Source organism: Coenobita brevimanus, chromosome 54, assembly GCF_032717465.1.
Source record: "Coenobita brevimanus isolate Jiangsu-jjx chromosome 54, ASM3271746v2, whole genome shotgun sequence".
NCBI lineage: Eukaryota > Metazoa > Arthropoda > Malacostraca > Decapoda > Coenobitidae > Coenobita > Coenobita brevimanus.
The window spans coordinates 2,632,600-2,699,568 of NC_137007.1; the positions used below are offsets into that span (position 1 = coordinate 2,632,600).

The window sequence follows — 66,969 nt, forward strand, 5'->3', positions numbered from 1 at the left end:
CAGGATCCATCAATTTCAAGATGCCTGGACACACTGCACTTATGACTGGAAATTTAGGGTGATAAACTCTGGGACATCAAGTTTGTAAGACTGTAAACAGCTTTATGATATTATTCGCGCTAATATATTTTACAATGACATTAAATTTGTGAAGCATGACCTTCTGTTTAAGTTGTGACTTGTATCTTTCAATAAATGGTAACCACTCTCTCTCTAAATAGGTATATAATGTCTCCTTGTACTGATAAGCATCTGCTATATCATCCCAAATAAGTGTTCATACTGTGAATTGTGATATTTAAAAAAAAAAAAAAAAAAAAAAAAAAAAAAAAAAAAAAAGGTATTTTGATTATTATTATGTTGCATTCACTGTCATGACAATTTGTATGCACTAAATCCAGGGCTATATAAATCCATTACTTTATAAGACAAAAGTTATCTGTGATAACAACTGTCTCCCTATAATGAGAGAGTAATCAAATATGGCATTATTCCTGTATGCCAACACTAAACAGAAATGGGTGAGATCATGCATATTAACCCTCCTGAGATAACACTCATTACATTTAGGATTTTGGAAACACTCTCCTGAACAGATACTTGTTTTAGCTACTGTGTATTGTCACTACCCAGCATCTACAGCCACTCAAAACCTACATAATACAGTATAGTGTTTCAAAACTATCTGTCCTCATCCTCCAACCAACACTATACATGATTTTTTCTACCCCTCCCAAGTGACCCCTATTCCAAAAGAACTGTGCTGTGAAAACTGAAAAGTATATGGTGTTTCACAGTACAGGTCATTGACTCTGACCATTTGCATTCCGTCAATGACTGTCATCACCCGCTTTTTTTTTTTTTTTAATATGCACTTTATTTCTATATTTCAGACTGTACATAGCCAGTACCTTGACATACAAGGCCACTACAGCCATCCAAAACTTCTGGCCAAACTATATCAATCAAAGTTAATCACCAGACATCCACCCCTCTTAACAACCCTACCTAAACGACCCCCATTCAAAAGGAACTGTGCTGTGAAATGCATATGGAATTTCACACTACAGGTCATTTGCTCTGACCATCTGCCATTGACTGTGGTCATCAACCTTCTTTTTATTTATTCATTTCTTTATTTATTCTTATTTCAGACTCTACATAGCCATTACCTACCCACACAAGGCCACTACAGCCATAAAAAAATCTCCAGCCAAACAGGAGCCTTCAAAAACCATCATCAGACACCCACCTTTCAGGAACAACCCTACCCAGAGAAACATGAATCCACCTACGCTCTCTCTCTCTTTTACTCTAACTTGGTCTAAAAATGCCTTATGCCCTCTCATGAATGTTGTGTTCCAGGTATACAGTACATAAGTACTCAAATATAGTGCTTGCCATGAAGAAATGCTATGGAAAGATTGTATGTCTGTAATACTGTACTTTCTTATTCTGCCACTGAGCAATGTAGCAAAAAGCTGCAAAAATGTAAAAATCTGTGCCAGGTTAGAGTTAAAAGAGTATAACCAAAGTCCAACACAGTCATCCTCTTTCACTGCTTCAGTGCCAACACAAGATAACAAAATACAACTCACAAACCATCCACTATGCTCACACTGTAATGCCTCCCCCACACCACAACACACCCACCACATGTACCACAGTGTAATGCATACCCCCAAACCACAACACACTCACCACAAGTACCACAGTACAGTATAATGCATCTTCTGACTTCATAATTCCACCACCAAGTCACCTTGTATGCAGACATCCCCTTGTCCAGCCAGACTACATATATGACCTTATTAGATTCTCCTTAACAAAGCCCTAGCCTTCATTAACATTGCCTTATATCGGTACCCCATACTCATTAGCTATCTTCAATAACCCGGCCTAGGTTTATTTTGTCAACCCCTCCTCCCTACTCTTTTCATTTCCACACCTCCCTCCACTATGAAAAGCTTCTTTACTTCCTGCAGAGTTCCTTAAGCCTGAGGTCAGGGTCTAGTAGTTTATTCTTTAATGCAAACTGCTAACCAAATGTGTCTCTCACATCCCTGACCAACCTGCTGTTCCTTCTCCTGAGAGAGACAAAAATCATCTGACTTTAATTTCTATCTACTCTCATCTACCGTTTTCTCTTCTTAAACACAGTGATACAGTACACACTACCTAGTCTAGGGCTGCTAAAAAAAAAAAAAAAAAAAAAAAAAAAAAAAAAAATCAATTTAAAAAATGCAAGGATCTGAGACATTTTTTAGAGCTGCAACAACTGAGGTAAAAATTCTACATAAAGTGAGGAAATTTGGTGATGTACGGTAAGTGCTGAAATGTGCCATTAGATAAATAGACACTAATCAATATGGAGAAAATGGTTACTGCACTAGTATAATGTGAGAAAATGTGGTACTCAAGCTTATCTTGCACACATACACTTTATATACAGTAAGGTATTTATATTATGCACGTATTGCAGATGATAACTAAATACTCCTTCATTTCGTTTATAAAGCCTCCAACTTACTTGAATGTATTGGCCTTGATCACCTAATGGCAGCTCTCCATGCTGATTGATATCAAACTTAGCAGCCTCTCTTATCAATCTCTTATCTGTGAGGTAACACTGTAGGACTTTGTCCCAAAGCTTCCTCAGTCCGCCTCTTGCAACACCTCAGTACACAGCAAACGCAAGGTTACAAATAAAATGCTTAACCAACAAGGGTGATGCGAAAAGGGAGGTACGCAGCCACAGAACTTGGTATCTACGTTTTCAAGTGGACTGAGGAATGAAATACAGTACACAGGCACAAAGCAAACATCCAATACAAAATGTGGATATTCTGGTAAAGAAAAATCATTAGCATACAGTATTGGTACTTTATACCTGTTGCTGTTGTTGCTGATCAACTCCAGTCTGTTTGGCCAAGGACACATCAACCACAGTCAAGCGATCACACCTGCAGGGCCATCCCAGCCAGTTGTGGTACAGCTGTGGATGTGTCCTGTGTTGCTATCATATGTGTTAATGCAGCCACACTCTTTGACGACACTGTACACACACCTCCATCACAGTATAATCTGAAATGAATAGTTATGTGGCTACAAATAAAAACATTATATCATAAAACAAATACCCAGTACTGTGTCTGCAAATGTAAAGTGGAAATTCAAGGTGTGATATTCAGGGGGGAACTCCATTGTGGATCCATAAATTCATTCATCTACCCATAGGTTACTAAAATCATTCCGTGCCACATCAGGAGTGTAGTCAGGATGGATAACCAATAACTAGCCAATGAGCATCACCTACTTTTTTTTTTTTTTTTTAATGCAAGGAAGAAGGAACCAAAGGCCAAAAGAATTAAACTCCAATCATCCCTGACACTGAACCCTTTCTCTCCAAAGATATACAGTATTCCTTGTTTTGCTCTTAAATGCTGAGCTGTAACAAGTGATTAATGGCAGAATATTAACTGGTCATATAGAGATGTTATGGTAATTTGCCGGCCAAATTTGTCTTCTTGCTGTGCACAATCCTCCTTTCAGAGGTTAGGAAGCGGACTGTGGGGCCTTTGTATAACAAGGCTGAGCCTTCTCCCCTCATTATCAGTGTTAACATATGAAGGAGCCCCACTCCCGCAACACAAATTGGAATACAATCTGATATGAAGATTAACTTCCTATAAGCCTAAATTTTGTATCATCCAACCCTCAAAAATCACATGAAAATATATACATAACCTATTATCACTATATTCCTCAGAGCTCCTATAATAGGTATAAGTACTCACACCAGTTTAAATGTACATAAATAGGGAAAATAATAAGTAAATAAAAAAGAACTCACCTGCAATATGCCGATAACCGAAGAGAGGATGAAAGTAGGGATTACGGGTTTAATCAAATTCATTTAATTATAATTTAATAATAAAGATATGTTGCTGCATTATTAGGGAAATTTTTGTTGACTTTTCAGCCAATTCTTTACGGAATATATTAATTATATATGTAAGGGTGAATTTACACTTAGCGAAAGAATGTAGAGCAACCTGGCGAGGGAGCAACCACGAACGTCCGGGTTTATGGGCGTATATGCTCGCGTAAGCATTTGTTCTTGAGGTGGTTGCATGTGCTCTAATTATTGTTATCCATGGGCTCTTGAAAGAAAACATGATGTACTGATAGTATACTCACTCGATCGGCCGCGCATGCCCACTACCACTGAACCATGCTTACTACCATTTTCGCTAGTGTTTGTTCACGTTCGCTCGCCTAGTGTAAATCCACTCCGACAGGCGACCTACTGATGTTTTTCAGCTATATTTACACGGCCTGATTTGCCAATAAGCCAAGTAGGCCATTAGCCTAGGGCCCACCGGAACTAATTTGTCGCGCAGTGTGCCAGCGTATAACCTTGTTTCAAGTGTACACTGAATATTTCATTATATAACATATTCACAACCATAAGGGCCCCTGTACAATAAGAATAGGGCCTGGAGTATGGGGCCCTCGTACAATAAGTATAGGCCCGCAGTGGTCTTCAACCGGTGGACCATGGCCCACTGGTGAGCCATGGGGTGGTTCACAGGTGGGCCATGGACTAGGCAAGGGCCTGGGGCCCACATGTAGGCAAATCCGGCCCTGCATATTTCACTTGCCATCGCCCACTTACACCCTTCCATGTAAACTATATACCCTCGCTCCTGGAGCAAGAGATGTGTGTCATCCTCTCGTTTTTCTTTTAAATCTCATCTGTCAATCGTCAAACGCCTAAATCCCGTTAAGTGGTAGCCGTTAATGAATTATTGCCTCCACGTTATACTGGCTTCTGTTGACAGGCAGCCCTATCTCCAACTCACCTCTCCCTTTCACATACGTCGTCTCCAGACCATCCATGGTCTCACGCTCACTTCTCCCCTCTACCTCAGTCACATACACTCTCCTGGTCAGTCTCACACACTCCATCCCCTACATGGCCAATATCAACAACTACTGAAATCCACATCTAGCACCTATACTCTCAAACCTCATCTGTTTCCTATGCTGAATATAATCATCTGAGCATAACAAGAAAATCAACAAGGGGTCCTATGTTTTTCCTGTTTGGATTTTTTTTTTTTTTTCTCAATCGTCAGAGGGTTCTTCAAACAGAACATAAGACCCCCTTCCCTGAGCAATGGGCTGTTTCTCATTAGCTGGCAGCACCATGTCCCTGAATGCTGGTGCTGCCACATAGCATGAAACCGTAACTAAATTAAGAATTGGCCCTTGAAAGGTTTTGAGTTTGACACCTCTTCATTATGAGCAGTCCGTCCTAAATTGAACTGAATCATCTCAAGGTTGGAAGAATACACAGAACTAATATTTTACGGTATTAACAGAAGGAACAGTAAAGTATTAGCACCAGGCATAATATGGCTATATGGCACTGTACGAGTACAGAGAGAATAAGGCCAGAAGAAACACGAAAAAATCAAGGAGAGGTATGACAGCAAAACAGAAGAGGACAGTAAGGAAAGAAAGACTGGAGACGAAAGGCTGCTTTTAGTTGCCTCTGACAACGAACAGAGATACTGGGGAAGTATTCTTTCCCCCTCTCCCCAGGGGGTGAATTTATGATGGGAAAGGGGCTTGTGTGGCTGGTTATCAGGCTTACAGCCACACAGAAATCTTGTAGCACTGCCTCCCAGGATCAGTGGTAGCCAGACACCAAATAGGTAAAGGTGAGGGCAGAAGCCATGCAGCACTAAGTTGCAGTATTCACCTCTGTATCTTAGGCTTTTGAGCCTGTGGTGGATCATTCATCCTCTACCCTAGGATAGAAAGCTGCATCATCATCCAGGTCATCACAGTTACCTAGCAACCCATAATAGGTGAACTAACACCTGAGTTGTAATGCTTGATGCCCACATCATGATTCAAACCCTGGTGTTCTTGTGCCAGCAGCTTTGTAGCTACCAACAATAACTACAGTACTCAGCTACCACAGCTAATACCTGATGGCTAAATAAAACCATGATTAACGTTATTTTTTGTATTGTCAACCTGGATCGAATCACAGTTTTTCATTATGAATTAAAATATACTGTATATCTATACATACTGTAAAATATATTCTTATCTACTTATACGTGGGCGCCCAGAACCACTAGTACAGTGCATATAACCTAATTTTAGTTTCTAGATCTTCAAGACTTACCAGTAAAAGCTGAAGGGTCAAGAATACCATAGCTTTCTGCCTGATATATTTAGTATTGTAGCCACTGAAACTGTTAGTGTTAATAATGTGAAAAAATAATCATAACTCTAAAATCTGAGAACAAAGAATTGCTTAAATCTCTTGTGACCACTTGTACATTAAAATAATTTCCTTGTATTTTATACAGAAAAAAATAGTAACCTTACACTAAATACTACACATGAGCAACATTTACCCCAGTTTTATTTCTTTTAGAATAAAAAATATATAAAAATGTACATGACTTGTGGACACTAAATCTGATGCATAAAAACTTAAAGCTACTTCTTAGTCTAAATACTTCAACACAAAGGGCTTCATTTGTTTGTGGTCCCAAATTTGCATGGGCTTCATTTGTTTGTAGTCCCAAATTTGCATGGACATTTTCATACATCAAAATGGAATGCAAACAACAGAACACCTTAAGGTTATCCATCAAAAGTATTTCTTAATCCTGCTATCCAAATCTGGGATAATACTTACATATCACGTGAAAATAATAAAGTAGTCTGAGGGCTTTAATATCACAATGGGCCATGCCATAACTTGTACTAAAGATGCAAGGAGTTAAGATGGGTACTTATACTTCAGCATGGTTAAATGATACTTAAGTACTATGTCTAGCAGTAATTGTGTTCAGTACTGGAAAGTAAGTTCTCTTTTGGTTTCCTAAAACAAAAAGGTGAAAATAATGAGATTTTTGTTTTTCTGTAGAAGTCAGCTCTTATTAGTCAACACAATCTGCTTAACTCAAGCTTAATTCAAGCTTGCAGAGTTGGGACAGGTTTAATAAATATAAATATGGTCAGTGGATATGTCAAAATAATCCAAATGAAAGCAGATAAAACAAGGCATAGAAGAATTTAGTATTGCCCTGCTTACCATTCTACATACATAAGGCAACGATATCATTATGAGTAAATGGTGAATAAGTGTCATTCATAAATACATCATTATACACTTTAATGGGTAAATCGTTCAAATTTTCTAACAATACACTTCATTAATCACAACTTAAATAAATTCTTTAAGGCACATTTTCTATCAACAGTCGGTAGCTTTTTCACAAGGCAAAAGTTAAGCTACTTTGGTGGAAACAAACTACTTAACCCCTTCAAAACAGTATGTCTTGGTGATGTTTAGACAGCACTCTAGTAATGAAAGAGTTAATGTCAGTTCTTTTTAACCTTTCTCATTTTAAAAAATCTGTCTGAGAGAGAGAGAGAGAGAGATGAATGAAAGGGTTAAAGTACAGCTGCAAACCTCAAAGTAGCCTTGTACTGTAATATCTATTGATCAACAAACCTTTAACCCTACTAAGTATATGAACATACCATTTGAAGGATCCTATCTGGAATTCCATCAACCTACCAAACTTGATGAATGATGTCTTAAATGTATTATACTACGTTACACTTTTCCAACATAGGTCATTGTTTTTGCCTCTCACACTGCCAGTTTGTTAGCACTGCCAGAGTATAAACTTGATACTGTATCTCTAGAAATATATGCTAAATAAGCCAATTCTACCCTACATGTAAAAATAAAACTATAGTAAGATTTTGATAGTGTGCATCAATTCTAACAAAATTATACTACAGTACATTACTTATAATGCTAATATACAATATATATATATATATATTTTTTATATAAACTTTATCTCTAATTTTAAATTAAATTCCATCTCTGCAACCAAAATCATATGCACATGGCATCAACAAACCATCTGGTGCCCTGGGGAACCACGGCTCTTCCTTATCAATAACCCATTAAATAAAGAACATTGTATTCAGTTAAAGAATGGAGTACAAATATATCTACAAAGCTTCTGTTTATAACCTGACACCTTAAATGGGGGAGCATCATCCTTTTCTCTGCCATAAGGGTGCTTTTCCTCTATATCACACCACTCTTATTTATATACCTTTCCACACCATCCCTCAACCTCACCCTGTCTCCCTCTCACTCTCCCTTTGTTCCACACGACCAAATCATGAACCCCAAAGAATCTTAAAAGAAACAGACTGAAATGCACTTTGATTTTCATGTGAAGTTTATATACGAGGAAACTCTTACTGGCTACAAGGGAAGACAATTCTTGACGACACAACGTTTCTTGCACAGTATAAAAGAAGTACAGAGATGAAGGCGGCACTCTTACTGGAACTAGGCGTGGTCAAGGACAGCTACACACTCCTTAAGTCCCAGAATCTCCAAGCACTCTCGTAGCTTTTCCTGCGTCACCGTCTGCAAGGGAAGAAGCCAAGGTTGGTTACTGGTCACTGTCACTGGTTAATATCATCTGTCATCATCATCATTCTAAACCTGGTTTTCCCTCCTAAGGATGAGCTAAAGTAGGATCCAGAAAGCAATGAATAAAAAGGTACAACAGAGAGGGAGAACTATGAACCTGCTACTGTGGTGTATTCTGACACTAGAGGAGTGCTGATAAATATGTTCCAAATGGCAAAATGAACTTCTCTCAAAGGGCATTACATTCTATAATAGCACCACTAGATATGGCATCTACTATAGACTTAAACTCATTAGCTAACTAGTCTAATAATCAAGGAGTGAGACAATACTTTGCAGGATACCTATGGTATCATTTTTTGGGCAGTGGGATACAGCACTCAAGCTTCATAGTCCACACAAAATACATCACCATTATCTTTTATATACTGCATATATATATATATATATATATAATTTTTTTTCACATGAACAAAGGAAAGAATACATCACCATTGTTTTTTATTTTATTTATTTATTTATTTATTTATTCATTCACTCACCTATCCATCCATCCATCCACCATCTAATTCTATTCCACCCCATGAGGAGCATAGGGGCCCGGGGCTAGGCAAGTTGGTTCTGACATTTAAGATGAGAGTGAGCAGCCTCACTCATTCCTGAGTGGCATTGTGTGCAACAAAGTCTAACCACCACTTGGATGTAAACCTGCACTGACTCAATACGACTGGAATGCCTTAATTACCCACTAAACAACTACCGGTAGGTGCTATAATTTGGTTATACGGTTACTGCCCAGTATGGCAAATAATTTCCTGGTGTACAGAAAACCATTTGGCTTGTCTCTCAGTGTAGAGTCACTCACAGACAGAAGGAAGATGAAAAAATGAAGGAAAAAAAGACAGAAGAAGAAGGAATGATGGATGAGAGGAAAGGGCAGGCACCCGAGCGTAGCACTACTTTAAGTGAGCGGATGGTGAGTGCCCCCACCTACCACCATTTTATTTTACTTAATTATTGTTATTTTCTTTTTTGCAGAAGATGAACTGAGGAAGGAAAAACAAATCAAATAATAAACCATACACCCATTCATAAAAAATCTGTAACTGTTGACTTGAACTGTTGTAGGCTGAAATTTGAGAGGAAACTTTTCTAAGGATGTGAGCTCCAAAGAGATGCACTTCGGGGAATGAAAGCTTTCTGACAGGCAGTAGTTCTGCAACCTGGAGACCAGATACTTGTGTAGCAGGGGGGAAGGCGTGGAGAGGTGGCACAATGGATGGAACTTCATTTGTGCATTTCCCATATAAGTATGTGTACTTTGGACTCAAAACTCTTGAAAAAAGGATTGCATACAAACTATCTGCATTACACATTAAACAAATCCTGACTGATTTTATATTAAGGATCATAAGACAGCTCCTGGGGAGGTACAGTACTACAGATCTCCATTTGATGGTAGTTAAGGTTTAAATCCAGGGGCTGACTAAGGTTTGTTGCTGACAAAATGCCACACAAGGGTTAGTGTCTGGTCACTCCCACCTGAACTATCTGGATTGAGTAGTCCTGCCCTGGGACCCTGTGCTCCTAAAAAACAATAAAGGTTGAAGCAATAGGTCACAGAAGTGATCTGGGCTTAAGACTAACCTTCAAGTTATCTGGATGCAGAAGAAGAGCAGCAGGGTGGTCCTCCTTGGCCAAGCAGGGGATCATGTAGTCCAAGTCTAGCAGCTGGGCTAAGTGTTGCCAAGTGTCCCCACTCAGCAAACTTGCTAGCCGGGCTCGAACACGCTCACTCAGCTCACCAGCACTGCATCCAAATACAGTACAATATTACAACACACGAAGCCTAGAAATGGGACTTGCGAGGCATCAGATGCCATACTTCTAACAATAATGATCTCCACTGCATAATTTTCTCTTCTATCAGAGTTTAGTGGCAGGAAGAATCTCATACAACTAACTACCTCTTGACTGTGATTCTAAAGCCACTTTACATAATTTATTGTACCTGTTACCCACTGATCATCCCTGACACTGGAGGAGACAATATTACTTATTTTCTCCCAAGAGACTAAATGGAGTGAGAATAGATTAGTAGCTCTCCCTCTTCCTTGCTTTCTGTAATAGCAGAATGTAGTGAGGATCCAACTGCCCTGCACTTGTGCTGAAAGAAGTTTCTTAGCTTGTACATCATAGAACAGGGTCACACTGTACCAGTGATTTCTTTTCTTATGCCAACAGTGGCCGTATCTGAGTTTTGCTCAAAACTCCCCATCCCATATGAGAGAGGAACATTGGTCTGGATGATGATGGTCTTATCTTCTTTGCCAAAAACTCATTCTAATGATACAGCAAGTCTTTTATTAACAGAATTATGCTATTTATGAAATCAGGTTAAAAAAAAATTTGTTAGATCAATACCTGCATATATTAACTGGACAGGATAGACCTGATAACACTGGTGTTACTTCACTGTTAATTATTAAATATATAATGAAGTATAAAGCAGTCTAGTATGACAACTACTATATAACCTCTCAGCTTAAAATTACACTTTAAGTCTATACTCATCATAAGAAACTCTCACCATCACCATCATCATCATCATCACCATCATCTGGACCCCCTTTCCCACCCTTGGGCAGGGTAAGGAGTAGCAACGTCCAGACAGCCAATGTCTGCCCAGTTCAATGGGCCCCACTTCCATTCACTTATCATTCAAGCCCATGGAATCCTGGCTCCATCACATTTATTAAAAAAAAAAAAAAAAAAAAAAAAAAAAAAAAAACATTCTGTAGCATCACATACAGTATACCTATGTGATAATCAATCTGAGCGCTGCCACATCAAGAAGGAGTGCCAAGTCCCTGGATATGCGCTTCTCAACACAAAATTCATCCATGCAGGTCAGTCTCTTGCCAGTCCTTTAGACTCACCAACTTCCATACCTCTCTTCCTCATCCACTACATCCCTCCACCTTCTTTTTGGCCCACCTCGCCTCCTCCCTCCTTCATTTTTGCTCAGATATAACTTTTTCACCACTGACCAAACCATCTCAGTACACTCTCTTTGATTCTGGTGTACACAGACTTCCTCACTCCGCATCTTTCACAAATCACATTATTCCATTTTCTATCCACTCTCTGTACTCCACATACCTTCCTCAGCAGTCCCATCTCCACTGTTCTCACTCACTCTTGACTTTTCATTTTCATTCCACACCATAGTCTCACAACCGTATGTTAAAGCTGGCACTAACACTCCTTCATGTAAGCCTCGGACAGCTGCAACACTCAAGCCTCTATTTGTTATCAAGGCTTTCATAGCACCAGCTACTTTCCTTCCTTGTGTCACTCTACTTTCCACTTCTTTTGCACATTTTCCTCTTTTCTATCACTACCCAAGTATTTGAACTCTCACCAATTCCAGTCTCTCATTTCACTGTAACATCACACTGGGAGTCACTTTCTCTCTCAATAACCATCACTTTGCTCTTTCCTACATTTACTTGCAAGGCACAATGCTCACAAACATCTACAAATATCTGTACTAGTCTACCAAGCTCATGTTCAGTATTTGCAGGTAGCACTGCATCATCAGCATACAACAAATTTGAGATATTCCATCCATCACCATTCATTACCAATGCCATCCCTCTCTCCACTACTCGTGATTTTACTTCTCTCATTACCCCATCCATATATATATTGAACAACCAACCCCTCATAAATCAAATATTCACTGAATACTTGTGAGTGTTCAATATTACAGGGTTCAAGACATACCCCTGATGTACTCCTGCCTTTACTATACTGTATACTCCTTACTCCCTACACCACCCACTCTCACACATGTTCTTCAGTCATGAATCATTTTCAGTATCAAAGAAGCATGCTACTTGTCTGTTTTCAATATTATCAGTGACCTCCATATGACCTCTCTGGGCACCCATCAAATGCATTTCTGAAGTCCACAAAAACTAAATGGAGATCTCCCTTCTTCCTTTGGAACTTCTGTAGTTGCCTGATAATACACAAAGCATATATTGCATTTTTATGTGAAATAAATTAAAGGTTCAATCTAATATTACTAGGATACACTAAGCATAACAGATTGTGTGTCAAACACACTCTGACCTGGAACAGGCAAACCCGACTCACGTGTCTTGGAAGTCATGGCTTCATTCTAATGTTTTATCCCATGTCATGTGAGAGAAGTAAACCACACTGCATATTGCAGGTATGTTGTAAAATGTGACATTAATGTGCAAGACAGAAGTAGTGGAAATGTCCCTCTTTGAACTGGTTCAATGATATGTCATTTCCACAGAACAGCACCTGTGTTGCACATGGCAAAGGATGGGCGGAGATTATACTTTGGCCTTCCTCGCTCTTCTGGTTGATGTTCCTACAGGGATCAAACAACCTTGCTTCAATTCTCCCCTCCCAATGTATTATAAGATACCAGGCTATTATGATACAATAAAGTGGGCAACTACTTCAAAATTCCACTTGTCAATGTAAAGAATTTCTGGTTGATTTCAAACTGCACCAAGGCCTTGTGTGACTCACCATTCTTGCCCATCACAGGCCAGTTCTGAGCCCTGGATGTCTGTGACTGATATGTCGATGCCAGAGTCCAAGGCAGAGTGTTGTGGTGCATCAACTTTCTTTGCAGCCACCACTGCCTCAACTTCAGCCCCTGCATTCGCCTCCTCCCCACGTAGAATTGCCAGAATCTAAAGGTAGATAATGCCATACTGTACCTTATAAGGGCAAATACTATACCATAATAATTAAAAGGCAAGTTATTCTGATCACTGGAATTTTTGGAGCTATGAAATTTTCAGGAAAACTTTAATGGAATTAAGAATGACAGGTGACACTACATTAGACACAATCCCATCAGCAATATCCTTCCACATAACCATATGGCAAAAAATATCCAGTGATTTCTCTAGATGTAAATGTGAAACATACAAAACCTTAAGATTATATGCTCCCCCCCCGCCTTTTCCCTTTTGCTATTATGTCTCAACTACAGAAAATCTGTGCTTGAGAATTCCATTGCTACCACATTGAAAGTGATCTGCCATACCCTCAAATGTACTATGATATATATATATATATATATATATATATATATATATATATATATATATATATATATATATATATATATATATATATATATATATATATATATATATATATATATATATAATATATATATATATATATATATATATATATATATATATATATATATATATATATAAATTATGAGGACAGCAAGTAGAGTTAAGGTTACCTGCTCATCATCTCCTGCATAGTCAAAGGGAGTGTATCCATCAGATTCTTCCTCTGAGTCTTCATCATCCTCATCGTCTTCTGCATCTTTCTTCTCATCATCCTCTTCTGATTCTGACAGCTTTTTTCTTCTGCTTAATGCATTTTTGGCTTGGGGATCAGCCTGGTTGAAATAATGAAATGTGTAACAATAATAATTACGATGTCTGTAAGTGATGCTGATAAAAATGTGAAAGGTATATACATACAGTCTACAAAGAAAAGATACCAGTATTTCTGGTCAGATAAAGTTACAACAGATGTACCCGGATGTATCAACACATGCTTTACTGCTATGGCAAACTCCTGTTAGAGCAGCCATTACTTTGTTTCATGATGATTATGCTAAACAGCTACTGTTAAACCATGTGTACCAGTATATCAGTTTTGTGTGTGTGTGTGTGTGTGTGTGTGTGTGTGTGTGTGTGTGTCTGACTCTGGGCATAGGCTTCACAGCCTGCTTTCAAGGCCCAGTAATCCTCCTATGTACCGCACACCTCTACATATCACCACTTTGGCGCTAACACCCACCGCCCATATTGAATACATGCTAGGGCTATCTCATACAGGGCTGGTGTATTGGTATTAGCAGGGGTATTTTTATGACATGTTGGTGGGTCTTCCGGTACATGAGTAAAGTCTGATTTTATTAAATTCAAATCCTTAAACTGTTCCCTGCCCCAGCGGGATTTGAACCCGGGTCCGTTAGGACTGCAGGCCAACTCTCTACCGATTGAGCCACCACCTCCCCTTACTACTACTGCGAGACAATTTTTCTCTGTTTTCCAGATACCAAAATGGACATCTGGGAATAAAGGCACTTAAGGGGACTGGAGAGAGAGAGAAAGAGAAAGAGAAAGAAAGGGAGAGAGAGAGAGAGAGAGAGAGAGAGAGAGTCTGAAGTAAGGTTATTCCTACAATATATACTATGGCTTCATTACCATAAATAAAAAAGAACTGCAACCATCATATTCTTGCAACAAACTAAGGAAACAACTTACATTGGCTGAGAGGAGAATGCGACACATCTCAGGGTCACGTGCTTGTGCTGCCACATGCAGGGCAGTGTTACCATCGAACATTCCTGCCTCAACTGTCACTTGGGTCTGAAAAAGATTTAAAATAATTGAACTTTAGTGGTAGAATAACTAAGCCTAATTACCTACAACATTTACACGATAGGATAAACCTAGCAAGGCTGACGAACCACTTGTGTAACCAAACAGCTGTAACACAAGAGCATTGGTACTTAATGAGAAGAGTATACCTGAAAGACCTGAAAACATAATCATCACCTTCACTGCCCTGCACATTTCTCAGAACCTCCCAAATGAGACAGTGTAACAACTTTCCTTAAAGCTCTCACTTTTCTGACAGTCTACCTTCTTTTCCTTTTCTTTCACTAATACAGTTCCACTTTCTTCTGCCATAAATGTCACAGAAAAAAAATGCCTGTTACACTGTGAATTATTCATCATTATCATCATCCAATCTTGTGTTGCCCCATGAGGAGCATAGGAGCCAGGGGCTAGGCAAAGTGGTCCTGACATTTAAGATGAAAGTGACCAGCCTCATTAAACCCTGAGTGGCATTACGTGATCAATAAACTCCGACCACTCCTTGGATTTAAACCTGCCTGGGTTCAATCTGATTGGAGTGCCTTAATTACCCACTAAACCACCAGGCGCCATAACTTGGTTATATGGTTACCACCCGGCATAGTAAATGGTTTCCTGGTGCACAGGAAACCATTTGGCTTGTCACTCAGTGTAAAGTCATCTGCACATAGGAGGAGGAAAAAATGAAGGAGGAATGAATGAAGGAATAATAAACATAAGAGAAAGAGGGGAAACAGGGTAGGAAGAGAGGAAAGCGCAGTCACCGAGAGTAGCACTACAATGAGTGAGTGGATGATGAGTGTCCCCACTTATTCCAAAATTATTAAATTACACACTGGACGTTGATGAAAATGTAAAGCTGAGGTCATGAATTGACTTAAATAACTATTACTTCTCACTTCCCTCTGCTGCCGAACATTCCTGAGATGAGAGAAGCTTGATATGTTGCTATGCCCATAAATTATTTATGAGATTTAATGCATCAGGGAGGATAATGCGGGACAGGCTCCATGTGTGAAGCAGATACAGCAGCACTGCTGGCAAACTTTTGCTCCTGAACGTACATTATTAAATTATTCTTCTGCCAAGTATTAAAGGCTACAGTAGAATAATAAGACCATCATAACAGATCATACACTCACACTGGCCAAGAGGTGTCGGGCAATGTCATGGCGGCGGAACATGGCAGCATAGTGTAGTGGATTGGCCCCTCTTTTGCGTTCACAGAGATGGACCTGTGCACCAGCTGTAATCAGCAGTCGCACACACTCCAAGTTGCCGTACCTCACAGCCAGATGTAGGGGGGTCTCACCTGCAATACAAACGGAGAACAATGGGTCAGTCATACCTTGCCAATTTCACTTTTTTGTGCTGCTAAAACCTCAGTAGATTAAAGAAAACTTACCTATTAGTTTCACTGTTACCTACAAAGCTGAACTGCTAGTTTACACCAATCTGCAGTGATAATTATGCATAAAATGTTGTGATATCTTAGATCACATCCCTTACTGGGGACTGCATGTACTATACTCATTTTACTCTAACTTGACCTAAAACTGCCATGTCTCCATCTTGAATGCTGAGTTGTAATAACAGATTAACATTATAATATTGTGCTAGCCATGAAGAAATGCTATCGAAAGGCTGTAAAGCCACTGCATTGTCTTCTTCTGCCACAGAGCTATGTGAAACATACTTCAAAATTATGAAAACCAGGTATTATCATCAACTACCTTTTCTCAGCATTTTTACAAAAATGAGCTGGGTAGGATCCCCAAACAGAAAAACCTATACACAAGTGTAAAACCAGCAATTACTACTGTACTATGGAGATGACTATTCGGCAAGCTGGGTCATGCTATATGATGACCTATACAGTGTGTGTGTGAGGGGGGGGGGAATCAATTTCTCTCAACACAAACAACGTATTACTACCCAACTACTACTACCCATTACCCTCATCATCATCATATGCTAATGCTCCCTTATAAGTTGCAGATGCATGGCTACCACTGACCCTGGGAGGTACTACCATGAAAGTTGTGTGTGCTACAAGCTTGGTTACCAACCACAAACATTACTCTTAAATAGGAAGTTCAATCATAGAAAGTCCAAGCTGAGATCTCAAATGTTCTAAATTTTTGATACCGTACACCACATCTTAGATTTCTTCCCCCTCCTCCGCCCAAACAGCTTTTAACAAATGTTACAAAGTACTGTAATAAGTTGGTTTTGGTACTTGGTTTAGATCCAATCCACTGAACAAATTACAAGTACCATGGTCAACCTCAATATGGGAATTCTCAGACACAGCATCATTTTTATGTGCAGGTATGCATGTACTGTAATGCTCATCTGAGGGATGGGACGATAGACAACTACAAAAAAACAGAGAAAACACAACAGAATGAGAAACATCAAACAATGTGCCTAATGAAATAAGGCACACAATCACTTGACATCAAGCATTCAAACTCCAAGCTCTATTTCACAGGAATAAGAACCTGCACTTCTTCTTTTCCTTATAGATACAGTGTGCCTCACAAACACCTGTGTGACAAGTTACCAAACAAGGGATGCCAAACCCTTATTATGTGCTTCCTCATACAGAATCCCTCCATCCACTTCACACTCTTGTTCCTCACCTTGGTAATTGTAAGCATTGATGGCCTGTGCGAGTGCAGAGCGGCAGCCATTTAGAGGGCGAGTGAGGAGGGCATGAAGGCAGTGGTGTGTAGGGAGGCAGGAAGCATAGTGAAGTGGTGTGTTGCCCTGGGCATCTGGAAGGCCAACATCACATCCTGGGGAGGCCACCAAACGCTGCACCATTGTCACTTCACTTCCTCGCACAGCTTGGTGCAGTGCAGTCTGATTCCATTTAGAGAGAGAACTTGCTTGATGAATGAAGACAGACATTCATATAAACAGCTACAGTTCTAACACACATATTTACCATAAAGTTTCCTCTCTAATAATTATCTGCATTACTAAGTCATCATTATCATGTCTCAACCTATATCCATACCGATATAATCATCATCATCATCATCCGAACCTCCCTTCCCACCCTAAGGGAGGGTGAGGAGACAGCCAAAGTCTAACCAATTCAATGGGCCACGCTTCCATTCACTTCCATTCATTCAAGCCCTCGAAATCCTGGCTCCATCAGATAGGCCAGAAAAATTTCACCACGTTCTGTTGTTTCACATATACACGTTCTGTAGCTTCCCCTATACAGTACCTATCTGATATAGCCAATCACCTAATTTAAAATATTTTTTGTTCAATTATTAAGGGTTTAGACAATGTGTGATAATTATGCACTTCAAAGAACCTACCTGTACCTTCACTAACAATGCTATACAGAACTTCATGTATCAGTATCAAATATATCACTACCACAGGATCAATAACCCAATATATGGTAAAGAATTTCTCACCTCATGAGCATAATTCTGAGCATTTAGGAGATCTCTTGGATTGATTCTTTCACTGGCCTTTAGTATCTTGTTGAAAGCTTCCATATTTTTGTTGCTGACAGCAGTGTGTAGAGCTCTGTAGAAAAAAAAATAATAATAACAATACTGGTACCAAAACTACCGAGACAATGTGTGGAAGCCCTGGTAACTCAAAACACAATCACCATTATTAACCCCTTCAGTCTAATGAAGCATTTTGCATTTTATTATTACTGATGATGAAATTATTTTATTCAACTTACAGGAGACTTTTCAAAGTGTATGGGTTAGATATATCCTTCATTGACCGCATTAACAGCATGAGGTTTCCTGTGAAATGAATACACTATATATATATATATATATATATATATATATATATATATATATACTGTAGTATAATGAGTTATTTAAGAGGAGCCTATGAAGTCACATGGAGAGACTGGCTGATGAATGAGGATATAAAGAAGCATTGTGGTGTGGATGTGATAGGAAGCGTTATGAGGAACACACTGAGGTGGTTTGGCCATGTGGAGAGGATGGAGGGTGAGAGACTGACGAAGAGAGTGTATGTGAGTGAGGTGGAGCGGGGAAGAGGGAGGGGGAGGCCGAGGATGAGATGGAGGGATGGGGTGGAGAGGTGTATGAGAGAGGGGGGTGTGAGTTGGGAGCAGGGCAGTGAAATGGCGGGAGACAGGGCGACGAGGAGGCGATTTGTTTGTGGCCACCCCAAACGGGATTGAGGCGTCTGGCAATAGATAGACAGATAGATAGATAAAGTGAGATCGACTTCATTATTGCAGATAATAATAACAAGATCATTTAATGTCATGGTTATCAACAATGCAAATATACGAAGTGACCACAGAATGGTGGGTTGCACAGCCAGATTCAATTTCAGATGTGCAAGAAAGAAGATGATTAAAAATAAAAATAAAAAGATATGCTAATACAAAGCAGCCTTTTAGTTAGAAATAACGAACAAATTTCAGGTTCTAAGTAATGCCGAGTGTGACACTGATGAGTTGAATGACAGACTAACAAAAGTGCTAAGAGAATCAGGAGAGGTAGTAGGGAAAGCTAATACAACCAAAACCTACAAGTATTTGGAAAAGACACTCAAGCTCATGAAAAGAAGAAGAGAAATGGAAGTAGAACAAAGAAAGACAAAATAGAATGTGTGGAATTTAATAAGCATATCAACAAGAGATAGAGAGAAGAAAAAAGAAAGAGAAACATGGACCAGATCAATGAAGCCATCAAAAAAGGAAAAAGTCTGGAACAGGACCTCTTCAGTGTGAAAAATCACTCCTTTGAACAGAGTACCTTATTATCAAAACAACATCCTCTAGCTGATGGAGTTAAGCTGTACAGTAGCAGCATAAAAATTAGAGAACTTACGTGTCTCCCTGGTTGTTCTGGACAGCCAGGAGGTAGCGATGTGTGGCCAGAAGCAGTGAGATGTCCCCAGTGGCAGCATAGGCCTGGAGGCACTCAGCAGCACTGACAGCCACACGAAAGGCCACGTCCACACCAGGGTTGGTGTTGCCGCTGGTTCGCTGTGCTGGTTGCCTGCGTGGGCCCTGGCCCTCACCTCCACCTGACACCCGTACCTCAGACATCTTCTTGCTCAATTCATCAACGTCCTCATTGCTTCCTCCGATGGGAGTATCACGCAATTTTTTCTTTGCGTCTGTTGCTGGGAATAGGTTAATATAGTAAATACTCTGAAATTATTACACAATCACAGTATACTGTGTGTGTGTGTGAGTGTGTGTGGGGCAGAAGGGCAGGTGCAAGTGCATGAAACCACACATAAATGCATGCACACAGACACACACTAACTAGAAGTTAACAGTATTTTGTCTCCCTTATCCTGACATATTACAGTATAACAGCATTGCACTAGTAAATTTTAGAACAGGATTCACACCCAAATATGCACATTATAAACCAATCTCAACATACTTTTCTTGCCACCATAGTCAGTCTTAATGTCCCCAGAGATGAAGCTTGAAGAGAAGTCCAGTTGTTCACTGACAACTTCCAGCATGTCCATCAGGGAAGAATCTGGCCCAAGACTTCCGATGTTGAAGCAGCTTGGTAAGTCTAAGTCATGTGCCTAAGAAATTAGGTGGAGCATGATTAGTTTCAACAACAACTTATACCTTCTCAATATTCAAACTGGTATTGGCTGTATTGTTAATGCCTATTTTATTATACACATATATTACTACTCCTGTATCTACTGTACTGTATGTTGGAAACAGACATGGAGGTCAATAAAAACAAAAATATTGCAAAAGAATCTGGTTCAAGGTTATCAGCATTGAAACATCTTGATAAGCTGAAGTGAGGTGCCTATAACAAGAAGTGCAGCTTGTTTAGTAAGCTTAAATATCTTCACCATAAGAGGTCTATTATGAACTAAATATAACTGCCTGCCAGCAGTACCATACTATACTGTAAATGACTTCCTGGATGACTTGAGACAATTTGGCTTGTCATTCAGTGCTGAGTCACCTGACGGTAGCACTATATTAAGTGAAAGTGGAAAACTGGATTACAGACCATGAAGGGCATTATGGATGACTGAATGGTGCATTTATCAATTCAGTAAAGTATCAACAGCTTACCGGTGGCTGCTGAGATTGAGTGCTGGTGGCTGGTGGAGCATTCACCCAGTTCTCACCCATTCCTTGGGCCTAAAACAGATATCAAAGTAATTAACTAAACCTCATAAGAAAATAGATATTAACCTACTATCACAATCATTTCTATATATGGGTCATCCAATATAAAATTATTGGTAAATATAATGGAAATGAAGATACTGATGCATTTATTACTTGAAATATAACTGTACAAAATTTATCACACACACACACACACACACACACACACACACACACACACACACAAAGAATTAAATATCAGGATCTTCTACTAATATGATAATACATTATGCTACATTTGCTCTTCTTATAACAACTACAGGTAGGCATTACAATATCATGTAGGTAACTTTGAAAATGTCTGGGGTGTAGAAGGAGGGGCAAATTTCCATAAACAATCTCCAAAACATATATGAGTCAATACAATACACTAAAGACAAAAGATTAAAAGACCGTTTTTAGGATAAGACATTATCACCAGAATGTTCAATTCTAAAAAACTGTGAGTAATAACAACCAAAACATTTTGAAATGATCCCAAGAACCCATGTCTCTGGGTCTGAGATATGGACTACTGCCTAACAAACTTCACACACACAGATTTAGTTTGAATAATGTAGGAAAAAAATCTCCAAAAAGTCCTATGACCCCAAGCTATCTCCACCTTTTGATCTGAAATATAATTCCAACCATCCCATGTTTCTACCCATTTTGGCTCTAATCTACTCGTGTCTGGTAACAGCCTTGGTGCAGAGGCTTTGTGGTGTCATCCTCTTATTGAGCTTATGGTGAAAATTGCAGGTGATTTAAGAACACAGATAACAAAACTTACAACTGTATTTCATTTTCCTTAAGTTAATCGAGATTTTTGTCCTTTTGCAGGTATTTCCCACAGCTAAATGGGAGAATAAACCAATATTATGCTCTGAGAGCCTTTCCATGGCACTTCTTTGAAACTAACACCATATTCTGGTCTCAATCTATACCAGTAGTTACTGATGAGCTTTCAAGATGGACATATGGAAATTTTGGGTGAAGATAAAATGTACAGATCACAGAAACATTTATCATGCTGCATGAGTTTACATCTCAAAAACTGACTAAAAAGAAGGAAGTATATAGCTAATATTTACATGTATGTGCACACTTCACTTGGTATGTGCTAAACCTTCTTATTATTGAATTTATGAATATTTATTATCATCTTTATCATCATTCGCTAGTCTACATAGGCAAAATAACAGTAAGGAAAGTATGGAAAGATGACGATGATGATGATGATCAACGAAGGTTCTGAATAACATTATCTGTTACCTTCATATGTTCAGACAGGCAACAGATGTGCAACTAATGTTACCATGTGAGTGTGTGCTTCCTTTGTACATGTTCTTGACTGTTCTATTTACATACTCATATTTATGAAGGTAAAATTAGGGAATAAAAGGAGAGGGATATGGTAAATGAGATAGTGAGAAGGCAATGAAACTTGAGGAATGGCCAGGTAATATAGCTGGATGAATTATATATGAAAAAGCACATGACAAGTCTTATACATTCCTTTAACTTCATAACTGAAATTTTGTATTTGGTAGGTGAATATTATGAAGTGCATCCATCTAGAAATTTTTTTAAAAAGTGCACCTGGTTAGGCCTGAAAGGTGTAGATTGATATGTGGGGGTCTGAATAATGTATGAATGGCTCTCTGGCAAATTTTTAGGCATGCTGCTTACAGTTCTCCCAGTTTCAAAGGTTCTCTCTGCTTGTTTTATGATCGCACCTCACATCATTAGGCAGAAAAGAGATAATGATGATGATGATGAAAATACAGAAAGTGATACTTCAAATACAATAATTTCTATTTCACTACTGAATGCTCAGATGGCTAAAGGATTAGCACCTAGTACAATACTTCCCTCAAACATGTTCCTAACCTTTTCTGTTCATCATATCCTTACTGAGTAAGGTTCCTCATATATAATATCTGCAGCTACCTATCTTCCTCTGTTTCATATAACGAGTATTCTACAGGGAAAGGGTCAGGCCAACTCTTTGAACTCTTATGAAATATATTAACATACCATTTGTGTCTGAAGCTGTGGTGCTCTTGAAAGCTGTTGCTGTTGTATTTGCATCTGTTGTAACTGCTGCTGCTGCTGTTGTTGGTGTTGCTGTGATTGTTGCAAATATTGTTGATGTGTTATTATCTGAGGGGCAGCAGTGTCTTGGTATGGAGGTGAGGGTACCACCATGACTGGGGACGGGACCTGATTGTACTGTGGGCTCTGTGATTGTGAGTACTGGGGTGAGAGGGTTTGGGTATACTGGGGAGACTGTGACTGGGTGTACTGTAGTGGTTGGGACTGTGTGATCTGAGGTGACTGAGATTGAGCAAACTGTGGTGGTGTGAGGCTGCCTCCACCATCACCCCCTCCCCCACCTGGTCCCTGGTAGGGCGGAGATCCAATAGACTGCTCCCCTGGGGACAAAACACTGTACTGTGGGGAGTGGGGGGAAGGCTGTTGCTCTGGTGATGGCACCTGGTGCGGGGAGAAAATCCATGCTACAAATACCACTAAGCAAGAGCAATATGGAAACATATTTAGAAACGTAAACAAGAAAGAGTACATGCAAAAAATGAAGTGACTGCATGCAGAGTTTAAAAACAATAAGAATAATTGTCTCAGTGACAATAAAATCAGTATAGTGTGACATGAATATTGTACTCAATGCATGAAACAGCAGTTATTGAAAGCAATCCTGTAAAATGGCTTGGAAAAAAAATAATAAATTGCTGAGAAACCAGAGTTGCCATAGCTTCACTAAATAACACATCTTTTCAGTTACACCCTGGATGAATTTACAGTTACAAGAAACAGCAAAAGGCAATAACATACATGCATGCCATTGTAGATTGTGGTAATATCTGAGGCTGGTGTAGAGCAGGGGTGGAGAGGGGAGTACAGGCCCTGGTTACTGCTGTCTGTGGGGTTTCCTGGTGATGGTACCTGTTGCAATAGATATGGAACACAAATTTAAAATAATAAATGTCATCATCATCGTCATATTATTATTATTATCATTATCATCATCATTGTGACCTTTCTTCCATTTAAGAATGGGGCAAGGTAGGAACCCGAAACAATGAAAGAGAAAGTATAAAAATGAGAGATCTATGAACAGCAAACCCGGCCATATGGGCTGGACAATCATTCACACATCATTCAATTTCCTGGACTCCTGCGTCCACCTAACAAGTTTAGCCATATACACATACTTTCTTTTTCTTCTTCATTGGTGTGCTTTACATACAACTGTAAGATGTTCAGTCCACTGACTATCAAGTTATAAATGGGATGCCAAAACTCTGGCATGTGATTCTCTGTATATACTTTGTTTAACCAACTCATTCCTGTCAATTCCCTAGTCTTGTCAACTTCCATACCTTGCTATCTCAGACACACACACACACACATACCTCATCTATCTACCTTCTTGGCCCACCACACCTCCTCCCACCTTCATATTCATCTTCATATACTGTACCAATTTCATTGTCCTAACTACATCCAGTCTCTCCTTACATATGGTACATTATCTATGCATTTTTTTTTTTTAACCTATTATCCACAGACAATCTTACTTCAGATCTTTGGAGAATCACATTATCTCCGATCCTAACCACTCTATGCACACCACATACACATCCTCATGAGTCCCAATCCACTGCACTATAGTCGGATTCCCGCCTGTTTGCGGCGGGGGTGTGGCCAGCACCTGTGGGCAATGGTGCCACGTTTCCCCAACTTGCGATGTGAAACGGAAGCTATTTATGTACAAGGCATCACAAATTCGATAAATTCAGATGAATAAAACTTACACTTGTGTATTTTGATGGATGAATCAACAGTAATCTTATTATGCATAAAATATTTATACAGTAACACAGAAACATGGCACACATATTGTACAGTGTTGCTCAAAGATATTGTAGTCACTTTTAATGGTTTTTAGCGTAGTTTTAGGGTGGGTAATAATATCACAGTTATGGATATAAGATAATGAGCCTGAAAAAAGAAGAAATATGCCAATATCCAAAGTAAAAGAAATAATTCATGTACAGTAATCCCTCTAATATCCGAACGCCCAATATCCGAACATCCCCACTAACCGGACATAATCCTCCTGGGATCCAATATTCCCAAAATGGGCCAAAAACTGCAAAAAATTCGAAAAAAATCTGACTTTTTTCCCTCCCATAATTTGAAATTCCCGCCTGGCGCCAAACAGCTGTTACACCATGGTCCCTTCACCCCTTCCTTCCTCCCCCTCCCCCCTCCCCTGTCAGGTTGCCATTTGGTATTTTTCATTACCAAGTGTGGACCAATTTGGTAATGAAAAATTCGTTTGGTAATGCATTAGAATAATGCATTACCAAATGGATTTTTCACATGTATGAGGATACACAGGATGGAGATGGTGGATTGTTTGCTCTCTCTGATTAATCTGCTACCCTACATAGTGTGAAAATAATCAACATGGTGTTAGTTATAAGGAGAGTGATTACATGTATTTCCACTTGTATATATAATTAGTGAAGAATATATGCTAGCTTTACGAATTTGGTAATGAAAAGTTATATTTGACAATGAAAGTTGAGGAGATTGGTAATGTGGCTGTTGCGATCTGGCAACTCTGTTACCCCACCAACATCAACAGTCACAGCTTAACTCCGATGGAGAGCAGATACTCATAACAGTGCAAGCCACAGGTGCTTGTTTTTTGTGAATAAACAGTGAATAAACTGCAATACCTTGCCACTAGAACACACAGGAATTTACAGTGTTGTGCAGTGTTAAGAAATTAGAATTTAGAGTGCAGAGGATTAACTGTGGACTGCAAACTGGCGGTTCAAACCAGTCCAAGACCAAGGGACTTGTAAGTACCCAGAATGTTTAATATTGTATAAACTCACCTCTAAAACCTCATTTTATGGTTCTTTTGCATTTATTTCAGTCTTTTATGTCCCTTATTGGTGTGATTTGGGTCTTAAATAGGTGCTATGCATGTCCAGAGGGAGTTGTATAGGTGTTTTTCAGAGTTAGGGTCCGTAAGTACTAGTCCATAAGCTGGGGCCCAATATCCGGACAGGACCACTATCCGGACCTGCCTATGGCTCTATTGATCCGGATATTGGAGGGGTTACTGTAATTCTTGTGAGTGGCAATACTTACACATCCATCTGGCCTAAAATAAATGTCCCAAGGGAGAATGAGGAGATTCAATGTCCCAAGAGAGAGAGAGAGAGAGAGGGAGAGGGAGAGAGAGAGAGGCATGCATTGAATGCATTGTCGGCATCACTTAATATAACAAAACCAAATTAACAAATGAAAGCACAATTATAAATAACTTATAAAAGAATCAAAAGTACTCAGGGTGGCTCACATTTCCCGCCAGGAGAGAGAGAGAGAGAGAGAGAGAGAGAGAGAGAGAGAGAGAGAGGTCTGTCACTGCCTTCTTTGTATTCATTTGTTCCTTTGTACATAATGCACACACTGATATACATTGTTCCTATTGATGCACATATATCTATACACGTAATTTCTCTCTCTCTCTCTTCTAATACTGACCACGTGGTAGGTGAATCCAGCCCCTCCTTCCCCTCTCCTCCCTTCTTAATCCCTCCTGGGTGTCTCAGGTCAAATCCCCCTTCACACTTCCCCTCCCCCCTGGACCACCACCCCAACAAACCCACATCTCAGCAGACAGTAACTTTGACACTCCATCTACTACTAAATATAACAAAACCAAATTAACAAATGAAAGCACAATTATAAATAACTTATAAAAGAATCAAAAGTACTCAGGGTGGCTCACATTTCCCGCCAGGAGAGAGAGAGAGAGAGAGAGAGAGAGAGAGAGAGAGAGAGATAACGGTATAGAAAACGTGGCAACACTGTACACACGTGCGGGCCGCGCCACGGCCGCGAGCGTGCGCGAGTCCTACTATAGCTCTGGACTTTCCACTTTCCTGCCATACTAAAGTCTTACACCCACACACTAATTCAGGCAGTAGCATACCATCACGCAATATTCCTGATGCCTCTGTACTCAGATATTAATTGTTTCATAACAAGAGACAAATGGGATGAAAAACTGAAAATGCTACATAATGGAAGAAAATTAAGAAGCAGACAGAAAGAGGATTCAGATAAACTGACAAATGTGATGGCAGAGCAGTGATAAACATAAATGGCTTTGGTGATGCACAAAGAAGGAATGAAGTGTCCAAGAATGTGACACTGGCACAAGTGATGAATGCTGTGAAAATGGAAAGGCAAAAAGGTGTTTCTGAGGTATATACAGAAATAATAAAATGTTAAGGAGAGAGAGCGTTCAACGAACTGCTTATTAGAAATATGTCAGAAAGCCTCCTAAATGAGTGGATTGTACCAGTCAGGTGCAAAAAGGCCAAGTCTGCACCCTTGTACAAAAGCAGAGATAACTGCTGAACCTCTCCTCCCAAGTTTCCATCATAGTAATGTTTTAGTAATGGCAGAGATACTCACAGTATGCTGAGGGGACTGACTGGGGATTTCCAAAGTGTACTGCTGATATCCAGGTGCTGAAAGAAAATTTACTGGTGTTGTAAATAACATAGAGAATGCAGTACTGTATTATCTTTTTGATAATCATGGACAACTTATAAATACCGGTAATTCTCAAACTTAGAATGACACTGACTGTGAAGTTTTCTACAGATAAATAAGGACTGATGTAAACCTTACCTCTCATAAGAACATCAATAAATTCAGATGTTGGCATTGAGTCATCTTGTCCACTACCATTCCGCACTGGAAGAAAAATATAGAATCTAAGTAAATTTAGCAAAAAGAACAGATGTCATATAACATCCTTCAAACACACACACACACACACACACACAAAATTACGTCAGGGATGTGTTCCAAAATATCACAACTTTTCTTTAAAACTGGAACAGTAAATGGAAAAATCAGTAAATCAGCTATACAGGTACATTAACAATGAAATTTAATATGGGAATCTTTGAGTATGGTAAACTCTCAATTATCTGCTGCAATTCTGCCATGGCTGATGCCGATAACGTGAAATTCTGGTTACTGAACAGTACCCCCCACTGGCTCAGCATTTGGCATCGAGTCGGTTATTGTGTTACTACCCGTCTCAGCCCTCTACCCTAAAAAATTTCCAATGGGTAAACAATGACAACTAAGCAAAAAATACAAAAAAATAATGATACAGTACAATAACAGTGCGCTGGCTGGCTACCACCTGTGAGTTGGTTGATTTGCCTCACAGCCGGATATTGCATAGAACCGCCAGTTATGTCCCATTTTGGAATTGGATGTTGGATAATTTTCCTGGATACTGCTTTAATAGAGCTGAGCCAGCATTGCCAGATATTGTGACGACAGATAACCGAGAGTTTACTGTACTTGACTGTAGCCCTGACTGCAAGTAAGAACATTAACAAGGGTAATATATAATGAGGAATTTATTTTACCCATCTATAGCCTTAATCCCAAAGAGGTGGCCATGAACTAGTCACCTAAACACTGCCCCGTCCTCCACCATCAAGCTGCCCTCCTACCTCACACCACCCTGTCCCTCCACCTCATCCTTGGTTTCCCTCTCCCGCTCCCTCCCTTCACATTACTTAAATAAACTCTCCTGGTCAATATCTAATTCCCTATTTACACCATGAGGACTTATAGGTGTCACCCATTTGACATTGTTGCAGGGATTGGCTTATTTCAACCACAAAGTACTACAAAACCCCCTGTGCTTGTCACGTCTGTATACCTTGCTACACAGTATTCAATCTTGTTGGAAGCCTGTCATCTTTTCTTCAAACATTACTTTTTTTCTTTTGCAAAAATCAGGGAATCAAATATCACATCCTGCAAGAACTTAACTCCTTCAACTGATGACATGGTTTTCATTTCAATTGGTCTAACTCCAGATGACTTTATACAACCTAGGAATCATGTCCAGTGGTGAACAATTGACAAAATTAATATCGTACCCCAACAATTAGAAAGCCTCTTGCAAAAAGAATAACTCATCTGAAGGCAGCAAAAATACAATAAAAAAATGCCACTGGACAGAAGATGTTAGCTGCACTTACAAGATCCAAACTCATCTTATTCAGTAAAATCACAGAACTGGCATTAGTCACTCTTATATATATTAATAAACACTTCTTACAGTAGTTTTTTCCTACATTAACATTCAAAATCATCAACCAAGAATTTATTCTTTAGTTATGCAGATCTGCCAGTTCCATGCCTCATCACCAAGGAAACTAAACAACAACTAGAAGAGCATGAATGAGTGCATAATCACATACAGCAGCTATTCCATTACAGCATGCAGAGTCAGCATAAAATTATTGCCACAAAAATCTTTTTCATTGATGTTCTCTCACCAATATCTTATCACTGGGTCACAGTTAAGACTCCAAATAATTTCCATTAAAAATCTTCTTCTGAACTTTCCTATAGTATGGTGGATAAGCACACAAGGGTAAAAACATACCTTCCATCCATTACTGCAGGTGAAGGTAACAAAGAAACAAGTTTACGAACCTCAGCACAGTGAAACTATAGTATCCTTTACATCAATCAATCTATTAATCAATCCTTTAATGACCATTTTTACTGTAGTTAATCAAGGATCATTGTGGTAGGTGGGGGCATCCATTACCAACTCACTTGATGTGGTACTGCCATTCTCCCCCCCCCCCCGGATGACTACATTAAATGACAAGCCAAACAGTTTCCTGTAACCCAGGAACCATTTACTACACTGGATGGTAGCCATAAAATCAAATGACGCTGATAGTACATAGTGTTAAGGCTAAGGCTCCAACCAGATGAAGCCTGGCAAGGATTCCATTAAAGGGATGGCTGAGGTTTATTGCTCACATTATGCCATTCAGGGGAAAGTGAGGCTGAGCATCCTTGCCTGAAATGTTGGGACTGAGTAGATTGGCTTGGGACCCCTACACTCCTGATGGGGCAAAAAAGGACTAGATGACTGATGTATGCATGAATCAAGGATCACATGAACAGGAAAGGAATTCAACTTATTGCTTCAGCCCAAAATAAAAACACCCTCTCTCTGTCTCTCACTCTCTCCAATATATTATACAGGATGTCTTGCATGTATCCCTATTCTTTAAATATCCAGTCTGCTCTAGGAGTTGGTACTATAAGCTCCAGGGCCTGACAATCAATCCTAATGGGGCTTCACAGGAGGAGAAAGATGAATTCCACCCAGCACCTTGACAGATTGCACTGTGGCCATCATCCTTTTATACACAAGAAGCAACAAAAGTACACCACATGCTACTCACTCTGTCCTCACTGCTATCCCATCCCTTAGTTCTACACAAACATGATGATCTCATTCACAAAACAAACAATCCTTCAGAATAACTTTCATTCACTGAAGAGCTACGGTACCAACTCAACATCCAAGGAAAATGTGTATTATCAATTTTCTACAAAAATACTAGCTGGAAACATTAAGGTTTGGTGGTAAATGAATAGAGCTACCTGCACACTTCAAAATGCTGTCAGTAATTGTGGACAGTACAAGGTATATTACAGCAATCAAGTGAATTTATAGCTTTGAGCATTATTATTTTTTTTTAATGCAAGGAAGAAGGAACCAAAGACCACGAGTCCGCAATAACAGTTCCTTCCAAGAGAAAAACAAAATACAAGAGAAAGCCAAATTCAAGATCCGATTATTTCGAGATGCCTGGACACACTGTGTTTGAAGGACTGGAGATCATAGGAAGCTGGAAATACAGACAGAGGGAGACAGTTCCAGAGTTGATCTGTTGCATTATGAAGGACTGGGAGTAGCAGTTAACTCTTGCATTAAAGAGCTGGACAGAAAAGGGATGAGAGTTTGCTGCTAGACGGGTGCTACGCGCCCGTCGAAGGGGTGGAGGAATGCATGTAAACAGTTCAGAGGAAGAGTGGAAAAACCGGCGACAGAAAAGACATAAAGATGCAACAGTGCGGCGAAGAAACAAAGGTTGAAGGAAGTCAGTAAGAGGAGGAGAGTTATTGAGACGAAAAGCCTTTGACTCAACCCTATTGAGAAGAGCTGTATGTGGGGAACCTCCCCACACATGAGAGCTGTACTCTACACAGGGGCAGATAAAACCTATGTATAGAGTCAACAACTGTGCAGGGGTAAAGAAGGAATGGAGTCGGCTTAGCAAACCTAGTCTCTTGGAAGCAGATTTTACACGAGATGTAACATGATCTTTCCAAGACAAGTCCAGAGTAAATGAAACCCCAAGCATATTCAAAGATGATGCAGGATTAAGCTGAATATTACAGTATTAAACATCAGCGGGTTCACTGTGGAAGATTTTGTTGAGTTGATAGGTGTAAGAACTGAGTCTTTGATGCATTAAAAACAAGATTATTTTTACCCCAGTCAGAGATACGAGCCAAGTCAGACATTGGGTATGTCATAGCCTCATCCCTTGTTTGTTGAAGTAACTGCTGAGATGGGCGTTGCAGGAACCGAATAGAAAGGTGAAGGATGGAATCATCAGCGTATGAATGGACAGGGTTAGATGTACAGCTCAGAAGGTCACTGATGAATAAAAGGAAGAGAGTTGGTGATAGGACAGAGCCCTGAGGAACACCACTGTTGATAGATCTAGGAGAAGAACAATGGCCGTCTACAATAGCGGCTATAGCGTGTAGTCCCTCATATGAACCAACTGGGCAACTGCACCAAGGTTGCATGAGGTAATTGCGACTAAGATATTAATGCATATAACAACAATAAAAATTGCGACATATTTCATATACTGAAAACAACTAACTAGTGTACTTTGTTCATTTGTAGGTAAATTCAAGCAGTATCCAGTAAGATGGTGAGGACTTAAAAGCTCCAACTCCTGGATGGAAAAGGGTGACTATGTTCTAGTATGCAATGGCCACGGCAGAGACTAACATTATATAGGTGTATTACAGAACTTGACCAAGCCACAAAACACTACATGGGATGTTTGCTTATTTCATAACACAGAATCACAGAAAGTGCACCATGGGTTGCTGACTTTCAAGGAGCCGGAGGTCCCAGGCACTGATGTCACATCTACAGTGCAAATTGTAACGAAACTGGAGAAACCTGAGTGACGAGAAGACTCATACCTAAAGATAGTTTTGGTGCCATGAGGCTCATTGTATGCTAAATTTTGTATACTTTGATGATGTCAATAAATTTTCATTAGATTTAACATTGATTCTGTGTATGCAACATGACTCAATTATTTTACAATATTCTGTTCTCAGCACTGTATGATTTTCTAATATCTCACAATGTTTCTTTGAAGGCTCAAATGCAACTGACAAACAGTATTTATGCATGAAACTACAGTACTTTAATTTTATACAGAAGAGCACAACTGTCCCAAAGCATGGGGCAAATGCACCACCATGTTTTCCCTTACATTAGCGAAGTTACTACTGTGCAGCAACTCTGTTTTCACAGCAATATTTCCTCATACCTATAACTTGAGGCAATAAACTGAAGCAAACCACTAGTATCTGTAGTTTCTGTGAGATTAACAATTGGTGGAAAAAGCGGCAAAATACAGGTACGACTACCCCGCCGTACGGTATGTACCATACATAATGCCAAGACCTGATAACCCAAAAAAAGCTGTTGTCAAATGCTACAGTTCAACACTAGTTCAACTATTTTATATCAACTTCTAGGTGGACAGAATATGGGACTGTGGTGAGAAGTGAAACAAGTTCATGCTGAATTAACTCTTTATTTACTTCACCACTTCAATATGAGTAGTTTCCTGAAAGATAGCTGCTTGTGTACAAGGACTAATTAAATCAGATAGTAAAGCATGATAATTACAACTACACTGAGGTACAAAAGTTAAACAGTTAAACTTAACAAAAACTTATAATTACACAAGATATTAAAATAACAAGTAGCATATAATTACTGTACAAATAGGTTTCACTTTCCTCACAGTGTAGAAATAAATACAGTTACAAAACCATATTCTGCCACTTATATTTAACCCACTTTACAAATATTTACAAAAGGTTGCTCTGTAGTGACAACTAAGCTTCTTGAAATGAGCACTGGCTACCTCTCCCATCTTTTCCTAGATATGGAACTGTACCATAATACAAGTGTTGTTAACTGAATAATGGACAAGTACCGTAACATGTGTAAGTTTTATAAAATTATGCTGAAGCTAAAGCAGAAAACTTTGGGAAGAGATATGAAGTGAGATGTAAAGTGACAGTAAAAGAAAAGACTCCATGTATGCACAGTAGTGTGCAATACAAGTATATCACAACACAAGGTGGGAAATGCACATTTGAGATAAAATAGCAATCTTGCTCATGAACTAACAAACACCCATGGTAGCTTACTGGTGTTACTGAGATCAATAGCCTCAGAGGGGTAGGAATTGATGGACTGGAAGCGTTTGGCGGGGTTGTCAGGGCAGTGTCGTTTCCCCTCACCCAGTGTGTTCTCTAGATTCATCGTCAGCTGCCGCTTCAAACCCACTGCAGAGAGAAAGTAGTCAGGTTAAAATTATGAGTACTTTCTCAATACTATACAGGAAAAAATAAACCATCATCATCATCCAGACCTCCTTTCCCACCCTAAGGGAGGGTGAGGAGTAGTAACGTCCAGACAGCCCAAGTTTGCCCAAACCAATGGACCACGCCTCCATTCACTCAACATTCAAGCCCCCGGAATCCTGGCTCTATTGATATGCCAAAAACATTCACCACATTCTGTAGCTTCACATAAACGCATCTGGCTGAGTCTGGACGCTGCCACATTAAAAAGAGGTGCCAAAATCCCTAATCATGCACTTCTCCTCACAACATTCATCCAGCCAGCTCGATCTCTTGTCAGTTCCCTAGCCTCAACGACTTCCAGATAATAATAATAATAATAATCCATCCATCCATCCATCATCCAATCCTACACTGCCCCATGAGGTGTAGGAGAATATAATAATAATAATACTAACAGCTAGTCCCCACTATTAGAATAAAGTCTTTGTGACATTGTGACATTCGATGCAGTTATTTTCATAAATTGCATCCAACTTTTACTTATCAACAACTCACTTTTACAAGCAAATACTGTTAATACTCCTCTCTTTACTAAACTCTTAAAATAAATGGCATATTGTACAGTTATATATATACTTCAGTACAGTAAATTCTCAATGAACATCGCAGATATGTTTGAAGGTACTGCTATGTTGAACAAATTACCTTTAAGAGAAGCATGTGTACACTAAAATCCTGCTGTGTGATCTCTCATCATGTGACTGTTCGCTTATACTGTACTGCTTACCAATTTAGCACCCATTTTTTTATATATGATCACTAAGATCCTGTACAAAGCAACTTTTTTTTTTAATAAGATCACCATTTCTGCTTCTACAATCACAGCGATCCCTACAATCCACGTACAGTCAATTGTTATCTGATCTGTTTTCCACAAACGTAGCCAAAGTGTATACAGCACTCGTTATACAAATAACTCGAGTGCAATGAATTTGCTTATACACCCACTACCTGATTTCCGATGCATCAATAACTGATGATTTCTCTAGACTGAACAAAAGAAATGGAGGAACATTCTCACAATCCGAAGAGCCACTGATTCGCTAGTCCAAACACTCCACCCCTCCCTAGGTTTAAAACGAGCATGTCTGAATAGGATGTGGTGGTGCACACAGCTCTCCCTGTTCTCCCTCCATCCCCTCTCTTCTCCCCCATCCCCACGCTCAGCACTGCCAGGTGTCTCTCCCTCTTTGTCCCCCCACCCTCCCCCACCCCTGGTTGTCTAACTCCCTGTCCCCCCACCCTCCCCCACCCCAGCTTGTCTCCCGTGTGTGTGTGTGTGTGAGAGAGAGAGAGAGAGAGAGAGAATGAATGAGTGTGTGTGTGTGTGTGTGTGTGTGTGTGTGTGTCAGTGAGTGAGCGAGACTGGGTGGGGAGGGGGTAGTAAGGCACTTTGGCTTTCCTGTCTCCCTCCCTGTCCCCCCGCCCTCCTCCTCCCTTGCTTGTCTCACTCCCTGTCCACCCATCCTACCCCACTCCACCTTGTCTCCCTCCAGTCTCCCCACCCCTGCTTGAATCCCTTCCCATCCCCCCGCCTACCCTCACCCCTGCTTCCGCACTGCCAGCTGCCTGCCTGTCACTTGCCAGTTGCCCTGAAGCATTTCACACTGCATATCCCACCCACCTTACCTTCCTGCATGTGATGTTTGATGTCTCATTTTTTAGCAAGAGTACTGTTTATGAGGATAACAACATTACCTATGGTGTTTCTGTGTGTTTCTATTGATTGAGTAAGATATTCGAGAGTTTGAGTTTGGCCTTGGAATATATCTCTGGCTTTTCTTCAGTATCTTAAGGGGAAAATTGCTTCGATGTCTGACATACTCGCTGATCGAACACTCCCACTGGCACACAACATTGCTGGATATCAGGGTATGGTTGTACAGTGGTGAGAAAGCAGGACTTTTGATAAACAAGAGAATTTTCACTTATAGGATGATTATGATCCTGCATGAAGCCTCACTGGTCTAAATATGATCACTACGGTATTTTTGTTTATACAATAGAACTCAAGCAAGCCTACAGTCATCTGTTGTTCCAAGATGGCATCAGCAATCATCACTACTGGGTGTGTCAGTGTCAATGATGGAACAATAGTGTGGTGTTAGAGTTCACGCAGTAAGTGTAGTGCGGTGATGTTAAACAACTATCATGAGTTGGAACTCATTTTTACATTTATTTTTGATGGTAAGCAGCAAGTAAAGTGCAGTGAAGTGAAATAACAAATAGCTTAGGTAAGCTGGAAGTTTGTTTTTAGATTTTGTTAGGTGGGTGACCATTGGCCACAAGTGTATCCCCACTGAACCCATGTTATATACGATCAACAGTTATGCAAAGAATTTTTTCAAATGCATTCTCGTCACGAAAAAAGGGTGTGCTGTAGCAGGTTTTAAGCTATGAAGTTTTTCAAATTCAAGTTCCGAAGTAGTACAGTGTATACAGTATTTACTTTCATCATTAATTATGGGTGGCTGAAGAAAAAATATCAATTTCTATTTAGCAAACATGTATTCTTGCTGCTGGGCCAGGCAAAAACTAAATACAGCATTGTTTTCTAATGTTCTCCCAGTATTTTGCTGCTCTTATAAAGACCTACAGTACAATCACTATGTATGGTTCCAAACATTAAAATCTATCAGGATGACTTACTGAACCTATTACTGTATGGGTTATACGCTACTATTCATTTGGTATCAAATGTTTTTAAGACAATAAATTGGCACAATGGCATTTTATTCATAAATGGTAATATGAATCATTCACCTGTATTGTGGTACAGTGAATAATGCTTTGACTTGTGCATCTCAAGCCAAGAATTTGTGAGATACAAGACATTACCCAAGATATCCTCTCCATGATGATCTGAGAATGGACTTCCCAAGGACTTTTAATGAGCTAAACCAGCTACTCTGCTGTCAGCCACTATCCTGTCATGTTGATAATTAATATTTTATCTGAAACAGTGTTGAAATGCTACATACTCACCAACCAGATATGTGTATCACTTTTTACTTAATCAGGAAAGCTGTTTGAAGACATGTCTATGAAAATGGGTGGTATAAAGACAGTTTTGGAATACATGGCCACTACAAATGATTAGTTAATGGAAGTATAACTACCAAGGTTGCTTGTAACCACTGTTGCACAAGATACTGGAGGTGCTTAAAACATGTCATAAATATATCTTAATTTGAAGTAATGTCTAAGATGCAAACCTTTATGAAGAGTAGGTGTTGAAGTCATACTAGTAAATCACATAAATTTTCTTCACAATTCTGACATGTGGGAATTCTGCTTATATTGTAAGCACATTTTTCTGGTCCTAATTATTATGCAGTCGAGATCCAGCAATATTGTGTTTTAGCTGGAACGTCAAACCTTTAGATATACTGAAGTAGTCACAGCTGCAGCCCTAGCCTAGCCACATCTGGACATGAACCCACTGGGCTGCAGGAAACCACCCACTGCAACTGGGTGCCCCACAAGATTATTTTGTTGAGTGTACTGTACATTGAGGGCCTGTCTGTTTTGATAGTGAGGTGCATGTGGTAAGCATGAAGTGATGTGGGGGATGCACTGCAGTATGGGCACAGTGAGTTTTTCTGAACTGTATTTTGTTGGTATAAGTAGTGGCAGTTGTATGTGTCATCCCAGGTTCATCTGCATTTGAAACCAGCAGATTGCAGACTGAAGTTGCCCCTCTCCTGCAGTCCCCATCCCTCTTTTAGGAGTGAAGGAGGGCATTGAGGGGCATCTGCATAACAACTTCAGGGCCACTCAGCTACAGTATATCAATGCTTACACAAAGTAACCTGGTTAAGAGCACTCAAGTCTCCCTGAACTAAGTACCCGAGAGATGGATATCTAGTGGTGGTTCATGAAGGTTGCTGTTTGGCTGAAGTTTCTGAATGTCTGTGGTGGATAAGTGTTATACAATGCTTTTGTGAAGTGCAGAGTTGAGTGGAGGAGAAAGGGTGTTGTTCAAGCATTCTCTGCAGTGTTGGGAGGTTGGTCATATTTTGTTTCTTTTTAATGGGAGACACCGCAGTATAACAGCTGCCTTGGTTGCATTACTCTTATTCTCCAATCATCCCTCATCCAATCTAAAGTGATAAAATGTGTGCCTCCCATATTTACATGACTGGGAGTAATTTTGTTTCTGAATGTAAATGATCTGTATTTGTGGGCTTCGTGTATCCTGTCACTAATATTAAGGCTTTGCTTTGTGCTTTCTCAAACTTTTCCATGTTTGTGGCAGTTAAGGTAAGGTGGTCCTTACCATTCCACGCTATTATACCAACGCAAAACACAACTCACAATCCACTACCCCCATGCTACAATATCAACTCAAAATACAATTCTCAAACAATCAATTATGCCCACATCGCAAAACAACCTCCACACTACTAAACATTTACTCACCTCACGCACCCCACTATCACAAACACAGATAATCTTTCAACATTACCAAAACAAAAAACCTCTGGGAGCAACCAGTTGACGTGGTTGACTTCCTGCAGTTCACTGGGTTCACATCCAGATGCGCCTAGAGCTGCAACAACAACGTGGTGGGGCACAGCTTTGGCTCTGGTGTCGCTCTAATGGACTGTTTGTACACTGTTCTCCATTTTTTTTTTTTTTTTTTTTTCTAAAGGTACTGCCTAGGAGTGTATTCAAGGCACTGCACTGATACTACTATGTGTTGAGGAAAGGTTATACGTACATGCTAAAAAAAGTCCTACAGTTCTGGAGTGTCTTTCCTGTGCAAGTGATTAGTTAAAGAGGGAGACTTCAAGGTGTGTCTGAGATTTATGTCTTCCTAAGGTGAAGAAGAGAGTGATGGCTGATTTGGTTGGCGAAGCAGTTATTCGATTCTGTCTAAGCCAGTGTTCCAACAAGCAGGGGTGCTGCTGAAGCTCGCGTGCTGTTGTTGAGTTCTGGAATGTTATGAAGTTATTGCTAGGTCATCAGCACAGGACAATAATGAAGGAGGGGAGTTGGGTGGTAGGCCATGGAGGAAGATGTTAAAATGTGAATATGAAAGAACTATACCCCATGGGATACCACTGGATACTATTCTAAACTTAAAACTCTGGTTTTGGTAGAGTACTTGGGCATGTCTGAGGAAGAAGAAGTTGGCCAGCCATTTCTAGTTGTTGTTTTCTATGTTTGTGAATAGGATTTTGTTTAGGTCTCTTGACAGTGTACTGAAGGCCTTACTTATGTTTACTGCTGCTAGTGTGGTGCCTAAAGGAGGTTGCTTCTTGCTAAAACCATCTCAGATGACTTTGGTCAACTGGAAAGATGTGTGGTGATTGAGTGCTTGGGTCGAAATTCATTTTAGGATGGAGGGGGGGGGGAGGAAGTGATGTACTTCTGAGTTAATCTTTCCATGATTTGGGATGGTATAAAAGCACCAATATTGGTCTAGTCAGCACAGAACTAGTGGGTGGTTTACCTCAGATGAATATGAGGATGATAGTTTCCCTGAGATAATGGGGATAGGCTATGAGTCAAGTAGAAGAATTCAGTTAGGGTCTTTATGACTAAGAGGCCAATGTGTTTTTTAACTGGATATTTGATATCTGCTCTGGTCTTGCTGCTCTGAAAATTTTTTGTGCCTTTGATAATTTGCTGTGTCAGTTTAAGGGAGGCATTTGACAATTTTTTTATATTTTCTTTATTTATGGCTCTGTTCTATGGATTTTTTTTGTGTGGGTGTGAGACAAATCGATGTACAATAGTTTATTTGGTAGGTTGCTTGTTCTTGCATACAGGGAATGGTTGCATTCCTGTTCAGCAAGGCTTCGTGGCTTGAAATGGGTGACCCTTTACATAAAAGACAAACATTCCAGTGTGTGTGTGTGTGTGTGTGTGTGTGTGTGTGTGTGTGTGTGTGTGTGTGTGTGTGTGTGAAATGGGCTACACAATCATTCACATACCATTCAAGCTCCAGGAACCTAGCTCCATCTCACAAGCCTAACCATGAGCACATTTTTTTTTTCTTTATGGGTGCATTTCACTTATACTTGCCACACAGCTGACCTGTTTTACACAAGGTTAAAACAGAGGTATTAAACCACTGTCATGTGCTCTTCTGTACCGTTTAGAGAGTTGTCCCCTCTTCTGACAAAGAGGGCTCTCCCTCCTTGCTAAGGAATCTGTGTATGTGGCATGTATAGGGAGTGTAATGTTGTATGGTACTGAGACCTGGGCTGTAAAGAAGAGGATATTCATAGGCTCAAACATACAGAAATATCAATGATTAGATGGATGTGTAGTGTTTCTTTGAATGCAAGACCTGGGGAAGCTAGGTTTACGACTGAAGAGTTGAGAGGAAGGATGGGATTGGAGTATATTGATGTAATAATGAGGAGAGGTAGACTGAGATGGTCTGGGAATGTGGAGAGGATGGTGGATGACAACTGGGTGCAGAAAGTGAGAAGTATGAATGCTGGGAGTAGGGCTGCGGAATGCAGACCAAAAAAAGACTTGGAATGAGGTCACAGAGTGACTGCCAGAGATCCAGCAGCATGGAACCACCATTTCGTGACAAAGGCCAATGCAGTCAAACATGTTGGAGTCTTTATAAATGATACGATACGATATGAACTCTCATCCGATTAAATCCTTAGTGTTATAACATCCAAACCTTGCTTTCTCATTGCCTCATTTACCATATCCATCCACTTTCCCAGCTCTCTAAAAACTCCTCACATATATCCTTTTCAATAACCTATCTGATGTTGGAGAGAGACACCTTTAGGTAGTGGCACCCCTATAATGTCCCCCAACTCTCTACCCAACCCCCAAAAGGAAGATGGTGAACTGCAAGAAATGGGCATTTTCAGTATGCAGTCCACTAAGTTCTGGTACAGTCTAGGGCCACAGCTATGACAATAACAGCCCTAAATACCATTACAGTGAACTCTCAATTATTCGTCAGTGCAATATCCGGCACAGCTATCTTGGCTCTATTAAAGCAATATTCGGCAACTTTATACAACATCTGGCGCTGAAATGGGACTTAACCGGCAATACAATGCAATATCTAACGTTGAGGGGTCTCAACTGGCTCATATGCGATAGTCAACCGGCACCAGTGGAAATCTCAAAACTTGGGAGCCAATGAAAATGTCCACCATGTGCTAGCCAAGCAGGATCTATCATGGGCGTGGCTTGTCTGGTGCGCCAAGAATACTGCCGCGGTCTCATTCTCACCCATGGATGTCGCTGAGTCAAGATGTGCCTGTGCATTCCTGCTTTTCTGACCAAGTGGTCGTAAACCCCTCGTGCTTTGACTAACCTGTGGCATCCTATGTTCAAGTTACTGCACTGTATTGTATTGCAAAGATAATGGCCTGTCAGTGCTCATGTCCTAATGCTCTATTGTGATTGTTAAACTACCTCTCTGCTGTATTGGTACTGTAATGTTTACATGTGCGAACCCCCCAGTCCTGTTTCTCCTCATCAATGCCAACACCTTTTGAATACATACAGTACAATAGTACACTATGAACAGTATTGTATTACTGTACTGTATCATTACTGTGTTGTTTTTATATGCTAAGTTTTCATCTTTTACGCATGGTAAAAGTTTTATGATAGAGGGATGACACTGATAGAATCACAATATCCTGCTCAAGGCCGAATGTTGAGTTGGACACAATATCCGGCATTTCACGTTATTCGGAGCAGGGCTTGGCTGAATTACAACGGATAACTGAAAGTCTGCTGTATGTCCATTCTCTCTGCATGATCATCTCACTCAAACTCTCTCTCTCTTCCCTATTATCAACTGATTTCCTTACTCCGAATAATTCATGGGCCACAGTTTATCCTATCCACCCTAGATGTTCCACAAACACTCTTTAAGAAATCCATTAACACCATTCTTGCATTCTTCCCAACCTAGAAATCCTTCTTTCCTGATCTTCCCCATTACAGGGCGATGTAGAGCCTCCTATGGTGCCCATGTTAACTGGAAGGAGAACTGCAAATGCAGCATCCATCGAAGAGCCAAACTTCCACACTCTTCCGTGCGTCTTGCTATGGCAAGGCACTGTCTACTGCATAGGAACACTGGTTCACTGCATGTGATGGTCCTGAGGGGGCAGTTGCTTGTCTGTGGCTGATGGGTCTCCTCAGCCAGAGAGACTGGGGTTATTCAAGAAACAACAAATACTACCACCACTCAGCTGGAACCAATTTTCAATGTTCATGTAGGAAGTTTACTGAATATAGGTTGCCACGGTCTTGCTGGCTAATATTAGTGCTGTACATTCATCATCACATTTCAGTAAATATCTGCAAATTTTATAAACAATATAATGACTATTTTACTTTACAGTATTCTCCTGACAAATTAAATGCACTGAACTTCTCCACACAAAGCAAGTACCACATCTCTTTGAGAATACGACACTGGCGAGAAAGGAAGCTGTGGATGAAATTACCCCAACCTACCTCTGCCATGTGAACACTGGGGATGCCTGCAATACAATTACTGGCCAGTACACAGTCATACCTTTATATCAATACAAAGAGGGAAGGAATTCGAATCTCCTAATTCTTGCCCTTTCTAGTCACCTTTTAAGACACAAAGAGACTATATGGATTGTATGCTTCTCCGTGTCCTGTCAAGGGCAAAGGTTCACCTACTATTCCAATGCATGGTAGACAAGTTTTTTTTTTTTTTTTTTTTTTTTTTTTTTTTTTTTTAATGCGAGGAAGAAGGAACCAAAGGCCATGAGCCCGCAGTAACAGTTCCCTCCAAGAGAAAAACAAAATACAATAGAGAGCCAAATTCAAGATCCGATCATTTTGAGATGCCTGGACACACTGCGTTTGAAAGACTGGAGATCATAGGCAGGAGGAAATACAGACAGAGGGAGACAGTTCCAGAGCTGACCTGTTGCATGAATGAAAGACTGGGAGTAACGGTTAACTCTTGCATTAGAGAGTTGGACAGAAAAGGGATGAGAGTTTGCTGCCAGACGGGTGCTACGCGCCCGTCGTAGAGGTGGAGGAATGCAAGCAGACAGTTCAGAGGAGCAGTGACCATTAAAGTAGCGATAGAAAAGAGATAAAGATGCAACAGTGCGGCGAAGAGACAGAGGTTGAAGGGAGTCAGTAAGAGGAGGAGAGTTAATGAGACGAAAAGCCTTTGACTCCACCCTATTGAGAAGAGCTGTATGTGGGGAGCCTCCCCACACATGAGAGTTGTACTCCACACAGGGGCGGATAAAACCCCTGTATAGAGTCAACAATTGTGCAGGGGTAAAGAAAGAGCGGAGTCGGCTTAGCACACCCAATCTCTTGGAAGCAGATTTTACAAGAGATGCAATGTGATCTTTCTAAGATAAGTCCCGAGTAAATGAAACCCCAAGCATGTTCAAGGATGATGCAGGATTAATCTGAATATTATTAAACATTAATGGGTATACCTGTGGAAGATTTTGTCGGGTTGATAGGTGTAAGAACTGAGTCTTAGAAGCATTAAAGACAACCATATTATTTTTACCCCAGTCAGAGATATGAGCCAAGTCAGACATTAGGTGTGCCATAGCCTCATCCCTTGTTTCTTGAAGTAACTGTTGAGATGGGCGTTGCGGGAACCGAATGGAAAGGTGAAGGGTGGAGTCATCAGCGTATGAGTGGATAGAGTTAGATGTACAGCTTAGAAGATCATTGATGAATAAAAGGAAGAGAGTTGGTGATAGGACAGAGCCCTGAGGAACACCACTGTTGATAGATCTAGGAGAAGAACGATGGCCGTCTACGACAGCAGCTATAGAACGACCAGAAAGGAAGCTAGCGATGAAGGTACAGATAGAAGGATAGAAACCGTAGGAGGGCAGTTTGGAAATTAAAGATTTATGCCAGACTCGATCGAAAGCCTTTGAGATGTCAAGTGCAATGGCAAAGCTTTCGCCAAAGTCCCGAAAGGAGGATGACCAGGAGTCTGAAAGGTAGGTGAGAAGATCGCCAGTGGAGCGTCCCTGACGGAACCCATACTGACGATCGGAAAGAAGGTTGTGATAGGAAAGATGCCTTAAAATTTTTTATTAAGAATTGACTCGAAAACTTTTGAAATACAGGACGTTAAAGCAATTGGACGATAGTTGGAGGGTTGGGAGTGGTCACCCTTCTTTGGGACTGGCTGAATGAGAGCAAACTTCCAGCAAGAAGGAAAGGTACAAGTTGACAGACAAAGGCGAAATAGTTTGCCTAGGCAGGGTGTAAGCACAGAAGCACAGTTTTTGAGAACAACAGGAGGGACCCCATCAGGCCCATATGCCTTGTTAGTACTGAGGCCAGTAATGGCAGAAAATACATCAACTGAAGACATTTTAATGTCAGCCATGAGGAAGTCAGAGGGGGAAGTGATGGAGGAACAGCACCGGAATCGTCTAAGGTGGAATTGGAGGAGAAAGTCTGTGCGAAGAGATCTGCTTTATCAGTAGAAGAAATAGCTACAGAACCATCAGAGTAGAAAAGAGGAGGGAAGGATGATGAGGTAAAGTTGTTAGAAAGATTTTTGGCAAGGTGCCAGAAGGAGCGGGAAGAATTTGAGTTGGAGAGTTGAGAGCATTTAGTATGGATGAAATTATTTTTAGTAGAGCGAAGAACAGACTTAGCACGATTCCGGGCAGAAACGTAAAGATTATGTGATTCAGGGGTGGGTTGGCTCCGGTACCTTTTGTAGGCCTTCTCCTTGTTGCGGACAGCATTAGAACAAGCGTGATTAAACCAAGGCTTTCTTGCGTTAGTCAAAGGATATGAGAAAGGAATGTATGCTTCCATGCCCGAGAGAATAACCTCCGTAATGCGCAAGGCACACTCAGATGGCTCACGGCCATGGAAGCAATAATCATTCCAGGGAAAATCAAAGAAGTACTGCCTGAGGGCCTCCCAGTCCGCAGCTCCAAAATGCCAGAGACGACGTTTCCCTGGAGGGTCCGCAGGCCGTACTGGAGCGATAGGACAGGTTAAGGTAATAAGGTTGTGATCGGAGGAGCCCAACGGAGAGAAAAGATTAACAGAGTAAGCTGAAGGATTAGTTGTGAGGAAGAGGTCAAGTATGTTGGAGCTCTCTCCAAGGCGGTCAGGGATACGGGTAGGGTGCTGTACAAGCTGCTCTAGGTCATTAAGGATAGAAAAGATGTAGGCTTGTTCACCAGGTGGATCCGTGAAAGGAGAGGAGAGCCAAAGGTGGTGGTGAACATTGAAATCTCCAAGAATGGAGATTTCAGAGAAAGGAGAAATGGACAGAATGTGTTCCATCGTAGAAGTAAGATAGTCGAAGAATTTTTGATAGTCAGTAGAATTAGGGGATAAGTAAACAGCACAGATATATTTAGTCAGAGAATGACAGGAAAGCCGAAGCCAGAGAGTGGAGAATTCAGAAGAATCAAGTTCAGGAACACCAAGCAATGAATCCTTGTGCATGAACCTTTATGGGTTGGTAGGTAAACAAGTACCTAGGGGAGGTAGCTGTGCTAACCTAGAAGATGCAGTAGCCTTGTATCCTAAGACTGTGGCTGAATAACCACAACATGCGCAGAGGTTCAAGTTACAGAGATAAGCCACACAGCTAAGTGCCTCATGGCATCTGTCCAACTTTTACATCACACTTATGGCATACCCCTGTTCTTCATATTAAATAGAATCATCTATGGGCAGAGAGACATCCCAAGTATCTTTTACTTTTGTAATACTCCCCAGTAATATAAAACAGAGAGAACTGAAATATAATGCAAACATCTGTCATTGATTAAACCACTGGGAATAATGTTTTTCCTCCTTATCCATATTCCCACAAATTACTCTACCCACCCCCACCCACAACAAACATTCAATGTCATGACTCACTATCTGGCAGGTAGGTGAAATCTAGAGGCTCGCTCGTGTCCTTGTCTAGAGGTCGCTCCAGCTGTACTTTCACACGCACCGCTGTATTCAGATTTGTGATTCTATAACGTGGTGTCCTGCGTAAAAAGAGAGGAGAGGAGAATTAGGAATTATAACTGATGAATAAGTTAAAATTTTTACCAAAAATCACTGTAAATAGTAAACAACACATCACCATCATCATTATAACCTTCCCCCCCAACCCCCCCCCCCAAAAAAAAAACTACCTGAGGAAGACCTAATCAAAAGCATGCCCAATTAAATAGGCCACACTCTCACTCACCATTCAAGCCCTCAGAATTCTAATTCCACCTCAGAGGCTTAACTTTCCATACTTATGAGTTCCGCATAACATATCATCTTGCATAAATCCAACAACTATCATTGTCACTGTGTAAAAACATGCATGTCACATCATACACTCTTCTCCACAGAATTCTTCCAATAAGCTTGATTCTCAATAAATTCACTAGCCTCATAAATCTCCATATCTCACTTTCAACAAACTCACCATATCTATCAACTTTCTCGGTCTACCATGCATCCACCCACCTTCAAACTCACCCATACACTTTTTTTACCACCTAATTTACACGCATTCTTCCCAAACATCCATTAATAAGCATACCTTTCCTAACCCTAGTACCAATGTCTACATATTTCCTTACATCACACCTTTCAAGCATCACATTCATCTTTATCCTATCCACTCTCTGCACTCCACACACATTCCTCAATAATTTCATTTTCACTGCTCTTACTTATGACTTTTCATTTTTATGTCAAACGAAAGTCTCACACCCATACATTAATGTGGGCACTAACATTCCTTCACGCAATCCTCCTGCTGCCACAGATATAGATTTAAAATACTCCATCTATGACCACTACCATTCACTTCTATCTAACTCCACCACTAACTCTAAATAATTCATTCAGACAACCATCTTTTGTTTGTGCATCCAGCAGTCATAATAACTATAACATTCATCAGTTTTCCAGCAATGTCACATATTTGTACTACCTTCTACAATCCTTCCCATAAATGTCTTTCCAGATTCACGAACTACATAATATCCTACGATTCTTCTCATATCTTATAGTACCTGTCTTCTGCAAACATCTGATCCAAGTATCCCCTACCACTCCAAAAACGATTTGCCAAAAATCCCCTACCACTCCTAAAATGATTGGCCAAACATCCCCCTACCACTAAGCCAAACATCCTCCTACCACTCCTAAAAATCCATTCTGTTCTTAACTCATCAGACACTGATACTTTCCTAACCTTTTCTATAACTACTCTTCCTGAAACCTTACCTACATTTTCCCACAATACAGCTGTAATTTCTGCATTCACTTTAGTCACCTTCACTTTTATAGATGTACAAACATAGCCTTCTTTTATTCCACTGGTGCAGCTCAACTCATTAAGGCATTCTAGTATATTTACTTCAAACAATTTACTCAACTCTCAATTATCTCTCTATCTATCTATCTATATATTTTCTATTAAACAGCTTTCAACTATATATATTTACTTCAAACAGTTTACTCTACTCTCTGAATTATATTTGTTCTTTCTATTAAATAGTTACCTTATCAAACCCTACTGTTCTGCCATTATTCAATCTTTCAAGAACTTTCTTCATTTCTCTACATAAATTTCTCAGACATTATATTCTTTCACTCTTTACCACCAAATCCAATAACGGTTACCATCACTCAGCCCTAATTCATCCCCATTCATCAATTTTTAAAAGTTTTTCCATTTGGCTCCCTTGTTTCTCCTATATTCTGTTGGCACTGTCCCAATCTCAGTCACACATATTTTTCATCTCTCTGCAAATCATTTCACTGCCATTTTTCTACCATTTCATACTTTTTTTTTTCTTATTAACTACTTTATCTTTACCAACTACTTTATCCTCAAAATATTCCCTTTCTTTCATCTGAACACTATTTCTGGATCCACTCTGACCACTACCATTCCAATTTTCACCTCCCAAATACTCCCTATTTTTAACCTGGACACTAATCCTAAATCGGCTCTACCCACTATTCATTCAATCTTTGCCCCCTACCGAGCTGTTTCTTTGCTACTAACTGATACCCTTTCAACACCACATGCAAGTTAGCAGTCCTAACTGTGCACACTTAATAAAGCAAATGCTATCAACCACTGATACCCTTTCAACACCACATACAGGTTTAGCATTCCTAACTATGCACAGTTAATAAAGTAAATGCTATCAATCAATGGTTCAAGTGTTTGATTCCACCCAAGGGTCCCTGGTTGATACAGAAAGGGTGTCCAGTCACACAGGGCAATGCACCCCAACCAAGTACTCTACACAAAGGTAATGTCTTAGCCTCTATAGCAAAACATACATACTGTACAGTAGCATAAAATGGCATTATCAATTTTTTTTTTTTTTTTTTTTTTTTTTTTTTTTTTTACTCATCTGCTACTGATCTCTTTCTTGATTTTTTCACTTTCATTCTCTGAGTACTCTTCTATACAATTTTCTTCTGTGTTCCTGCCAATGTCACCCTGCATAACACAATCATATGATCAGATAAACCTCTGCACTGTCCTCTCTCACTCTACTTATATTATGCTGTGAACACTCCCTAGCATCATTCTCTGCACATGAATACTGACAATTATGTTTTTATCAACAATCCCTACAGTTTCTTTATGAACTGTATACAGTGTTTCTCTGAAATATACTGTACTATAAGCACATTACCAGGATGGATTGAAACATACATTGCAAAACACTGTTACTTAGCTGTGACAGGTCTAAAAGATAAGGAAATCACTATCATAACTCTATTCATCATCATCATAACCTTACTACACTGATTTAATAGATGGATTGGATTCAGAAAAGGGAAAAAAAGAACAAGCTACAATTTTAACCCAGTGTCCAGTGAAATTGGTCACATCCGTACACTCATCATTCAGTCTTCAAAATTCATAAAATAACACTACTTTCTAGCAATAAATATGGCAGGTGGGCATCACAAACACAAGAAAAAATTATAGAAGTACAAAAACTATTCACAAAGCCTGATAATAGGCCATACATCCATTTAGTCATTAATCAAACCTCTGAAGTTCCTGGCTCAACCCCACATGCCATGAACCACATGAAATGTGCTTCAGGGGAATAATTTGTTCTCAAAACACGCATGGGGCAATGATCATGCCTTCACTTGTCATGTTATAAGAGATGCAACTACTGTCTCGAGCATCTTCATAAATTCTCCATCAAAAGACTCCTACAGTATACTTTTCCATATCTGAGTCCTCAAAACAAGTTTAATTTCTCTCTAACAGCAAATGTATATAAATAATCTTTAAATAAAATAATTCAGAAAGCATTAGAATAAGCATCAAAAGAGGATAAGGCTCCCACTTGGATACAAAGATACTGATAAATCATTAAAGTCCACTTCATACTGAGGGTACGGTGATGTACAGAGCTGGTCTCGAATCAGAGACAAATGGAGGTCCAAGTACAGAAAGGATGCACCGACATCATTGAGCCCCGCCTCCCACACGGCCAGCTACCAACTGGAGATGTGCTTACCCTACACATACCTATAGGGACAGTACACTAAAGGACAATTTAACATCTTGATCTGAGAGTTTCTGTTTGGATATACACATTATCAGTGGCACAAAACTATCAGAGAGCCCATATATTTGCAATGTTAGCAGAAACTATGACATGATGCTATACATGGAGAAAAAAGAAATAGGCTATGTGATGCAAGGATGACGACAAGGCCTAAATTTCTATTTATGAGCACGCTCTGTTGCTGAGAAATTCCTAACATCCTACAGTTTTACACATTATCTATAACAGATCAGTCAGTTTTAAGGCAACCTGAAATACAGGCTACTGAAGCTAATTACTAGAAAATAAATGAATTTTTACTACAGTCATCATTCAGCAGTCCTGTAGCAGATGATGCTACTTTATATCCCATCTACAATAAATGGTTGCTGATAGATTTCCTGCTGCCTGTGTGGTGCATTTCATTAACTGATGGCAACCTGACAGATCACTACTAAAGCCCTGTCTTTTATAGTTTACATATATATTATACACAATCAAAATTACTCATGTGCAAGTTCTGAGACAAGACTTGGTTATATCGTACCACCAACAGGTTTACTTTTTATTTCTTTACCCATTCTTTTTCTTTGTCAAGATAAGAAACTTCTCTGACGTGTCTTATTTTCATTTCAAAATATATGAACTACAACACTGCTCTGGATTCCTATACTTCTATAACTGGCATGCATCACTTCAGACCCACTGTTCTTAGTACAGGCTCCCATATCCAGCACGGTTTATTGTTATTTAATGTCAGGTGCATCCTATCTATATTGTCACCCTTGTACTAAGTAACAGGAGGTATGTGACTTTGAATCACAGAAGCTAAGGATCACTTAGGATTATAGACAGTAGGTGATTTTTTTCTCATATATCAATAAACACACACACACACAAATGAAATGGAGGATCCTACCTGAAGACAATAGCATATTGATGGTGGACATCAGCATCTGAAAAGTCCCCATATGCTGACCAGATCTCTTGGTCATTTTGGTCCAGCTCGAAGAACCTGATCTGCACATTATCTGAAGGAGAATAAGACAAAGGCTCAGTGGAAATGGTGACCATGAATGAACAAAACTCTATTGTCAGTATATATTTCACTTTGAGAAAAAATTTGATACATTACTTATTAATATCAATGAAACATACCATATATGTACAGCAACTCGTACTGTCATATTACAAAGTAGAGCACTGCTTACACAAGTGAATACTTACCACATGCATACTGTCTATCTATCTATTGCTAGATGCCTTAATCCCGTAAGGGGTGGCCACAAACAAATCACCTCCATGTCACAAACACCAATACAAATTAAACTATCTGTCCATCAATCTATCTATCATCCAATCCTTTTTCTTACTCCAGCAGGAGCATAGGGGCCCAGGCAAAGCTATGCAATCTCTACATTTAATGCAAGGGTGACTAGTCCCACCTGCCTGAGTGACGTCATGTGCGCACAAATCCAACCCACCTCTCACACTGAAACTCATATGGGCCCCATCTGAATGGAGTGCCTTAGCCCACTAAAACATGAAGAAACCACCTGGCATGTCATTCAGAATCAACTCACCTGAAGGCTGCACTACAATGAGTGAGGTGATGGTGGCCGCCTGTTTCTACTTATTATTGCAAAAGGACTACCCGGTACCTCAACATACTGCAGACCTGGGTTGAGGACAACAGGCTGATGATCAATCCAGCCAAATTCACCACCAGCAGTTAACAGGAACATTAGTACTTTGCCCCAGCATCACACTTACTCTCATGTGCCACACACACACACAGATACACACACACACACACACACACACACACACACACACACACTCCACAAAGAGCACTGACACACACACACACACACACACACACACACACACACACACACACTCCACAAAGAGCACTGGAGTAACTTATGACGCAGCATTCGCCTTCAAGGACTGCGTACAAGACCTTAAGAGACAATGCATCCCCAGACTCAATGCACTCGGGGCAACTACTGGTCCAAACTATGGGCAACAAAAAGAAACACTCTCCTTAATCTACAAACAATATATTAGATATATTCTATGCCTCCCTGGCATGGGCTCCTATCATATCTAACAGCCACTTCAACATCTTGCAATTCATACAGAACACCCTATGCATCACCAATGTTTGCACCAAAACCAGTCCCACAGTTCACTTACACTCTGAAACTAAAGTCCTTCCTATCAGAGACTACCTTGATATTAGCGGCACACAATTCTATGCAGCAGTCTGTGCCAAAACATAACACCCTGTCATTATATGACAGAGATACACAACACACACAGGAACATAAAACGCTCACCACACAAACATTATCAAACCCTCTACATCCCACCACTAGACATTCCAACCCTAGCAATAAGGAACACCTACAGACTCATTTCACAGGCAGGGCATTACAATACCTCGATCATAACACCATACTACAAGCCCCCCTCTTGACATCCACTCGTTAGAGGTATCCATAAACAGAGATGACTGAGAGCACCTAGTTGCATTTAGAACAGGACATCACCCAACCCTCCTCAGCTACCATATTAGATTTGGGCTGGGTGGAATTACAGATGATACATGCCCTGCTTGTATAACAGGCCCACACAATGTAACACACAATGGAGAACTGCACAGCACATGCCACACTAAGACACAAACATGACATCAATGGTGTAGGGAACTTATGGGACAAACCCACAGGGGTGGTCACTTACCTGTGGTTGGCAGGTCTGCATGCGTAGATGAACTGGGGTCAAGCAACAGCAGGATATTCCTACAATATACAGTACCAGTACCTACATTTTTTATACCTGATAATGTATTCAGTATAACAAATCTCAGACTCCAGGGGTTAGTAGTCAAATGATAAAAAACAATCATAAATGAGTTCTACTCACTTCTGCGGACTTTTTCCACTAGTAACCAAACTTCGGTGCCTCCAGTGCAGGGTGCAGAACACTGTGACATCCGCACAATCTTTAGTTCACCCGTTGTGGCATTCTCTGCAGCAAGGTAATGATTATTAGCAACTCCTCAATTATCACAACAGTAGTTAAACATATTACATATACCTTATTTAGGTTTCCTATCATCCGTTTCTGTTTTCCAAAATGCTGGAAACAAAATTTTGTCATTACCACAATACTAAATAATACTTTATATATGAAGTCAAAATCACCCTTCTGGTTCAATAAATCAAAACTTTCACCACCTCTGCTGTAAAAACGAGTAAATAATCCTTATGACAGCAAAGGATGACATACTTACTAAGATTATAGACAACATCAGAGTCTACGGGCAGCGTGATGGGCCGGTACGCCTTAATGGTCTCATCATACTGGAAGGCCTGGAATCGAAGCACCACTTTGTTGAGGTCCATGCTCTTAGCTTCCTCCTCAGCCTCCTCTTCAATCTGAGCTCAAGTGAAACAAACACAGGAGGGTAAGTGCATGTTGATGCAGATCGAAAAACATGACAGAATTATCATCAACCCAGTCCTAACTTTAGCCAAAGAGATGGAATGAAGTAGAATCCAGAAACAAGGAGAAAGTAAAAAAGCAGAACAGTCAAACAACATGCCCAGTCATTTAGCTTTGATTACAGAAAGTATGTAGGAGGCTAGAGAGGACTTCAAGAGGTGCATGGATGGGAGGGAAGCAAAGTGATTGAAAGTTAAAACTGGTAATGGTAAAACAATGGTCATGGTTAGTTGATGTGAGGGCTGTTATGTCATGGACCATGGTGCATGGCCTTGTGCTGTGTGCAAAAAGGGAGTTGGAGGAATTACGCTCCGTGTACAATTTGCAATAAATTGGTTCACATGAAATACTACAGTGCTGGAGGTAGACTGCATGATGGGAGAAACTTTCAGTGTGTACTATGTTCAGGTGTTTACAAGAGAACAGAGTTTGGGATGACAGTCACTTGAAGTGTGTGGAGTACTTCTACTTGGGAGATATGTTGAGTGCAGAACAAGGAGCAGAGGGTGGTTCCACTGCCAGAATGAGGAGTGGATGAAAGAAGTTTAAAGATCTGCTGCTCTAACTCTCTACAATACTTGTGTGAGAAGTGTTATACTGCACAGATGTGAAAATTAAGTGAAAGAAGAGGTTACATGCAGATTGGAAATAAATGTGAATCCTTAGATGGATGATTAGTATATCACTGAATGATAGAACTTAGAACAACATGCTATACGAGAATTAACAATAGACAGTCTATCAAATATCTGGTGCAATTTAACCAACCCCTCTGCAGGATATTTCAAAATGCCGGATACTGCATTGATAACCCCAATCGGCTATTCATTCAGTGGTAAGCCAGATACAGTAATATGTCACCACCCTAAGCTCTGTCTCAACCCTCTACTCTAAAAATTTTTCTACAATAATACCCAATAATAAAAGATTAAAATCCACCATAAAATACAATACAGTAAAGATACAGTAAATATAGTACAGTAATACAGTATATATATAATATAATCACACCAGATGCTGTTGGCATCCCTACGTGTCAAGTGGGGTTGGTGGAGGATTAGTGCCCCTCCCTGTAAAACAATTAACTCTAAGCCATTGGCCACCCCGTCTGGGATACATGGCGTCTGGCAATGAATGAATGAATGATACATAAAAACATATACAGTAATCATATACAGGTATAATTACGTGCGATCACAGATGGGTCATCAATATATGGTATCCAGTGGAAAGAATGAGAGGGCAACAGTTGGCTTGGGGCATCAGGTGGGCCACTCCCGCAACACACTGTGACTGGCTGACAAGTGTTGCGGGATCTGCCCGCATGGTGACTAGGTCCCATGTCTGAGCTGGATGATGCATATTACTGCCAAAAAATGCATAGTACCATTGATTGCTTCCTGTTTCTGAGCTGGATACTGCCTAATTTCGCCAAATATTGTTTCGCAGAGCCAAGTTGAAAGCACCAGATAATGCGATAGGACAGAAATCATGACGATGGATAAGTGAGAGTGTACTGTTTCAGTGAAGTGATGTGAACTGGTGGGTTAAGATGGTCTGGGCATGCTCTGAGGAAGGTGGGAGGGTGACTTGACTGACTGAGATCAGTTAGAGTTAAAGATGAGGAAAGAACAGCGGCAACAGGTAGACTATGGACGACTTGGGATGAGGTCCTGCGAAGGTACCCTTGGGACAGGTATTTGTGAAGGCAAATGGCTCAAGATTGTGACATACAGGTAACTATCACCACGTTAAAAAGCTACATATGCTAGCATGGTCCATGGTCTTTATATGTAATGTGATCTAATTTATCCAACCCTTTGATATCCGACCCTAACTCATACACACCACATTCGCAAACATCTGTGGGGCAGAGTCATTCTATATGATGTAAAAAGTGACAATCCCTATTATGTGTATCTTCATACATACTCAATTAAGCCAGTCTAATCTCTTGTCAATTTCTTAGCTACCCTAATTTCTGCACCTCACTTTCCCTCACACCCACCCACCATATCCATCCATCTCCCTCTTGGCCCACCACATCTCCTCCCATCTTTAAACTCACTCACCAACCTGTCAATTGTATAGCCATTCTCTTTTTATGACCATTTAATCTATCTTTATAATTAACATGAAAAAGCTTACATAAAAGAAGAAGAGGCCCACCACCAGCATGAGTTTTAAGATTCTCATACTCTACTTAGATAAAATAAGCTCACTTGAAACACATATGACTCACATGGAAACAACAATAATGCAGCTTTATGCAATGACAAGCTGCGTATTAACCCTCTCAGTCATGCCTTTACATTTTCCTGTTAAATAACACTTCTATTCAGCTGAGTGTTCATGTCATCAATAACACTAATGGATGGCACAAATCTAGTGTTATATGCCACGCAAGGTCACGAGCCCAAGCGTTACAGGAGGAAAACTTTCACATGACACTATAAAGATTCCTCCTGACCAGAGTCTGAGAAAAATCACACACACACACTTGATAGCTACTGACTTACTTTCTTAAGATCTGCCTGAGTGATGCTGCGCCTGATATCATCAATAGAGAAATGTGGCTTGCGAAGGTGAGCTTGAGTCAGTCTTTCGTCTATTTTACGCTGCTTGATGATATCTCTGGTGTCACGCTTTGCTATATGGATAATCCCAAGATTCTGGAAACTGGTGAACAGAATGGTAATTAGGTACTGTACTTACAGCCATAGCAATAAAAGACTGAGGAGGTAAAAACATTAGCGGGCCCCTAAGTTTTGACCGTCATTAATGGAATGTGTACTGTAAATGTTTGATGCACACAACCTTCATTCCACAATACATACTGTAGTCTGCAATGATTAAGATAGGTTAATACACATCCTACTTTCATCATATGCTTCAGAAACTGTCAAAAACTGAGGCCTGTCCTACCATCACACTCTCACCTCTCATTACTGGTAGAGAGCTTTAACCAAGAATATTAAGGAACCACATCTTTTTTTTCTCTCTCTCTTTTTCAGCTACACCTGTCTACAGCCCACTGAAGATAAAACAAACACCGACAGTCCTCAATATAAATCATGGCTGTACCCCTAAATGCTACAACTTCTGCACAACTGGTATCATTACTGTAGCTTTGGGGGAGGCTGGCAAATCAACTTCACAGGTAGGCTACACTGGAATTATATTCATCAATTTTTGTGTACGGTACTGTGTGTGTGTGTGTGTGTGTAAAAGTAGAACATCTTTGTGCACAATATAAATATCAGAAAATATGTAACAGCTTATGACTGATTCACGGGAGAGAGAGAGAGAGAGACTTAAGTTCTTTATGTCTCTAAAATTTAAAATATACATAGCCCACTGTCTCTGAAGAATGAATCTTAGTAGTCCAAAAACTCTGAGAAATAAAAGCCTCAAGCTCTTTCCTGTTTCCCTCTCACTCACTCTATCCAGTTATTAGAAAACACGTATCACCACTCACACTGCTGTATAGTCACACTTGTCATCAACCACTGCTTCACATATCCCAGTTTCTTTGTCACACTTCTTGCCTGACAGCTCATGCACATGACGCTTCCGCTGGTTAACATTGTCTTCTGCAGTGAACAGGGTCAAACGGATCACAGCCGGTCCATGGTTCCATTTGGCAAGCTGAAAAATAATGTTACTGTACACAAAATACTGTACAGAAGAAGAGACTGGAGAAGAAATGTCTTCAACCAATTCATACAATAAACAGATCTCCATATTAGTTAACCAATATTCGACGCCATTTTATTTTAATTTTTCAGTTTAATATTAACTTCACTCTCATCTCAAGTGTCAGGATCAACTTGCATAGCCCAGAGTTCCTATGCTCCTTATGGGGTAACACAGGATTGGATGATGGATGGATGGAATATTAACTCTAATTTAACTGCGAAAAACATACTGCCCCTGGTCATGACGAGGAACCACTCCACCCCATCCCTCTCCTACCACTGATCAGTTGTTTTGCCTGTGCTTACAGTTCTTGAGGGGGTGTAATGCAACTAGACTTTCATTATTGGTGAGCAAGAATAGACCAGTCACTTATCTGGCAGATTAACCAGCTGTTTCATAACTTACAGTCCCTTACAAAGTGATACAGATATACACTGTCAGTTACACCGTTTCTGAAAAATTCTTCCTTAACATCTTCCCTCCTCCTCCCTAAGACCTGGGCATTCTTGCTTAACCCTATTGCCTGTTACAGTGACCAGTAAATTTCTTGTACTAAACCGTCTTTGCTGTTAATCTATTAGTGAATTCATTTTTTCTCCTTAGCCTGGATCATTCTTTTTCTATGCCTGCCCTCCTCTCTTCCTATTTCTCCCATCTTTCCTGTCACTTCTTATTGCTTTTCTTTCCTTTACAGGTGGCTTTACATTCAGTGACAAGCCAAATGGTTTCCTGTAACCCAAGAAACCATTTACGACACTGGGTCGTAACCATATAACCAAACCACACGTGCTCCTTATGTGTCAGTAAGTGGGTTGGTGGAGGGTTAGTGCCCCTCCCTGTAAAACAAATAACTCAAAGTCAAATGGCCACCCTTTACGGGATTATGGTGTCTGGCAATAGATAGATAGACAGACATATAAGATGTGAATATATCTCATCAGTGAGACCTAGTATTTGTGGGCAAGGGTACAAAAACAAAGTGACATAGACAGGTAACTGCATTAACACTACCGTCCAGATCAAAGACTCAACCAGTGTAGCAATTACCTTGACAGTGGGGAAGGCAGCTCTGTTCTTGTCAGCACGGCTTGCTTTAAGCTGGCCATGTGTCCCCACCATCTCACTCTTGTATCTGAACCGGAACTTGGACTGTGGCTGTTCCAACACCTGTATATATGGCCCATCATGGTGTATGGCTGTGGGGGAGCAAGTGGGACAATACACTGTATTGAAGTCTGACTTAATAACTAAATGAAACAAAGAATAAATACAACTATTGTGCACCCTCAACTAAGAAGCTCTTCCTAACTGACAGCAGTGCATGCTTGAAATACAGTCTAATGCTCTAGTACTGTAAAACAATAAAATATTAGTATGCAGTATACAGCAGATCCTAAGTTATGCATACTCAATATGTGCTAAATACATTTTGTGCAGAACAATAAACCCTGATCTGACCCAGTAAAAAATAAATAAATAAAAAAAAAAAAAAGGTTTGCACATAAAAATCAACAAATTCAAAACACTGTACAACATGAAAAACATGAAAGCATAACCTGAGCACAAACCTTCATATGGGCGGTTGAAATCTGTAACGACTGTAGGAGGTGAAGGGACTCCTAGCGAGTGGTCTGAAGAGTAGGGAGAAGCAGAATCTCCACTGTACGGGGAGTTCATCCCACTACTGAAAAAAACAGCACAGTATTATACAAAAACAAACATTAATAATAATAATAAAAATAATGTAATCACAACAATAATAATAATAAGCTATCTATCGCTAGACGCCTTAATCCCGTAAGGGGTGGCCACAAACAAATCGCCTCAATGTCACCCTGTCCCCTGCCATTTCACTGCCCAGCTCCCAACTCACACCCCCCTCTCTTATATACCTCTCCACTCCATCCTTCCATCTCATCCTCAGCCTCCCCCTCCCTCTCCCCCTCTCCATCTCACTCACATACACTCTCCTCTTCAGTCTCTCACTGTCCATCCTCTCCACATGGCCAAATAATAATAACAATAAACATTGTAGGCTACTACGCTTTACATATGTTACCTTTTCATAGATTTTTTTTTTTTTCGTCTTTGTTTATTATTATGATTCCACATTTCTAATACTGGTATGTCAGTGACAGGTACCTGGGCAGGGTTTTGTAACTGCTTGGGCAGGTAGGGGGGTTATTTCAGAATGGTACATGAATGTGAGTGTGTGAATTGGAGAATGGGCTGCCTGATAGCAGAGGACAGGGTGACTTGGAGGTGATTCATTTGCAGCCAATCTTGTTTCCAGGATTAAGGTGTCTGATTAAATACAGATAAACAGTATATAATATGTTCATGATGATCCTCTACAAATAAATAAACTACAGTGTTCCCTATACCGATCACATCTATCATGTAAGGAATTCTGAAAAAGGCAAGGAAATGTTCCAATAACATAGGATGTCAGAAAACACACGAAATTTCAGTACCTGTACATTACAGTACTGTAACTTGAACCAGCTGATATAATGGTATTTACATCCAGTTCATTTCTTCTCAATTGCTGTACTTATCTAAACCTTTTCAGTACAGTGGCATGATTTTTTGCTGTACAGTGCCCACTATGGACATACATAAACATAAAAAAATATATAAAAACTGATTAAAAACTCTACGGTAAAAATTATCGTCTAAAATCACTTTTTATCGCAAACTGTAACACTGACATTCGGCAGCATGATCCCTGCACTGTGGTACACATGTTTTACTCTGAACAGAAGCATCATATTAAATCAGCTCTTCTTCTTCCTGATAGTCTTTCATACTCTTCTCGTTATTTTTGGGGTGGTAAATGGACTTCTTACATTAATTTTTCTCCCCTCTTGTTTTTAGCCATGTTCCTCCTGCTGTACCGACTGTTTCTTAGATGTAATGGTGGACCCTTCCAAAATAAATCCCAGTCGCTTTTCATACCTCTTCCAAACCTTATGTTTTAACCTAACCTAACCAAACCTAAGAGCAATTTCACCTGACCTAACATAACCAAGATTCAAGTCAGTTTTATCATCTGCCATTACAAATATCGGTTAGGGATGAGGAACCAAACATAAAAACGGGGTGGGAGGAAGTCCACAGAAAACAATTGTTTATCACCATGACAAGTCAGGAAAATACAGAAAACAAACTGGAGTAACTGCAATTAAGCTGGCAAGGTCCTTCTGCTGCTTGAAGAACCTGTATAACGTACATTTGCCTAACCTGTCAGATACACACTTTCCTTGACTACATCTTTCCTACAACAAACACATCAAATGATCAGTATTGTGGGGAAAAAAATCTTAAATGCACTCATTATCAGTAAATTCCCTGGGATCTTTTAATGCTTGTAATGACGAAAGGCATCTTGGGTCTCCCGTCATGCGTATCCTGTAACCCTCTTGAAGCTTGGGCCACTCCTCCAGTCCTGACACACCTTCCTCACCCACACTAACGATGGCCATGTTTCGCCGCAACTTAACTCTCACCACACACTTACGTACTTAACACTGACTACTCAGAGTCCAAAATGAATCGTCAACCCTTACTAAAAACGCTGGTTTCCCTTCGAGGACAGTAGGGCTGCACAGAATCAACATGCACTTGTCATACGGTACTCATCTCGACCGTGACTCCTGTCCTTGAGCAATGCATAACCTACCTCCCTCCTCTTGTGTGAAGATAAGTCTTTGTCAGTCTCCTATGAACTTCATTCACAAATCCTCTTACCCGTATCGTCGTTCTCCTCCTCTGACACTAAAATTCCCCGGCCAAACAGCGCGAGACAAGAGCCACTACTACTACCTCACTCTCCCTCTGTTTACGGGAGCCTGGGAAATCCCCCACCTCAGGCGTTCCAATAATATTCAGGAGGGGGTTCCACCAGCTACAAAGAGTTTTCAAGTCTACTACCGATCATCATTTTGATATTCAGGATACAAAGCGCATTATTCGATTCCATAGATTCAACAACCACCTGTAGGATTCTCACACGATGTTTACAGTTTTCTACACTATGACTAAAATTAGTGTAATTGTCCTTCACTGTAACAATGAAACTTGATAAGTAAATTTTTCTTACACAGAATAACTTTCGAAATGCATGTCTGCGCACCCACATCCAACCACAAGAGCTATGAAGGAGTAACTAGGCGAGGAAGCAGCTTTGGAAGACTTTATACTCACTTGCGAGGGTAAATTCCCCCCGCCTCGGCGGTCATGCCCCGTGGTGTGGCCCGTCCTCCCATCCTCAACGTAACCCTTCCTAGGTCATACGTACTATTAAATTTATCTAGGCCCTGACGTCTACCAGGATGCAAAAGAAATTTGAGAATACTTTTTACTAAACGTGGGTTGCACCCTACTCTACCCATCTTTTCAAAGTTTAGCGATTTAAAGACGGCGAAAGGTTCACTGAGGCAGACTTGAAGAGGAAAAAGTTTTATGTTAGAAGTAATACCACCACTGAAAAACCACAATGGTTATGATATTGCCTCTGCACAAAGCTTGAGGATGAAAATTTTCGCGACTTCATGCTCCCTTAAATCAAGTTAGTTTCTTTACCCCTCAGTCTTTGGTAGGTTTCCCGGTTCAATGCATTGTCAAATTATACTGTAAGGTGTCAGCCGGCAAAGTATATTAGTCATCTCTGGATAATAAGGACTGATGCGATCCGAAATAAACTTGGCCAGCTAACTGTTAATATTACCTCATTACGACTCGATCGCAGAAGATACACTCAAGGCAGTTCTGAATACAGGTTGTCGCAAGATAATACTTGAGAGTTGTAGGTGTACAGTGAACAAGGTATTGAGAAGGCAACTCATCATCTGAATGGTAAAGGATGTGTAGAGTTAGTGGGGACAGAGATGGTGAATTTAGCGGACAGATACGGTAGAAAACAAGTGAGGACACTTACGGATGTGGAATATGCCAGGAGTGAACAGGGCGGGGGGGGGGGGGAACTTATTGTTAGCAGGAAGGGAAGGGAACCTGCAAGTTATAATATACCTGTGATAGTAAGCATGTGCATGGTAGGCTACAGGTAGAATGTAGGTTATTATGCTGTTTATATTTTTATCAGTTTTTATTGAAGCTTGATTAAAGTTACCTCCCCTACCGACACACACAAGGTCATACGCTACGCATATTATTCGTAGTGTAGCTTATTTCTTCACTGTTTTCTCAGGATGACTGTTCATTTAATTCACCCTTAATTTAGCCTAACGCCAACACTCCAACTTCTTAACTGTTCCTCGAGTCTTCAGGAAAAGGTGTCACAACTTTATCGACAAGAAATTTGAGAGCCTTACGCCTGTGCTGAGCTACTAACGAGAGAAAAGATCTTGTCTATGCCACATCCTAAACTGCCCCCAGCCACTGATTCACTGTTGCCAGGTTCATAAATAGAATTTTTTATTTTCCCTGAGTCTCCATAACGCAGTCGAGTTCAAGGAAAATTTTTAGCACGACAGTTTTTCATATCAATGGGTGGGTGTTTGATGCATCTCTACGTTGCACTTAATAAACATACAGTAAGCCGGAAAATCGTTGCACATCATCCTAAGCGATTTTTTTTCTTATTACACACTGGTAATTATCATCGTGTATGTTACAGATGCAGACTGGTTACTGAGAATATATAAACATAGAATGTTATGTGTAATGTGGGGAAAAACGATTAAAGAAGAGGTGGTTCGAAATCTCCAGCCATTTAGAATACAGCCACATGACCCACACGATATAGCTACTACAGGCAAGGGCGTATCCAGGACTGTTCGGGGAGGGGGGTCCACTTCGTAAATATCCAGAGAGAGAGAGAGAGAGAGAAATCCTCCAGGTATGTCCTCCATTTATTTCTGTCATCGGTATTCTCACGCATCGCCATGAGTAATAACTTGAAGATTCCAGGCACGTTCTGGCCACCTGTGCTGTTAGCCGGATACTGACAACTTCGTATCATCTCTTTCTTAGCGATCTGCCTATTGCATCTTAACATTCTCCTCTCTCTCTCTCTCTCTCTCTCTCTCTCTCTCTTTTCTCTGTGCGCACGCGTGTACATGTGTGTGTGTGTGTGTGTGTGTAATCGCTTAAATGTCTACATACTTTGCATCAATAACATACAAGCGGCTACTGAGGTGTAATATACTGTAGCAAATTATAGTAATTCATGTATCTCCAATTAATTCATTCATCTCCAATAACAGTACAGAATAAATCGCCAAGGAAGAAGGATTACGATGCCTCCTATTCTAATACGCCCCTGTACGTGGAATACAGACTAAATAAATAAATAGGAAACTCGAATGCTGAATCACGAGAATCAGCGAAAATTCATGGCGTGCTTCGTCCCACAGCCTCCACACTCTATATTGGCGAGGTCAGTGCTACGAAATTTGTAATAAGCCACCACCACCACCATCACATCCACTACCACCACCACCACCACTACCACCAGCAACAACAACAACAACAACAATAATAATAATAATAATAAACATCATCATCATCACCGTTGCTAGGGGTGAGAGGTCAGGATGCTGGAGATGAGAGGGGAGATGATTATGGTGATGAAGGTGATGGCAAGACTTAGTAAATGAAAAGTAGCACTGGCATCATCATCATCATCACTACTCGGGACTGGTGATGGAGATAATAGTGATGATGAAGGTGGTGACAGGATTAGGTTGCATTAGATTAGGTTGGTAAATGACAAGGAGTCTTACTGTCACCACTACCACCACCACCACCACCACCATCATCATCACCACCACCACCACCACCACCACCACCAACAGTGCTAGGGTATGGTGTGGGCAATATTCTTATACTATCCTTTTCTTTCAATAATAAAAAATATCTTCACCTCCTCCTCATTCCCTACTGAACCTGAGAGAGAGAGAGAGAGAGAGAGAGAGAGAGAGAGAGAGAGAGAGAGAGAGATGGGATGAGATGAGATGATAGTGGTTAAGGAAGGACAGTGTTGGCGAAGGACAAGGGAGACGTATCTCTCTCTCTCTCTCTCTCTCTCTCTCACACACACACACACACACACACACAGACGACCCTAGAGTGGCTTTACGGTGCCTGACATGGCAATAACACAAACCAAACATTTCCAAACAAAGCCCCTTTCTCGCTGCCAGGGGAGATTTCGTCGCACTCTTCTTTTGCAGTCTATGTTGCATATTAATACTGACTATTCTATCTATTTATCTATTGCCAGACCCCTTAATCCCGTAATGGGTGGCCACAAACAATTCGCCTCCATGTCGCCCTGTCCCCCGCCATTTCATTGCCCTGCTCCCACCTCACACTCCCCTCTCTCATATACCTCCCCACTCCATCCCTCCATCCCATCCTTGGCCTCCCCCTCCCTCTCCCCCCCTCCACCTCCCTCACACTCTCCTCGTCAGTCTCTCACTCTCCATCCTCTCTACATGGCCAAACCACTACAACGTGTTTCTCCTTACACTTCCTATCACATCCACATCCATACCACTGCGCTCCTTCACTCCCTCATATTTTGTCAGTCTGTCTCTCACTGTGACTCCCCATGCTCCTCCCAAATAACTCAAATAACTCTCAAATAACTAATTATTCTCTTGTATGTTAATTATATCCTTTCAACATCAGCATAGTTTTGCATCAGTCACATACAAAAAGATATAAAGGTGTAGTAATGCAACATACCTCGCCGGGGAAGTGTCACGAAATCTAAACTATTTGGAATACGTCTCAATATCCAAGTTTCGCCTAATGGGATTTTATTTGCCAAACTATTCAACAACAATCCATGGGTTGGAATCTCGCTGCATCAGAAATGTAAAGGAATTGGTGACGGTTTCAAAGCACGGAAATGTTTGACGTTTCTCGTTACACAATCTCTGGAAAACTTTGGCCTTTTCTCGCACTGCACGATAATGCAGCATCCAGCTGATATTCTATCCTCCGATTCACGAACAAACTTATGACCAATTCCGTGTTGTAAGATAGTTTTTAGCATGAAGAAAAAAACGAAGTGCCGAATGTTCCTGTGTTTCGCGTTCCCATTTCCAGCAAAAACAAAAGCTTGGTTTCGTGAAAATATCGTATATGACTGTGGTGAAAGTTATCGTATCTTTCGTGATAGTAACCGGGGCCTTGAAAGAGAAAAAATATGAGGAATATGATTTACTAATTTTCGGCAAGCTTTAATGGAGACTTGCAAGCGAAAAAATATCTACAACAGAGAAATGATTAGCTAATATAGGACAAGCATTATTATTTTGTAAACATCCTCATCTGACGATAATTTCCGTGTATTGCGCAGCTGGATATCTTAGTACCCTATCCCCGCTGTGTTGTAACTCAGCCTAAACTGCCTTCTCTCCACCCTGGATGCTGGGTTTTAACAATAAACACTAAAAATTATACTGGACACCAAGAATGCTATGGAGAGGACGTAGAGCCATAGTGTTGCCTAATTCTGCCAATAAGCTTCGTGCAATAAGCTAAAAAAAAATAAAAAATGAGCCATATTAAGATGAAAGAATCATAGGCAATGACTGAATATTATCCTCTTCAGTGCAGTAATGTTTTTTTTTTTTTCATGGTACTCATAGACAATTTTGGGAGAGAAATTTTCAAATTGGAGGGGTTTCATACAGGCTTTTAAAAAATCGTGTAGTGGCAGCATGACTAAATTAAATATATCACTGATGGTCCTTTGAAAGTCATGCGATTTAATGCAGAGAGAGAGAGAGAAAGAGAGGGGGGGGGAGGGAAGGCAAGGGAAAACAGGAAAGGGAGAAATAAGTAGCTAGAGAGAGAGAGAGAGAGAGAGAGAGAGGCAGGAGGGAAGGAGGAACATACAGTATACCGCACAGAATTCCCGAGCCCGCAAGCAAAGTAAAAAAAAAAAAAAGACAATCACCCCCTCCCGCCTTCCTTCTCAACCCCTTCCGTACGATGCGTCATATTTCGAGCTTACTGCAGACGATTTTATTCAGCTTGAGACATCCTTTGCAGAGAATAAGTTGCTGCAAGGAATAAATTAAGTACCACAGAAATATATATACAAAAATTCACAACTAATTATCCTTCATTGTTCGTTTCTTCCTTCCTTCCCTCCTTGCTTCCTTCCTACTTTCCCTCCTCCCTTCTTTCATCTCCTCCTTTCTCTGTTCCTCTCTTCACTTCCCTCCTTTCTTCACTTCCCTCCTTCCTGCCTCCTTCCTTTCCTTCCCTTCTTCCTGCTTCCTTCCTTTCCTTCCCTCCTTCCTCCCTCCTTCCTTTCCTTCCCTCATTCTTTCCTCATTTCCTTCCCTCCCTCCTGCGTCTTCATACCAACCCTATTGCTAATTTCTACTGCCATTTACGGTTGCATATTTTTTTTTCTCGGTATTCCCGCCAACACACGCACACACACACACACACACACACACACACACACACACACACACACACTCTCTCTCTCTCTCTCTCTCTCTCTCTCTATTTATCTATCTATCTATCTCGAAATTAGAAAGCTCAATCTTGTTTATTCCTGTTAAAGCCAGACGGTTTTATTTGCGCTGGGAGTGGCTTCGTACGCAAAAAAAAGAAAAAAAAGAAAAAAGACAAGAATCAACCATTGGCATTTCCGAGAGAGAGAGAGAGAGAGAGAAATACGCTGCAGTTCGGACTATTTTCTCGTCACAAAAGAAAAGCCAATGGAATTCCCCAGGTCTCCAAGTGAGAGAGAGAGAGAGAGAGAGAGAGAGACAGAGAGAGAGGGAGAGGGAAACTCTGCACTCCTTCCTGCGATAAAAACAAGTTATGACATTTAAACAGCTGTTATAGGAAATCTTATCGCTTGTTTATGTTTATTTTGACCCGCACAACCACAAATCATCGCACATCCAAACCAGAAAGAGAAATGACGTGAAAAAAAGACAATACTGAATTATCTTTTATTATATTTAGTCCATTCAACTCGAGGACACAATCACCATTCTAAATTAAATCTTGCTAACCCCCCTAAAAATTAATTCAGATCTGGGAAGGCTTTACGCAGTGGCGTACCTCAGGGGGGGCGGGGGGGGGGCTGTTTGAAACTGCCCCCAGGGCCCCCAATTGAGGGGGGCCCCCAAAAGCCTTAAAAATTTATAAGCTTTTATATTAATATTTAAAAATATATATATTTATCATCCCCACAATCCCAGCTGAGATATTAGATGAGTTTTGAGAATGAGGGGGCTAGGTTCTTTGCGGGACCACCCTCCTGGAGGGGGACCCGCAAAGAACCTAGCCCCCCGGGCCCCCAAATCTCTAGGTAAGCCCCTGGCTTTACGAACGGGAGGGATGGGATATAGCTGTCTCATTACCCCGTTCACTTGAAAATGTCTTCCGGAAACTAAATGATAACGATGT

At 40.4% G+C, this 66,969-nt stretch overlaps 1 protein-coding gene across 1 annotated transcript; it reads right to left on the reverse strand.

The window, feature by feature from the left end:
- Positions 1–6,041: 6,041 nt before the first annotated feature.
- Positions 6,042–60,689, reverse strand: LOC145400988 (uncharacterized). Its single transcript, XM_080273348.1, has 25 exons — positions 60,659–60,689; positions 58,125–58,240; positions 57,604–57,752; positions 56,336–56,505; positions 55,377–55,536; positions 52,646–52,790; positions 52,276–52,380; positions 50,264–50,375; positions 45,677–45,792; positions 33,584–33,721; positions 27,890–27,955; positions 27,671–27,726; positions 23,999–24,109; positions 23,183–23,641; positions 21,065–21,133; positions 20,397–20,550; positions 19,830–20,127; positions 18,411–18,525; positions 17,616–17,838; positions 16,113–16,282; positions 14,854–14,958; positions 13,815–13,976; positions 13,076–13,242; positions 10,148–10,310; positions 6,042–8,494 (listed from the first exon to the last, which is right to left on the reverse strand). The coding sequence occupies exons 1-25, from the start codon at positions 60,679–60,681 to the stop codon at positions 8,414–8,416; spliced, it is 3,633 nt and encodes a 1,210-aa protein (XP_080129474.1). The 5' UTR covers positions 60,682–60,689; the 3' UTR covers positions 6,042–8,413.
- Positions 60,690–66,969: the final 6,280 nt, after the last annotated feature.

Bases quoted from the DNA above. Each gene is read 5' to 3' on its own strand.
- LOC145400988 (XM_080273348.1), bottom strand. From the start codon at position 60,681: ATGCATTTCGAAAGTTATTCTGT. The intron at 24,110-27,670 runs GTGAGTATCTCT...CTATTGCAACAG, and splicing joins GTCAGTCCCCTCAGCATACT to GTACCATCACCAGGAAACCC. The intron at 14,959-16,112 runs GTGAGTGTATGA...AATCTTTTTCAG, and splicing joins CCCGACACCTCTTGGCCAGT to ACCCAAGTGACAGTTGAGGC.